The following is a 72089-nucleotide window of genomic DNA, read 5'->3' on the forward strand; positions in this document are numbered from 1 at the left end:
CACAAATACGCTAAGCACTTTGGTATAATATGTACAAATTGTGCTGTCATTATCATGCTTGCCCACTACAACTCATGAAAACTTGATTCAAAATGGAAAAGTTTACTAAATATTTTTAAAAAGTGGTTTTATAAAGCCTGCTTTAGCATTTCTTTCTGCTATTGAAAAATGATTCCGTCAAGTACACTGTTGCACCACATGTACACACACAGCATTGGTATGACATGAACTACAAATTAAATATTATCAAAGTGGTTTTTTTTTTAAATACAATGCAAACCAGTCTTTAAGTGCATAGAACATAATGCAGAATACTGTTAATTACAGTGACAAGTACAAAGATATTAAACATTTTAATAGATCTCAAGCAAGGTTCTAATATCAAAAAGTGTGTGAATCAGAATAAATGTACCCTTTTTCTTACTGTTACACAGATAAATGTGTTCTTCCCATGGATGAGGAAAATCAACAAATCATGAAAGATACCTAATGCAGGTTTTTTTAAACTGTTTCTTTTTTCAGAGCTCCCACAGGTAGGGTGACCAGACGAGAGGAAGAAAATATTGGGACACATAGTGGGGGGAGGGTCGCCAGCGGAGGAAAAAAAAAAGGAGTACCGCGAAATATCGGGACTAACTGCGTGCCGACCAAAGATGGTCGGGACGCGGGACAAACCCCTAAATATCAGGATGGTCCCGATTTTATTGGGACGTCTGGTCACCCTACCCACAGATTTGAAACTATCCCTTTAAAATTATGAATAATTTGGGGAATTTTCCCTGCAGTATTCCACTTTTTGTGAAAGTAGAGGTAAAAAATGCATTTAAAAATACAGTATTTACTTTTTTTTACCTTCGGGATATTTGCTGTGGTTCTGGAACCAACATGCTTAGCTTTCTTCTGCTGATACATGTCGTGATCTCTCAGATTTAACCAAGAGACCCTCTTGCATGGAAAGGAATATTTCCTGTTTTAAATCTAGTTCTGGTCTATTCTCAAAGGGCCAGAATCCTGCAGTCTTTATCCAAGTAAAATTCCCATTGAAATCAAGGAGTAAGGACTGCAGAATTTGTGGAGAATTTGCATCTCATCCTACATTCTCCGAAATTTATATTTTGGCTTTTGAAATTCAGTGAAAACTAAATTGAAAACACCATAATTTACTTAATACTGCAAGTAAGCCTCTGACAATGGCCTCAGGAATAAAATGACAGTCCCCAAAGCCCCAACCCAACCAAAGGACGCCCCCATCTTTATTGACATCCTAAAATACCACTCCCATTTAACATGTAAACATAACAGGATCCAATGGGATGGAGGTTTCTCCTTTGAACTTCGTACTGTAAGTGAATAATACTTTTCGAACTGTCAAAAAGACTTCAGTTAATGGTGCCACATTCACCCCAATGCCAATACTGCTTTCTTTTCCTTAAAGAAGTTTCTGTTATTTAACGTTAAACAAAATAAATGGTTTAAAAATGATGGCATCACATTTTGCTCAGTGAAGCTGTAGGAGAGCATCCGTATAAGTGAGAGCAGAATTTGACCCCATATGTTAAATGGGCTCAGCATCAAATGAGGTTGGTTTGCTATGTTTAAAGATCTTTCCAATTCTTTCTTATCTGAAATGATTTATGCTTAGCAAAAAGTCAATTGAGATTAGTATGTTGTTACTGGAGGCTATTTGGTGATCTGGTCAGACTTCTGTGCAAGTTGGGATTCTGACTATGCCTGTTTCGACTGCGGACAGATGAAAACATTGTGTTGCAACCTGGGACTTTACATTTGTGGAGCTGGCGGAGATGCACAGTTTTGTAATGGGCCCTGAAGGTTCCTTTATTACTGTAATTTTTTTGGCATATATGACAAGTTATTGGCAAATTGGAAGGTAAATTTGTAATGCTTTGATTAGCCTTCTCAATTACACTACAGTCCGGGTAGAGCTCTTCATTGGGTATTAAGCTTGGCCCTTCACAACTTTCATCGCTATCATCCAAAGGCATGATGCATTCTTCGCTTCCTCCATCAGAATCCCAAGAGGAGTGTGCACTGCTCTCAGACTTAATGCTGGAAGTAGTGCTTAAATCCAGAACAGCACCATCATTCATTGGATCATATCCATAATTCTCAGAACAGGGTTCTCTGATTTTGCTCAGTGGAAAAACCAAGCTGCCTGTTCTGTTCATTCCTTTGAAGATTACAGAAGTCTGTCCAACATGTTGTTTTAAAGACACATCTTGACAAACCTCTTTAGCCATGTCTTTCAAGAGGTATGTTGCATTGAAATAGTTGTCCTTGAAATCCAGTGTATCTTTGGTCAGAAGCTTATGATGAAGATTTAAATTTGAACTATGTCTAGAAGAACAAAGAAAAGCTTAGCAAAAATGATTTTTCATCAATACCTAACATCAGTTGTTTGAAAACAATTAACTAAGAAATAGTAAGCAATATTTGGTAGTCTGAGTGAACTGTGTATGTTTAAACAAGTGCCATTATAAGATTAAAGGAGAAAATTCAAACATCTGTACAGGTATTTGGCTTGACTCAGATCTCACTTGTACCTTTGTGAATCTAGAATAACTCCACGGAAGTCAGCAGCCCAGATACTCTCCTGTGCAGGGCCGCTGAGAGTGGGTTCGGGCCCCAGTGAAAAAATTTTTTCAGGCCCCCCAGCAAGGGCAGACTGGTTAAACAGGGCAGACGAAGCTGGGCCCCGGGCCCCTTTCCGGACCACTGGGCCCCAGTAATTTGTACCGGCTTCTCCCCCCTCTCGTCAGCCCTGCTCTTGTGGTGTGGCTACTTCATGCTTCACTCACATACTAGACCTAATGCTAGCCTAGAGGGATTACAGAACAGATTGGATAACCTCTTCTAGCAGGACTCAGGTATCGAAGAGTGGATTGGGTAGGGTTAAATGAGCCAAACAGTGGACTTTGAACCTATCCCACCCCAGGACAAAGAGGTGAAAGAGACTGGCCCCTGAACCTGCTCCATAGCCAGAAAATAGAGGGCTCATGTCAGTGAAGACTGTTGCCTGATACCATGAAACATGTGCCCTGCTGCAGCTGCACCCATCTGTCCAATGTGTCTCCCTGAAGAGCTCACTTCTGCACTCTACAGAATGTTTTGCTATATCCACAATGCAATTTTCAAACAGGCATCACTTTGCTCAATCTAAACCAATTTTCTTCACACAGGCAGTCATTGCTCATCTCTGACTTCCAGCTAACTTCCAGACCTCAGCCATTTTTGATATATAAAAGAAGAGGTGTTTTTTTTTGTTTGTTTTTTTTAACTTGTGCCCTTATTTAACTCCAAAAATGGCTGCAAGGGCATCATCCAGACTTCAACATGAAAAGAAAATTCTTTCAACAGACATAGTTTCATCCAAAAGGATGGATTATTCAGAACATGATCAGCACATGAAAACAGGGGGCTATTGCTGAAAACTGTCTGCCCTGTAACTATAGCACTCCTGGTCCAGGCTAGAACAGCACTGCAGGAGAGGTATAGTTAATTCTTGTCCTATATGGAGTTCAGGAACTTTCTTGTGGGATCATTTTTTTTCTCTTTTTAAACTAGGTGCTTGAGGGTAGCAGAATTAAAGTTAAAGCAATACAAAGGTGTGGAAAGGCATTTGCAGTACATGTGTACCAACTGCAGCACAGGGCTTCATTCACCCACCTGTTGTCACAGCTACACTGGAATGGAATTCACTGCAGGGAAAAGAGACTGCCCTCCCTTAGGCCTCTGCCACTGGGGAGTAGATTTCATTTCTTGTCAGGACATCACAGAAGCCCTGCCAGCAGCAGATTAATTCAGTACATCTCCTGACTGTAATGGCCACATCTCTCCCTGACTGTCTCTGCCCACTTCCTGGACTGCATTGACTGGCTTCAGGTCTCCCAGCAGAATATGGAGTCCTGGTACCTTGTGTCACTATGAGCGCCATCCAGGCAGACTTTCTACAACCAGAGCCTTCAGCCTGAGTTACAGTGGTGTTAAACAGTGGAACCAATGCAATGAGTCAAGTTCATAATCTTTAACAATGTTACCACCATTTCTCAATAAAAGATACAAAATTGAGGGTTTCAACAGAAAAGTTGCATGTATGGAGCATTTTCAATTCTTGTTTCTCTATTAACTTATGCATATCAGACCTGAAATTAATGAAATCAATGGATTTACAGTGGCATAAAACAGAAGTACCAGCAGTAACTTGGGCCCATGGTATTTTATTATCTATGAAGTATTATATGATCTTGTTATTAAAGACAGTATCATGACACATACACACAAGGGGTAGTTAACGTTGCATGTTCATCTTTAATGTTTGCATATGCTGACCTTGTAATGTGCAATATTAACTTTGTAGTAACTCAAGGGAAAAATCCTGCTGTCCTTACTATTTTTCCCTCTCCACTTGGTTTAAAATCCTTCAGCGGGACTTGCATAACGCAAGGAAAGAGTGAAAACTGAGTGAAGCTATTATGAGCTGACCCCATAGTTTTTGCATAAAAAAAAACATTAAGATACATACAAGTACACAGTAAACCCATGAACCCACAGGTGCATATGCTGGAAAAGTGTTGAATTCACACCTTGTGCCTTTTCATTGATATTCTAAAGTATTCTTTCAACTATTCCAATCTTTATCAGTTATGACATTTTCAAGACTTTATTTAAAACCATGTAGTCTAATGAAAAGAAAATGTTTCTTTCAGTAGATTTTCATTTTATGAACATTCTGATAAATCATCATACCAGTTATAGGTGGATACACAGAAAATCTTTGCAGCTCCATATTCCTCCAACACTTATTTAAATTTCAAATTAGCCCCCCATTGTGAACGTAAAATAAATATAATTTTGTTTATAATTTTCTTACCTGTCTCGACTTCTACGAGAAGGGAAAGCAGCATTACAACCCTCAACTGTGCAAATATGCATTTCTTTCAGATGTACATTTTTATAATGCATTTTTACACTGTAAGGGTTTTTAAATGTCTTCTTACAGATGTCACAATGAAAGCGGCTTTCTGCCTTCTGAATCCCTAGTGTATGTTGACTGATATGATCCATATCTTTAGAGTCTTCTAAACAAGGAATAGCAGCACCCCTGTTTGACAAAGCACTGAAAAGGCCCCCAGTTAGCAAGTGGTGGGGCAATTCAGTGCAATCATTATTAGGAATCCGGTGCTTTGACTGCTCTTTAATATAAAGAGAGGATGTAGTCACTGGTTTTATAACATCACTGTGGTGGTGTTCTGGATCTTCAGACACCATTTCATGAGAAGCTATTTTTAATGCTTGGTTTTCTTCTGGCGTAACCTCTCTCTTAGAGTGATCCAATTCATTCTCAGAGGTTTCCTTGATGTATTTGTTATTTGGCTCAATGACAGAATCAAAGTATTTTGGGCCCTCTACCCCAGAGAGAGATTTCCATGAATTACCTGAAATGGGGTGCTTTTCCACCCTGTCATTCATCTGCTTTTCAATCCTATGCTCACAGGTCTCCAGTTCTCCATCGCTTACCACCTGCAGAGGTGTATCATCTTCCAAGCTGGCAAGGTTGCTGTTTTCATTAGCTGTCTCAACAGCTTCTTTCTCTATTTTGATGGGCATGCTCGATTTACGGGATTTTTTCTTGGGCAGTGCATCAAATGGCAATCCTTTAGCAACCAGCTGCTCAGGTATTGATGAAGAAATGAGAGGTAGCGAAGGGAGTATGCCTGGGGTATTGGCAAGCTCAGCTGGTGTAACTGGACTGCGATAAAAAGGAAGAACTGGCTGAACTGTCTTTAAGTTTGGAAAGAGAACACCGTTCTGTCCAATACTGGGAAAACTGGATTGCACCTTTGAATCTGTGCAATGGCTAACATAGCTGGTAATAGGTCTGCTATCTGGGGTTAAAATGGTAAAGTCCATCCTTTTAGTTTCTTCAGGTCCAGCGATAGTCAAACTGTTCCTCAGGTCTTTATCTCTGTTGTTTCTGTTCATTGGCATATGGAGTCTTGGGTTGGGGTTTGCGCTATGACGATTTCGACTTCGCAAAGAACTAAACACCATATTGCAGCCTTCAATTGTGCATTTGTGTTTGATCTTCAGATGAACAGCATTATAGTGGATCTTCAGAGTTCCTTTGTCATAAAATGTCTTTTCGCAGGCAGTGCAGAAAACTCGTCCTTTTCTAGGCCCAATGCCATTTTTTTCAATAGATTTCATTTTATTTTCTGGAGATAACTCTGTCCTTTCAAGCTTTGTTATTGTATTATGTGAGCTAGAATCACTTAAAGGGGCATCATCTTCTGTTTTAGTAGTGGCATCTGGGCTGTTTATGCTCCTCTCGTTTTCAACTTGAAATGAAGTAGAACTGGAAATTAAGAAGCTGCTTTCAGAAAATGGTATCTGAACATCTTGTTTAGTTTCATTGCTGCGGTCTTGACCTTGCTCAAGCAAATGTCTTTCTGGTGGTGAACCTATCAAAGGTGGAGGCACTGGACTGAAAAACTGAAAAGGCAGCATGAAAGCCATATTATTTACAATGTTCTCAAAGTGATGAATGTTGGCAGGGCTCATTTTGTCCACAGAAGAAGAAAGACTAGGACTTCTTTGATTGCAACTTTCTATAAATGCCCTAATATCCAAATTAGTTGTTGTTGTAGGTATTATAATTGACTGCCCTTCTTTCTCTTGAATTGCCATTAGCTCTACAATGGATTTAGTTTCTCCAAAGCGAAGGAACTGCTGCAAAGTAGCCAGTTCTTCTTCATTGGTCATTATGCTCCAGTGATCCAGCACCTTTCCTGAAGCATCCTAAAACAGAACATATTTTAAAAGAGTGATACATTCATTTAAACGCAGCAAAGAATCCTGTAGCACCTTATAGACTAACAGACGTTTTGGAGCATGAGCTTTCGTGGGTGAATACCCACTTCGTCAGATGCATCTGTTAGTCTATAAGGTGCCACAGGATTCTTTGCTGCTTTTACAGATCCAGACTAACACGGCTACCCCTCTGATACTTGACATTCATTTAAACATATTTCAGACTCCCCTTTCTCAGAAATCCTCTCCAGCAAGTCTGTAAAATTACTCAACTTACAGAAAGTTTGATGGCAATTTTGGGATATTGTCTTTTGAGTTTCAACACAGTGGTGATCTTAGTTCTTTCTGAACTAATAGTAATACTATCTAATAAGCTATTTTGTAATTTTTTTTTCTGAAAAATTAAAACACATATAATTTGAACAGTTAGCAAGTGTAAGTACAAAGAGCAGAGATGGAGCAATCAGACCAATATTTAGCTCCACATTTAAGTCAAGTATTCTTTCACTGCAAGTTTAATAATCTTTCAAGCAACTAAGATCAGAGAACAAATGAACCTGTATTGATCTATCGCCAGTGTTCACAGAGCATAGCTGTAATTACACTAGAGTGTTGGAGTTCTTTCAAACTCTAGCTATGCCTAACTTTTCCCAATAACTACAATAAATATTTTATCACAGAACATGTATTTGATGGCCTACTGAGATTTTTCACAGTGCATGTAAGAGTTTCTAAGATGATGAAGAACGTAACATCATAAATTTTTCATCTGATAGAGGTTCAAGGTAATTGATTCCATATTTTTAATCCTAACACTAAAAACAAGATTATCAAGACCATTAAACATTGATTTGTGTCATAATATAAGATCATAATGCTACTTTACATAAAAGGTAATTTCCAGCCAGTAGCATCTGTGTAAGCACGTAGGGCCAAATTCATCTTTGGTGTAGCTCCACTGAAGTCGGTGGAGTTACACCAGAGAGGAATATAGGCCATGGGGTTTAAATGTTGACAGGTTAACTTGTAAATGTATTATCCTACCATATAAAAATAAAATAAATTGTTAAGCAATACTTTGGGTCAATTCCTGAGGCCTTTACTCAGACAGACCGCTATTGACTTCCTTCCCCTTACGCTGGTGAATGTCAAAAGATATTTATCTGAGTAAAAACTAAATAAAAACTGAGTCAGGGCCACATAATTTGTACAAGTGTATAGTTGACTTTAAGTCATATCATGCCATCAACTTTTTAAGCAGAATTCCTCATTGAATTCAATTAAAAATAGATAGCTCAATGGGATCCACAGATACCAAGATTCAGCTGGAAGACATTTTAAATTATTACTTTGGTCAACTATTTTTTCTGTATTGACTAGGCTTTCACTACAATACCTGTAGCACATATCCACGTATATAATCCTGCAGTGTCCAATCCAGTGCATGGAGAATCTGTATTACCTCTTCTTGCTTCAGGACACTGAAAAGACGATCTAGCAGGATTTTAAGGCGGACAGGAATGGCTTGGGTTCCATACAGCATGAGGCTACTGATATCGAAGACCACATTGGATTGTACTATCTCTACCTGGCTTGTTGGATACAGGTTGGGGATCCTTAATTTGCTTAGGGCTGAAAATAAAATTAAAACAAAGTAGAAAAGACATGAGTATCAAGAGTTATACACAAATGTGTGTGATGTATATTAAAAAATCAAAGAGCTGAGATACTGTGGTGAGGAGGGCTATACAAGAACCTAGATAGATAGATTTAGAAAAGCAATATTACCATGTGCTACCCATCCATGTCGACACTGGTCACATTGTCGTTGGTTTATTTTTCCAGGTTTGAAACACAGACAACTACAGTTCACCAGAGTGCATCGGATAGCCTGGAAATTAACAAAACAAGTTTATTGGTAACAAGCAACATCTGGAGCATGCACACTAAATTTATATATTCATACAGACTTTTTAATGAAGTATCAAAATACATTTTGATAATGCATATAGATCACATATGAATACACATATAGATTTAGCCAGGTGGACAGCCCAGTTACCACCTGAGCTGTGAAAGTCAACAGGGCTGCTGCTGTGAACTGGCATTACGGGTCACCCTCTAGAGCAGCAGAATATTATAAGCAGCAAAATATTCAGCAACACTTTCATAGGTGGTTTGGGACTGGTTGGTGAGCAGCAGTAGAACTTCTAGTGCTGTCCCTAGATGTGTGTCAAATAAATAACTTAAATGCACCATTAAAATAAATTTGCTGTAATCCATTAGAAAATTATGCTATGCTTACATGCAGCTTGCAATTCATTTTTCAGCAGAGTTTAAAAAGAGAAATGAGCACAGAGATAAAAGTTCCATTCCCTGACATTTTTTTTGAAAATACAGCTGGGCCAATCATGGATTTTTTGGTTCAAAAAAATCATTTAGGGTCAAATGAAACATTTAGCTTAAACCAGTGCTTCCCAAACTTGGGACGCCGCTTGTGTAGGGAAAGCCCCTGATGGGCCAGACCAGTTTGTTTTCCTGTCGCATCTGCAGGTTTGGCTGATCGCAGCTCCCACTGGCCTCGGTTTGCCGCTCCAGCCCAATGGGAGCTGCGGGAAGTGGCGGTCAGTACGTCCCTCAGCCCATGTCACTTCCAGCAGCTCCCATTGGCCTGGAGCGGCGAACCGCGGCCAGTGGGAGCTGCTTTCAGCCAGACCTGCAGACGCTGCAGGTAAACAAGCTGGCTCAGCCCGGCCTGGCAGAGGCTTTCCCTACACAAGTGGCATCCCAAGTTTGGGAAATACTGGTTTAGACCCTAGCTGTAAGAAGGAATTTTTGAGCCTGAGGCAAGGGCTGGTTCCAGGCTCTTTGGCGGCAATTCAGTGGTGGGTCCCTGAGACCTTGTCGGAGGGAAGGACCTGCTGCTGAATGGCCACCGCTGCTTCATTCATTCTTCAGCGGCAATTTGGTGGCAGGTGAATTGCCGTCAAAGAATGAATGAAATGGCGGCGGCAATTCGGTGGCAGGTCCTTCCCTCCGATAGGGACTCAGGGACCCGACGCCGAAGAAGTAGCGGTGGTAGAGCGCCGCTGAAGCGCCGCCGATCGCGGTACAGCTGTGCCCCTCCGCTTTGCGCACCTGAGGTAAGTGCCTCACCCTTGTTATGGCATTGGTTTGAGACCATTTAAAATATTTTTTATTGTTTTATATAATTAAAGGAAATTTTAAAATTAACATTTATTTGAAACCAAATTGAAATATTTCATTTTTAAAATGCCAAAAAAAAAAGTTTGGGGCTTTGGGCTTTTTTTATTATATTTTAACCACAACAATTAAGTGAAACTTAAAGTGAATTCAAGAACAGTTTCAGTGTCACGGTAATTGCATCTTTCGCAAAAAAAAAAAAAAGTTTCAGCTAAAACTTTTCACCCAGTTCTAGGTGAAGGTTAATGACATTTAGTGCAATCTAGTGCATCGTATAAGCAACATATTTGATCAACAGAGCATCTTTAAGATCCAGGGATAAAGGTTATCCCTGGCAGGAATTGTTTAGCAGTATTCACGTGGCGGATGTACTCTCCCAGAGGCAAAAGAAGTCCGTTACCCCATTCTCAGTAGCAACACTGCAGTTCAGGATAAATACTACAAACCCTCATTAATAGAATGGCTTCACTTTGTTTATTCCATGTATTCAATACATTGGGCAGGCATGTTTAATATTAGATAATATAAGAAAAAAACTTGAAGAGTTATAGATGAAACACAAAGTGCACATAGATTAGCAACCTGTTCTATGGCTTAACGGGTGTACCACTTTGCTTTCACTGGGATCATCTATAATACAAATCCAAATTAGTATTCAGATACTCATATGCAACAGGCCAATGCAGCTGTGTTTCCTGGAATACATACTTCCCTCCTTACAGACCCATCTTGTGCAGGAAGCGAACAGACAACTTTGAGGTCCTGATTAAATCTCCACAGGGATTGCTACAGAGTACAGCATTTGTACGACCAAGTATTTCTTAGCTCTGTAATTCTCAGTACAGCACTTAGTGTCCTGAATATACTTTTTACATAAATGAAATATTTATTAAGGAGGAGTTAACGTGAAGGAATTCATGCATCAGAAAGTGCATTGGAATATAAAACACTTTATAGTCACAGGATCTAATCTAAAACATGGCTGAATTATACCTTGTACAGTAAATACAGGGTATACATATTAAAACAAAAAATGTTAATATGAAATAATGAAGAAGGAAAACAGTCATCCCAATGATGTGCACCAAAACAGGACATTAACAGCTGCAGCAAGACACACAGGGAACAGGAAGAGATTTAAGAAATTTCTGCAGCTCTTTTAAAGTATGTTCTGATTTTGTTTTTGGGTGTGTCTTCTTTAACACCAAATCAGAAAACAAACAACCTTTTCCCTCCATCCCAGAAAAATGGAGATCTTATTTATAAAGAGTTATGGAAATGTCTTGTTCCCTTTATCTTACTCCAATTCTAGCCCTCCTGTATGTATGTAACGCTATCAGGCTGCATTTCCCATTGCAGTTCTCATAAAAGGCATCACCAAGGATTCCACAGCTGTCCAATTCATATTAATGCAGATTTTGAAACATTTTCAGAGTTTCATAGTTGAAAATGCTTCTTTTAGAATGGATTCTTCTGTACCCCTCTAAAGCAGTGGTAAAAATTCAAAGCAGTTTTCCTGCAACATATTGAACTTCAAATAAGTTTGGCATTCAGTAGCTGAACTTTTGAAACATTTCTCCTTTCTTCTTCCGCTCTTCAGGCGACCCACACCTGAGAAAATATACAAACTGAAAAGCAACCACTTTCACGGGGCCTTCTGCTTCACACACCATCTCCACCTCAAGCCCCAATCCTGTAAAGACACGAAAGTAAAGCTACTCATGTACTAAACCCTTTGCAGGACTGGGGTCTTGGATGTAACTCATGATGGAGGAGCTATTTGTGGCCACCCTCCCAACCTCCATGGTCTCAACAGCCAGAAGCTACTCCCAACCAGCTATGCTGAGTATTATCTGCCATTCAGTAGGTCTCAGGGACTGTTCCAGTTTCTTCAAACTTCAGGTAAAATTGGACCTTGCTGTATTTATTAATATATGGTCATAAATGGCCATCAGACTGAGAGGATGGAGAGACCAAATACCTCAGTATGTCAGAGATGAAACAAGGCTCTTTGCCATGAGCATTTCTTCAGCCATTGAGCCTCACTGAGGGCAGGGGTGAACCCTACCTTAGAAGTTCACGTCCAGGGCGCTCCAGTGTGCAGTGCCTTTTGTCGCTAGATTTAGAATTTTAAATTTCATCTGCTTGAGTAACTACAGTATTTATCCTGAAATCTGATGAATATTAGTGTGCATGCAAATGACTAGGTTCTAGTGACTACAAGCTGAGATTCATTCTCCTTTGAAGGAACAAGTGGCAACATGGCCATTCAGCCGACAGAATCATTTTTTGCTTAATCCCTTAAAGAAACCATCGCAAAATGCTAAATTCTTGAGAAAAGTTTTGAGAGCCCTAAAAAGTCATAAAATACAAATGAGGCACCATGAATCGCTTCACTTTAGTGCAGGATATATTTTAGCTTGAATTCTGAAATTTTTTAATAGAACAGTAAAAAGCCATAAATTTCTTTTATAAGGCTAAAAAAAGCATGTTGTGCTAGGCAGATGATTCATTTACATCACGAGATGTCAAACTATAAAGTGTGGTTCAATTCTTCTACCTCACTGTGCCATAATATACTATAATTTGCCTAGATTACACCTTCTTCCATAAGGCTATTCTATTAGTCCTATAAGCTAGATCAGAATTTCACAAATGTTAGCAGCCCCTCCAAGCAATGTTAAAAAGAGGAACTTTATTTTGCTGCAAGGAATAATAGAAAGATGTATAATAAAAATTGCTGTCATTATAGTAAGTTAATTGAGGTTATTTCACAAGCTTTCACATTCTTTTTTCCTCTGCTGCATTCTGTATGCTACTGACCTCTAAAACTGTTTTTAATTCTTTTTGTATGTAGTTAACTAAGATAGTTGAAGTGCATTTAATTTTGCACTTCAGAGATTTGTATGCACCTTTCCTGTATGACGCATGTATCTGTTTCACTTGTCCTCTTGTTTTTATTGTGTATATATATGTAATGTAAAATTTCGTCAATGAAAAAAACTGGACAAAGAAGGAGGGACATTGTTTTTACATGCATGTAAGTAGCTATTAAAAGGGCAAATATAAGTCCCCCCTCCCAAAACAAATACTGTATTTTTCTTTTAAATCAAGATATTGATGCTTATTGGAAGCATGCTTAGATATGGCTAGTTCATGAATTGGTCTCTCACCAAAGAACAACTCTTAAATCAAATTTTTCTAAACTGACTAAATTTTTAACATTCCAGTTACTGACAGTGCACTCACTGAATAGCATAGCCTGAAACTTATTTTTAAACATTTCTTTAAACAGGTTTATAAGGGCTTTGCTCCATTCTAGCTGACGTTTAAAGGTACTTTTCAGCAAGGAATCTGATTATGGCCCTATGATGGGGTTCCCCCATCACCTGCTAGAGAAGGGAGAAAACCCCCAATTAGAGATACATTCAACATCTGTGGGGTGCTTTGGCTGATTGCCTTCTAGCCAGAGAGGGCACAGCTAGATGATGATTCACTGGACACCTGGACATTATAAGTAGACTGAAGGACCTCAAGCAAGCTAGAGATAACGATGAATGGCTTGCCAATTACAGAACCAGTTTCTCCTCTCTTGGTTTTCACACCTCAACTGCTAGAACAGGGCCTCATCCTCCCTGATTAAACTGACCTCGTTATCTCTAGCTTGCTTGCTAGCACACATATATATACCTGCCCCTGGATATTTCCATTACATGCATCTGAGGAAGTGGGTATTCACCCACGAAAGCTCATGCTCCAAAACGTCTGTTAGTCTATAAGGTGCCACAGGATTCTTTGCTGCTTTTACAGATCCAGACTAACACGGCTACCCTCTGATACTTGAAGGACCTCAGTAAGGGAAAGAACTGCAGAAAAGGCAGGACTCTCCTGCAAGGATAGACTCATGAAGGGCAAGGAAGGCTCTTGTGAGGGAAGTCTGGATGGGAGGACTGAGAGGGAAGCTGGCAACCTTGTACCTGGGGAGGGCCAGAAGGACCTTTCTGTTTATGGTTGATTGGAACTTATTACATTGGACTTTGGATATCCTGGAAGGGGATGAGAGTGGAGAAGTGAGCAGCTAGGCCAAAGAACAGAAAAATTAAGGGCAAGCTGGTGTAGGGCAGAGTAAGCAGCAAAAGGAATACTAGAGGTGCAGATCAGTGCAATGCCATGCCCTGATACCAGGAGGCCTACGTCCATGAGAAGGAACAGTGACAGGCCCCAATCTTTATGTACATAAATGCTCAACATGCTGGGAAATGCACCAATATTAAAAAAAATTACAAACAAACAACCCCCACAAAAAAGAGAAAAATACCACATACTGTTTTCAGTTATAGTCATTTTTTAATTATTTGTAAATACACTAGGAACAGCATTTTCAGAGAGAGGCGATTTTTCAGGTTGTTTTCTTTAATTTGAAATGTTAAAGATATCAATAAATGTGGCAGCTTTACAATATATTTGGTCTGACTTTCTACTCAGGGTGTGTACAATAGGTTATTCCTCTTAGTTCTCACTCTGCATGTGAATGACCCACTCCAACTTCCCTTAGACACTTCTCTGTGAACCCCCAAATATCTACAGGGAAGAGCAAAATGTAATATGGTCAGTTAGATTTTAACATGATTCAACTGAGATTCAAGATCTCAAAAGTTTTCATTCATTATTCAATCTAGTAAAGAAATTTATGGAAGTAGTGTTTAGATTAGTTCAAAATTAACTAATGTTAGCAAGGTTTAATGACCAAAACAACTTACCAAGCATCTAAAATAATATGCTATTCTTTTATAAAGAAACAGATAATTACAGAGATTTAGAATATTTTTGATATATAATTGCTTGACGTGCTTTGTTATCCCACCAACTAGAAAGAAATTCTGTGTACATTCTGTAGAACAAAAGAATAATTTTCCACATTTAATACATTTAAAAATTCAGAATCTTAATTAAAAGATTGGAAGTTCAGATGGAAATAAAAATGGAAAAAAAATAAGTGTCATCCTTTCACTCAGATCTTTAATATTTTGATCCATTTTCCAAAAACATACAGCAGATGTTTAAAGTCTTCTGGTCTTATCAAGGATATTATCATTGCTTTCCAGTTACTCCCTCTTTCCTAAACGTGTCGTTTCCAAATCTATCACCACCCATACAGATATTTTTAAAACTAGTATTGAAGATTTGGGTCCAAATTTGTATCTTGGTTACATCAGCACAACTGAGACAAGAATCTGGCCCATAGCTTTTTAATAAGAATGCCTCTTTGCCATTGTCACAAGAGGTATACATTTATTATCAAACTGAATTCTCAAAAGCTAGCTAGCTAATCATTGAAAAGGCAGAGATCATTGCCAAAACATGCTGCCTAAATGTAATTACCTCTGACTTTTCTCTCTTGAGATATTGACATGGCTTTGATTATGCTTGTGAGGTTACACTGAGGATCCCTTTTCATATCCCAGTCTTCAGCCTCTGTAGCTAAACAATGAGGAGCCCTGGTGGCACCTTAGCTTTTGTAGGCTAAAACCCACTTCATCGGACGCATGCAGTGGATGAAGGGGGTATTAGCCCACAAAAGCTTATGCTCAAATAAATGTGTTAGTCTGTAAGGTGCCACAAGGACTCCTCATTGTTTTTGCTGATACAGACTAACACATCTACCACTCTGAAACCTGTAGCTAAAGAGAGGCACAAGATAACAAGTTCATCCCAATACTTGGCATACACCTAAGATTTGTTTCCTGAAGTTAATACAGTTGTTTTTGTGCTATGAGTTCACCTTACAACAGTGGCGAGTGTAAAATAAGAATGACACAAAAATAATAGGAATAAAAAATACCAATGTGTATATGAATGTAGCTAAGAGGAGATTTTTCATTTGTCTCAAGTCTGATTGCACATTCAAAATTAAAATCTAAAAGGAATCTAATTCAATAAGATTCAGATTTGGAGTAAAAGGAATTAAATATGTGCAAAAACTGTAATGGTTAAGAGACAGATTCCCAGCCCAACCAGACAGGATATCTGCACTGGTTCACAGCTGCTAGTGCAGGCATAGTGAGAAATAGCAGAATGAGGTCTCTTATTCTCTCATACAGTTTAGCCTAGTTCATCTCTATAATGCGCAAGCCAACACACTGATTTGCTGTCCTCTTAGGGAATCTGTGGACATCCATCAAAGAGATCTTCTCTTTGGTATAAAGCTACATCTTGCAAAGCTACTTTTGGGCTTTTTGCCAATACTTGAGGTGCCTAGACTCTGGCTCTGTGTCATCACTATTTTGTCACCCAGATCACTAACAAAATGGTGTTGCAGATAAAATGCCATAGCTTACATGTCATCAATGTCTCTTGCTGCCATGGATGAGTAGCTTCCTCTTGATCTAAAGGGAGGTGTCCTGGTGGTTTCTGTATGAACTACACCTAATTTGAAAGAAACTTCCAATACAGTATGTGAAATGTGAATTTCAGATCCAGTCCTCTGTGCACCCTATGTAGGGTCTTCAAGCCACTGGATACAATCCCCCAGAAAAAATCCCACTGGATCCATGTAGCCCCCTGTGGAGCTGGGCTTCATGGAGTATAAGAGATGCACATCACATGTGGGAGTGAATTGAAACTTGCCCAACTCTTGTGCAATAGAACCTCACCAGTTCCATTGTTAGAGAGACCTCTGCACCTGTGGAGAAGGGGTTGGTATTTACCACAGAGACATGGGCTGACCATTTGGTAAAATATTATCTTTTTGTTCTGCCCTTGGCTAAAATGTGAAGGATTTTATACCTTCATATTAGAAGCTGGATAATAAGGATCCATAGAGAGATTCGGTTCCCTTTTTTGTTTGTAAAAAGTAGGATGTGTGCCTGTTATTAGGAAATATTACAGGATTTACTCATTCTAGTGTGCTTTTAAAGTAAACACTGTAAAATGCAAAAACAAAGGCCAATTCTGATTCAGATCTGATGTCTCTCTCTCATGGATTTAAATGACAGCTACACATGGGGACCTGAGTCCAAAACTGGGCCTCCTATCTAATCTTCCTGTCCTGTATTGCTGATAACTCAGGTTATTACCATTGAAACGTTTAATAATTCGATTTTCTTCCCTTGTTTATAGCCGTTTACTTTTACATTTCACTCACTTTGGACAATCATTGAAATTAGAGGCAAGCACAGCCCTAGTAAGTTATTTAGCTCATCTTCTTGCCAGTGCAGGACGGTTTCCTACAGCATATTTTCTAAAGCTTTGTCTTGTCCAGTTTTAATTTTGCCAAGCAATGAGGCTTCCACCACTTCTCCTGGGAAACTATTTCACAGATTGATAGGTCGCACTGTCAGAAAGCTTTTACAAATACTCAACCTCCATTTTCCTTGTCTTACCTATACCTCCTTGTTATTACCCTAATAACACTCCTCCTCCCAGATAATTAATATCCTCATATTTGTAGAGTTTTCTCTGATCTGCTCTTATTCAAGCTATATATATATTTAACTTTTGCAATCTTTCCTCTAGCACTTAATTTTTGTTGCTCTGCTATGCTTCCTGCATTTTATCATAACTGACCACAACAGTCCAGGCGTTGTCACAAAAGAGCCGGGACTATGATTTCCCTGCTTTCTTACATGATGATTTTTCTACAGAGCCCAAAGCTGCACTGTCATTTTTGGCTGCCATATCACATTACAAACTTATGCCTAGAATTGGACAAACAATTTGTAGGGAGTAATGTGAATAGCTTAAATTCACTCGTTTTCTACTTGTTAACCATCTGAGAACAGACTTTAGTAGTTCAACTTATTGCATATTATTCAGTCAACACGTTGTGTGAAACTGACCTCTGTGAAGAAGGCTAGAATGAGGACCATGTACTGTTCTCGTGTACCTTTAAGTGGTATATAGGTCTTGTGCTGGTCCTCTGCACAGGGGTGAATTTTACCTTGTATTGCAGCCCAGGGGTTGTTTGTGAAATATTTGCTCAATGTATGTCATTGACCACTTAATATTTATAGTGTGTGACTGGTCACCTAAGTCACCTGCTATTCTTGTTGCTCCCAGACTGGATGGCTGAAACCTTTCTATACAGGAGAAAGACTCAAAAAGATTTTGAGTCCCTCTTCTAGATCATTAATTAAAGGATTTTGAGATGGCTGCAGGAATTAAAGGAGTGGGCCAGATTCTCAGCTGATGTAAACTGGCATATCTCCAGAAAGTCCATGGTGTTATGCTGATTTACACCAGCTGAGGACCTCGTCTATTAATTAAGACCAGACTTCATATATTGTTCTGTGGTACTCCTCTGGACACTCAGTGTTTATTACATTTCTTTTCTGGGTCCTTGGTTGAGATTTTCAGAACAATGCCTGGAATTTAGCCACACTTCTTCCCTTAATGATAATCTTCTAAACTGCTCTGAAAAATCTCTGCATGTAAATCAGTTTTCAGTTCATGGTGTGTTTATATCCAACACAAGTATACTTGTCCATTTCAAATTCTAACATTCATGTACTGGTATCATATTGTTGTACTTAGGTTCACCATTATTCTGAAGAATATTTAGACTAAAATAAATGAAGCTATTTTCATTGGGGGAAAAGAATCCTTAAGTTTTCTATTTATATTGGTCCAAATGCTGAGATTCTAAAGCCCTGCAGGATTTGACACATTATCTTTTTGTTTTATAAACAAAATCTTTCTCCTGGGAAGATATTATGATAAACTGAGAGTACATCTCAAGCATGGACCCTTTAAGAGCCCACAAAAAATGTATCATCAATGCAAAATGAGTACTTTGCTTCTAATAAAAATAAGACAGAGTAATATAAATTACCCAGTGAACAAGTTTTATGGAGTTAAGTCCTGAGAATATACACATGGATATTTTGAACATATGTAACTATTGAGTAACACTCTTTATGATAGGACAACATTTTTACAAGAACACTAGGATGGACTGCATGACCCAAGAGCTTTATTCCATATTGAACGTCTATGAATATCAGTTCCAGCTGACGCAGGTCATTACTGCACATTCCTCAGTAGCAAAAGGGTTCAGTGAAATTCTGGTCCCTGCACAAAGGGCTTTATGCAAGAGACCAGCATGTAGGACAGGGATGGGATAGACTCCTCTTCCCCAAACCAGAGGCAGGCCATGAGGCACAGGCAACTTCAACCCCTGACTTCAATGACAGCAGAGCGCCTTTGAAAATCCCACTTACACACAAATATGGTCATACCTGGCTGCTGACATGTGGGTTCCTAAATCCATCATTAGCCTCCTAAATCAATTACTGCGATTTCAGAGGTGCTAAGCAGCCAAGCTCCCACTAAAGTCAAAAGGAGCACCAGGTGCTCAGCACCTTTGAAAATCTGAGCAAAAAGCTAACTATGGATTTGAGAGTCTAACTTAAGGCATTCAAGTTTGAAAATTTTGGCCAGTCTTGTGACATCACTAAACTCAGCATAAATGTGCATTGTTGAGAGATTATACCTCACAGGCATACACCATTCATTCACAATGTTTACTAGTTCTGAGCATACTTTATAAAAGAAGACTGCAGAAAACACAATTAATTATCTGGATCCCTAGTGTATGCATTCAACTATAGATAATATTTTGTATTTAGAGTCAAATAATCAAAGCTGACTTCCCTTTATACACCCACAATTTGAGGATACAAGTATATGGAGGTACAATTTCTATAACTTGAATGTCTACAGACCAAGTTCTGATTTACATCTGATGCTATCCCATTGCCTTTTGTTGACATGAACAAGATATACGTCAGCGCTGAATTTGACCCCAAGTATCTCACTCGTGGGTAAAAACTGATACTTAGATACTGAAATGCTTAAATTGTCTCTGCAATATTTTGTGCCCATAAAATTAAGGATGCAAAAGAAGTCCAGTTCAAGATGGAATTAGTACAGTCTATGTATGTTTTCTATATACGAGCCCAATATTGATGACTACTCAGTCAAACTACCCACATGCATTAACTTCAAGGGCTGGAATGGACCTATAGTCCGTACACAGTCACTTTGTTAAAAACTTCTCCTGATAAAACATTGCATTGAAAGCAAATGTCTGCAATAGAGAATTATACAAAGTAAAGACTTTTTGAAAATTTTATGCAAGCATTCAGTCTTGCTTAACAGCAACGTTAGGAGCTGACGGATAGGTGTCTAGGACTGAGAGCCTCAGACAGTGCAACTGGGAGAGAAAGCGAATGGAAGAGTTTCTCAAAAAGGTAACATACTAGGAGACCAGACCTTAATGATAACATAACTTGTGGGATGAAAAACACTCCTCATGCAAGTCATTTACCCTCCAGGGCCCCTCAAGGCAACTTCTGTTAATGGCCACTGTCAAAATAATTACTAAGACAAAAGAAAGTGCAAACACACACGCACACACACACACACACACACCGGGTACTTTTAAAGCAGAACACATTGGACAGTAAATTTGTTGTTAGACAACATGTTTAAAGATACACGATCTCTGCAATTAATCTTACATATTTATAAATAACAGGTATGTTCACTGAATGATTGTTTTCTCAAACCAAGAAAAAGATCAATAAAAAAGCATATGATCCAATTAGCATAGAACAAAGAGAAGTAGGAATTAGGGCTAGAAACAGTCTCAGGTGTCATCATCTCATGGGTATTATTTAAGCTTGACCCTACAACCAAATTGAAATTATTTTCATACATATTGAATCAGTAATAATGTTACAATGCACCATTACATAACTGCCCACAATACAGGAATGTATAGACTGTAATACCCTGAAAAATTTAAGGGATTATGTAATACCCATTACATGAAGCAGAGAAGTTTCTTTTAAAGTAAATTTATAAGGCAACCTATTTCTGATAGCATAGGAAAATTTCCCACTACATATTCAACAATGAATAATAGATCACTGCGTACTCATCTGACAAACCACAGCTGTTTAACAGTAACATTTTTAGTTAAGGATTCTGAGGTAAGGACAGGTCATTGAATTTGAACAATGTGAAAGTTATTAAAATAAACCCAATTGAGTCTCATTTAATGTTATATACAGGATGTTCCATACATACAGTTTGCACATATTTATGTGTACCCTGCATACATACACACACAACATGTTACATTGAAGCTAGAGAGCCACTAAGGTTTAATTAAACAAAAACAAAACCCTAGGTTAACACAATTTAATGTTTCAAATTTACACACAATAGTTACGAAATGAAAAAAATATCAACAATATTAAGTTACCCACATTGCACATAAATACACACTTGAAAATGTACGGTAACAGTCTTACTAATATTAAAAAGTTTTATAGATGAGCAATGTAGGTGAGTTAATGTTGAAAAGATAATCTTAACTTTTTCCTCTTTTCACTTCGCTGTTTAAGTCGGCAGCCATAATGTTATATGGACTGAATTTTTTGCATTTATTTTTCCCATTCTTTTAAATATTTATATTTTTAAAAAAGGAATAACCACTAACCATACTCTGCAATAGACTCTTACACAATTTTACTTTACACAATTCCATAAATTTTAAACTCAATCACACTGTGTGTACACACACACAAGATACTGTCTATGATGCTACAAATTTATGCAATATTTTATGCAAATCCACAGCACTGCAGGCAGATAAGCAATTTAAAAATAAGTAATTTTTCCCTCAGCATGAATGAGACCAATTTTTAAATGACTTTTAACACTGTAATTTAATACCTATTTTCAAATACGCAGTGACTATTTCTCATTGTGGGCTAGCCACATGTGAAATTTGAAGCGTTAAAGTGTGACCATTTTTTCATTATCCATGTGTTTGTTAAAAAAAAATCTTAAAGTGATTTTAAGGCATAGAATGGATATTCACTGTTCGGAGTAACTCTAAAATATCTATGGAGATTTCTTCCCTCCAAAAAAAAAATTCATCTGTGGGCAGAGCCTGAGCATGGAAAGTTTTAGTCCCAAGAGAAAAATTTTTGGAGGCAGTTATGGCCAATTAAAAACAGAGGGGGCTGCAATGAAACTTGTTTTACCATCTTACCTCTGGCACTTGCCAGCACAAAAATGGTGGCTGCAGAGAGAGAACCTAAAACTGCACAAAGAAACCAATTAGAACAGGATAAGGCCCAAAGGACCAAACTGCAGTCCTTACTCACTGGGTGTTTTGCCTGTGTAAGGACTTCAAGATTCAGCCCTGAATTTCAGCTTGTTAACTGCATGGTAACATTTACCATACATCAGAATATATAAAAACTACTTTTTTAAAAATAAAGCATGTTGCAGAAACCATGTTTTAAAATAAAAGTAACTGAGATCTGCTTGCATATGATACACTCAACAGTATTTAGATAAAATACTGCTACTTTATTGCTGAAAATATCACCTTAATTTGTGGATTATCTGATTGGAAATGAAATGATACACTTGTATGAACAGATTTTTTATAATATTGTTCAATATTACTGAGGGTACAAATTTGCTTTATTCAGGACATTTGGTACCAAAAGGTAGGGTGACCAGATTGCAACTGTGAAAAAATGGGACGGGGGTGCATGGTAATAGGCGCCTATATAAGAAAAAGTCCCCCAAAATGAGACTGTCTCTTTCAAAATGGGACATCTGGTCACCCTACCAAAAGGCACAACGCTGTTCTTACTGGAGTAGGGTAAGATTTCACCTCAGTTTTCAGTGAGTGCAGAATGTGGCCCAAAACTTGGAGAAATCTTTTCTATATTATTTTAAAGATGCACATTTCCAGTGGGTATGTATGTATTTGCGTTTATCATTCTTGTTAAGATATGAAGGAAAAGTGCAAGAAGGAAAGGTGCTATAGATTAAAGAACTTGGGAAACAATTAAACATTCTTGTCACGGTTAATGTTCCTAGGAGTTTTATTTGGGGTCTTCAGGGGAAAAAAAAAAGAATTTCCTCATGCATAGGATTAGAAATGCCTTTCACATCTGTTCACGTATTACTAAAATATAACTCTGTTTATGAAATACTGTATCTGTTCACTAAAACCAAAGATTAATTCTAATCAAAATACACAATTATAGTGTTTGTTAGGGAAAACTCAGTGGCATTATAAACCTAGTGGTATACAGACAACGTAATAATATGGAGTATGCTCTTTGAAAGTCAATTAAATGTACTAATGATCCTTTTCAGTTGAAAAAAATGGGTGGGGGGAGCATTCTTCAGCATATACTGTTCTCTTTCTGTCACCATCACTAAAATAAAGAAAAACAACACACACTATTCTCAACAATTAAAAGCATCCCTGGCATCCTTCATCACACTGGAACCAGAAAGAACACCGGGGCTCCCTGAGTCATGTTCCAAGTCACGTTCCCTGAATGTTTGGAACTGAACCCCCATTTCAATATTTTAAAAATCTGACGATAGAAATATTGAGACTCTTACCTGAATCAAGTGCCTACGTATTTTTCAGTATGCTGAACTATATTTTTGAAAAGAAGTTAAAAATAGAAACCTATGATCTTTTTTCCACCTAGAATTTTATCCTTACAATTAAAGGCTATTAACTGGCATCCCCTTTAACCATCAAACTCAGACAGTGGCAGTTCCACAGCCACAAAGAGAAGCAGTAAATGAGAAGAACATGTTACTACACTGCATTTGAGAAAGTTTTGCTCCAAGCTATGCACTGATTAATATCAGATCTCCTTCTTTACTTGCCTCTTGACAATCTTGTCACATCTGGCTGACAAATCCTTACAAGCTTATCCAAACCAAGGCAACCCAGATCATGCTCCAGGACTAGCTTCAAGGAAGCGGCAACACCAGCCATGCACTGATGTGCCATCATGAAACTAATGAAGCTGACTTCACTTGCAGACTGCAGGAACACGAAGAAACACAACATGCCTGAAGGTTTTGCAACATAACACAGAGCTATCTCACCAAAAGATAAGACAATCAGCTCCTGAGGTTCAAGAAGCCAAGTAGTTACATGATTTTTTTTAAAAGGGATTTATAAAATACTTTTGAACAGCAAACTCAACCAAATGAACACAGCACAGTCTACCACTCCAGATCAGCTGTGCAATTTAAATGCTAGTTGCCTTTCAAATAATTTGTTTTAAATTAAAACGATGAAAAATAATTACTTTTATTTTCTCTTTCCTTCTTCCTCTCAAACCCCAAAATCACAATCACCCATGAGTTCCTAGACTATCCAGTCTAAAAGAAACATTTTTTAAAAGCAGCTGTCATTTATTACCCTCAGTATTTTAAAACAGGATAAGCCATAGTCTGTGTATATCAGAAACCCTCTCCATGGGTTAGCAATATGCCGACTCTTCATTTTTAAAATAAGCATTTGTTAAACTGGAGGCTAGGATACTTGACCAATTAATAGAGCAGAAAGTAAAATGCTTTTTCTTTAAACACATCTACCAAAATAGCACTGGGTTAAGCTGACAGTTAATGCCATATTTATTTTTCTTCATGGCAAAAAATCATAAGAAATAAAATGAGTGTCTTAAATTCTGATTCACTACTTATTTGAAAGTAAAAACTGAAATACAGACATGCAGACTGGAGCTCTAAGAAAAAGATTACTGCCTTATTCTTCTGGATGCTGAATAGTGAGCAGTGATTTGTATATAAAGGGCATACATTAGGCTCCACTTTGTGCTAATTCCACTAGAACTTCATCGTGAAATGATATTGTTGTCTGGTTTCCAGTGCATATACACATCACAATAATGATAATGTATTTGCTTAAAGCACTTGGCTCAGAATACATTTAAGTTGCAAATCACAGATTTTATGGCTATTAATGTATATTCAGGACTTGTACAATTAAATATTCTTATGTATTTATGATTTACGGATACCACTACTTCAATAGGAAAACAATTATCCAAGCAATGGTTCTGTTTTATTACAGCCTTCTTAAGATTTTGCATTATTTATTTTCATAGAGCTGTTACTATGTATTTCAGGTAGAATAACAGGATTTTGTAAATAAACTAGCCTAACACTTGCACAGCTTCTTTTAGTAATTAAGGCAGAAATGGAGAGCATAATTTAAGAATCACTAAAGCCATTATCCAAATCAACACCACCACAGATTTTCGTGTTTCCACAGTACCTAGCCACAAGTAGAAGTTGTACACTGAAAATATGCATTCATACACAACTGCAAAGAACTTTCCTTACCTCAGACATTCTTACTGTGCATATGTTTCCAGAGCTATAAAACAGGTTCCCATTCCCTCAGCGAGTTGTACAAAGAAGTACTGGAAACACTCCTGTCTGTACAAGTACTAAGGCAGAATCATCACACGCCTCTTTACTCTTGTCTGAATCTGTGCACCTCCAGGTCTGATGTATGCTCAGACTGTGCACAGGGGAGTGAAATAAGATCCTCCCCCTTGGTGTTCTCCAGACCTACAGTACTAAGTTGTGTCTGCCTCTCACCTCTGCAGCAAGCTCTCACCTCAATGCCCCAGAGTGGTGTGTTCCAGCATGTCCCTCCAGTCACAGGGCAGCCCCCTCACAGCTGGCTTGAAGAGGCCATGACACTCATCTTTCACAGAGATTTGATCAAAAGGAGTCACAGAGGCTTGGGGCACTCCTAATGCAGTGTGAGGAGATTCTACCTCTGCTCTGGCAGCCTAAGTAAATGCATTAAATCAATGCAGCTGACCTAAGGCCTATTACCATTTTTTTCTAAAAATGTACAACTATCTGCAAATAAGCTATGATGTATTTATTCTTTAAATTACTTATTTTTAGCACTGACATAATATAGTAGTTTTTTCCCCCCCAGACTTGGAAGTGCAGATTTATTTATTTATTTAGCATTTGCAGGTATTAAATGTTAATTCATTTTAACTGGAGTCTGTTTTCTTTTAAAAAAAGCTATATTGATTATAAATTTCTCCATCAGCTTACAATTCAGGAAGATTATTTTAATTCTTTTAATGAACACAACATAAAGGTTTGAAAGACTTCGATAAAAATATACCAACTGGAGATTTCCTGTGGGTAAAAATATGAGTAATAAAGAGGAGCAGGGAATTAATTACCATAATTGGGCCAAAATCTGCTTTCAGTTACCCACATGTGGGTTATACGCAGGTGATGTAGAACAGAATTTGGTCCAAGTTCTTTCTCATAGTCATCCCTCATCTGATAAATTTCATTCCTTGAGCTCAAGTATCAGAGGGATAGCTGTGTTAGTCTGGATTTGTAAAAGCAGCAAAGAATCCTGTGGCACCTTATAGACTAACAGACGTTTTGGAGCATGAGCTTTCGTGGGTGAATACCCACTTCGTCAGATGCATGTAGTGGAAATTTCCAGGGGCAGGTATATATATGCAAGCAAGCTAGAGATAATGAGGTTAGTTCAATCAGGGAGGATGAGGCCCTGTTCTAGCAGCTGAGGTGTGAAAACCAAGGGAGGAGAAACTGGTTTTGTAGTTGGCAAGCCATTACATTGGTGGACGTGCAGGTGAATGAACCAGTGATGGTGTGGCTGATCTGGTTAGGTCCTATGATGGTGTCGCTGGTGTAGATATGTGGGCAGAGTTGGCATCGAGGTTTGTTGCATGGATTGGTTCCTGAGCTACAGTTACTATAGTGCGATGTGCAGTTACTGGTGAGAATATGTTTCAGGTTGGCAGAGCCAGACGTGTACCCAGAAGCCTCCTACTGCAAGACAAACCCAAGAAAGAAACCAACAGGACTTGACTGGCCATCACATACAGTCCCCAGCTAAAACCCCTCCAACGCATCATCAGGGATCTACAACCCATCCTGGACAATGATCCCACACTTTCACAGGCTTTGGGTGGCAGGCCAGTCCTCGCCCACAGACAACTCTGCCCAAATATCTACACCAGCGACACCATCACAGGACCTAACCAGATCAGCCACACCATCACTGGTTCATTCACCTGCACGTCCACCAATGTAATATACGCCATCATATGCCAGCAATGCCCCTCTGCTATGTGCATCGGCCAAACTGGACAGTCTCTACGGAAAAGGATAAAGGGACACAAATCAGATATTAGGAATGGCAATATACAAAAACCTGTAGGAGAGCACTTCAACTTCCCTGGCCACACTATAGCAGACCTGAAGGTGGCCATCCTGCAGCAAAAAAACTTCAGGACCAGACTTCAAAGAGAAACTGCTGAGCTTCAGTTCATCTGCAAACTTGACACCATCCGCTCAGGATTAAACAAAGACTGTGAATGGCTTGCCAACTACAAAACCAGTTTCTCCTCCCTTGGTTTTCACACCTCAACTGCTAGAACAGGGCCTCATCCTCCCTGATTGAACTAACCTCATTATCTCTAGCTTGCTTGCTAGCACACATATATATACCTGCCCCTGGAAATTTCCACTACATGCATCTGACGAAGGGGGTATTCGCCCACGAAAGCTCACGCTCCAAAACGTCTGTTAGTCTATAAGGTGCCACAGGATTCTTTGCTGATTCCTTGAGCTGTTAGGATTCCAATTGCCAAGAAACAGGAAGCAAAAATAAATTAAAATTAAATAAATAAAATAAATTGTCAATCCCATTCTCTGGATCCCTGTTCTGCCTCCTTTATATTAGTTAGTATTTCCTGTACAGACAAATTGTGATATACAGGGACAGCTCACACTGAACTCAACGGGAATTTTTTATGAACATCTGAGGATCATATTTGCCCAGGAGGAGATTTGTACCTCCATACTAGAGGCTGGGGAGAGAAGTCAGCTAAGGTAACTAGTTACTGACAGGAATTTTCTTCCTTTAATTGTATTTGTTATTTGCTACAGGTGTGTATGGTGCTTTACAGACAAAACCGGATTCGGATCTCACTTACTACTGGCGTAAATCCAGCATAACCCCATTGCAGTCCATGGAGTATACCAGCATAAAACCAGTGTGAGATCAGAATCATCCCCAGGATCTCACAGTGTGCACGTTTCTCTAAGTTTCTGCTTTCCCCACTCCATGATGTTTCTCACACTGAACTTTAACAAGAACAGAAAACAGTGAGGGAGATTTAGCTTCATACCACTGCCTGCCGGTCATTTCTGACAAAGAGTATCTGTGTCTGAACAGTCAACTGCTTAGGGCTACATAGGTACATAAGCTGCTTGTCTTCAATTTCAGGGCACTTAATGATCTACTCCCCTCTACCTATTTTCTTTCATTCACCAGTGAGATTTAGACTTCTGCCTCTGCTCATCCCATGATGCCATTCTCCATCACCCACTTGTTACATTTTCAAACAAGAACCTTCATGTTTCCTCCCAAGCTGCCCCTCACCATCGGGAGGTGCTCCTCCTAAACATCTGCAAAACGTACACATTATCTTCCTTCACAACCCTTCTCAAAACTCTTCTTTGCCTTGATGCTTATAAAAAAAACTTGATAATAGCTAGGCTGCTGGTGCGCTCATACCATTGCCCGTCATGCTGGCCAGTATTGTCTCATTGGCTATGTTCAGGGCTGGCTTTATGTTGATTCCTCCGATTCCCCAGAATCGGGCCCAGCGCCCCGCTCCGGGGGTCTTCAGTGGCATTTTGGTGGCGAGGGGTCCTTCAGTGCTGCGGAAGACCCAGAGTGGACCCTCCCACCGCTGAAGTGCTGCTGAAGCCCCGGACCGCTGCCAAGTATTCCAATTGGGCCCCATGGGTCATACAGCTGGCCCTGGCTATGTCTACACTGCAGTGAAAGACCTGTGGCTGATCTATGTAAGTTGATTCGGGCTTGCAGGGCTTTGGGCTATAAATCTACAGTGTAGACATCTGACACTGCAGTGGAGCGGGGGCATCCCAGAGACCAGGCTCTGCAGCCCGGGCCCAGCTGTCTATGTTGCGATTTTATAGCCTGGCAGCCTGAGCCCCATAAGCCTGAGTCAGCTGATGCAGGCCAGCCATGGGTGTTTAACTGAAGTGTAGACATACCCATGGTTTTTTTTAACTCCCCCATCTGTCTGTTGTCTCTTGTCTTATTGTAATTGCTTTGGGGCAGGGACTGTTTTCTTCCTCTGTGTTTGTACAGCGTCTAGCACATGACTAGGGCTCCTAGGTACTATGGTTATACAAATAATAATAATAAGTCTTGAATTGCCATGGGTCTACATAGATTCCACTGGATCTTCAGCCCCTCAGAGAATGCCCTTTGATAGTTACTGTAAAGGTCTTTCAGCTTGTAAGCTGTGTGGGAAAATAGTTTCTTAACCAACACAAAAACAGCAATCAAAAAATTGTTATCAGCATCCTGTTAGCTAATCTGACTCTTCAACAGCTGTCTTCTAACATGATACAATTCTGTAACGAACACAAAGCCTAACCACACGTTCACTATTGTGTGAGTTCTTGTGAAGCCAATGGCCTCCCTTATTAGCTAGGCCACATTTCATTCTTAATTTAACAAGCAGCAATGCAGAATGTCATAGCAGGGATGTGTCTACCGCATTGACAATTCTTCAACAAAAGCTAGAAGAGTGATTTAAGATTATATAAACTGCCAGGTGGCCTGAATTTACTTCAAAATGATAAGTGATTAAAATTTAGATCTGTGGCAAGCTGTTCTCCCCTCTAGTCAGCTCAGAGGAAGAAACTCTTTATTAGCTATCTGCCACTCACTTGGTAGAGATTTAATTCTCATTAGAGAATGGGCAAACTAGCTATAGTGAACAATTTATTTGACTAATTTAGCTTTCTCTGCTCATGCATTATCCACAATCAGATTTTGATTTTTTACACGTTTTCATCATTCATAATTGTTCAATGAACACTCTTTGTGAACATATTCCAGCGCAGTTCTTTGCAAACTATCCACCATGACCAGGTTAGTGGTTCTCCAACTTGTTACTGTCTGGGCCCATTGCAATCTAAGCAAATGAGCTCTGGCCCCACCTCCACATGCGCTAGTTACAATACTCATCTTGATATCAACTTCTATTGGAATGATATAATATTAACATATTTACATTACACATAACACATTTATAATAATTTTTTCATCATATGTTTCAGTGAGATGAACAAGCTTGTTTTTGTGCAGCAATTATCCAGCTATGTAACAACTAAGACGAATGGAAACTGGGGAATGCTTTGTAAAACTCCACTGAAGAACAGAGATTAAAGGGGATACAGCTGTGGAGGGAAAAAGTGGGGTATAAGACAGTGTGGTCTAGGACCTTCATTCTAATCTTGGCTCTACTACTGACCCACTGTTTAGCCTTGGACAAGTTATTTCACCTCTTTCCCCTTCTCTAATTTTGACTTGTCTATTTGAATTGTGAGCTCTTTGAGGCAGGGGCTGTCTGTTTGTATGCACAAAGCCCAGCCCAGTGGATTGAGGTCTTCAGGTGCTCACATAATACAAGGCAGTGATAATAGGTATGTGGAATCAAGGCATAATGGAGGTTCAAGGGGAGCTCCTTTCTTTCCAGCCTAGTCTCCTTGAGCCTCTGCCCCAGCCTATTTCCCCTCGTACCCGACTCTCTTCCCCACCCCATGTCTCAGCCTGTACATCCAGTGCAGCATAGGAGTGTTTTATGAGTAGGTAGGTCACAAGGTGAAGTGCCTCAACTACTTATTTCTAACAAAGAGAAGAGCTCCTATTGGGGAGCTGGCTGGAAGGCTGTTGCTTTTGCTCTAGTTTGGTTGTTTTTTTAAGGACATCATCATTGCTTTTGGGACTGTGTAGGTGCAACACAAAGGAAGATCCATCACAGAACCCCAGATACCAACACCTTGGAACTTGTGGGTATTTGAGATCAAGATCCAGATCTGAATTTTGTGGCTTCATCCTACTGATAGAAAAAAAAATCACTAATACTTTGATTACACTGAGGGGACTGAAATGGTCTAACGCCTCCAGCTGCTTTTGTATTCCATTGAGCACCTCTTTGCTCATCCGGGCACTGCCTGTCTCTCATTCCTACTGCTGGGGTTTGCTGCAGTGATGTTGACCTTTGTGTCATGCCTGCTTGACCTAAATTCCATCACAGACCTGGTGTCTCTCTTATTTAACTAAATGGTGGCAAAGATCCTGGCACTTATTTTATGGTCTGCTGACTTGTTGCCTTGGGGACAGGGCCAGCTCTACAGTTTTCGCTGCCCTAAGCAGCGGCCGAATTGCCACCGGACAGCGGGGGCAGTCCCTGTGCCCTTAGGGTGGCAGGCGCATTTCCGCAGTGGCGGCAATTCGGCGGCAGCTTCTATGTTTAGCTGAAACCACCGCGGACAGCTGAACATAGAAGCTGCCGGCGAATTGCCGCCACTGCGGAAACACGCCTGCTGCCCTAAAGGCGCACGGACTCCCCTCACTGTCCACGGCGGCAATTCGGTGCGCCACTTTGGGGTGAAAACACAGGGACTGCTGCCCCTTGCAGAATGCCACCCCAAGCACCAGCTTGGAATGCTGGTGCCTGGAGCCGGCCCTGCTTGGGGAGTTGTGTGGGTTAGGCATTTCACTTCACAACAACCATGAGGATCAGTGGTCAGTCTGCAGAGTAATGGGCCACCTTTAGGTGAGGAAACTATGACAGGGATAAGAGAGTGTCACACACAGTATGGTTCAATACTGAGGGAACACGAGAAGTTGGTGAAGAGGAGTTTTAGTATTGTACAGTGAAGGATACAGGAGTTTCTTCTATGACAGGGATCAGTAGCAACAATCTGCTGCATAATACATATGTCTGCCTCTCTAACCCTCCCCCCTCACCAACAGTACACAAAAGGAACATTTCAAAGATGGCCATTGTATCACTTTTGCTTGAGATTTTCTAAAATTACAAGTGAAGAGCAAAACTGAACTGCTTCTCTGAAATGTGGCTGACAGGTGAAATGTTAGGGGTACAAACCTCACCCAAAACAAAATCGTGATAATTTTCAAGCTACATTTTATGTAAAGTGTCTCAGCACTTTTGCACAGCATTGCTCTAACTGTGAACTGCGTGCCCTGGGGTCAGTCTGAATGAGGCTGGGATGGGTTTGTTTTTCAGGTGGGGGAAGTCAGTGAAGTAATCTGAAAGAGGCAGAATATGACAGAAGGCGTGATGGGGCTTTGAACCTTGAAACACAGAAAACACATTCACAGTACTGGAATACAGAAGAAGAGAGGGCGAAAGATGAGCGAAGGCCCAATAATGGAAGAACTCCTTTTTCTGCACTGGTGAGAATTTAGGCTCTTGGCTATAAACAAAAGCTGGGTAAAAAATTTTAGCCAAAACTTTTTTTGGTAATTTTTTTTTTTTTTGCAGATTTGTTGACTCCAAAACAGTTCATTAGTTCATGTTGTTTCTATGGAATTGTTCAATTTTTGGGGGTGGTGGGTGCGTAGCACAGAAAAACAAACAAAGAAATTCCAAAAAAGTCAAAATATTTCAATTTTTTGATTTGAAGAAAATTTTTGTTTCAAAATATCCTTCATCTTTATTTTTTTGTTGTTTAAGTTAAAAAATACTCAAAATTGAAATGAAATGTTTAGTTTCAGGTCAAACAAAATATTTTTTCTACCAATAAGGATTTCTTTTTTGGTGTGAACTGCTAGCAAATGAAAAAGTCATTTATTCAAACAGCTTGATTTTAGACCCAGCTAGGGACCCACATTTAAACAGGGTTCCAAACACAATGGTTTCTAGCAATCAGACTAGTCTGCGTGCACTGGGACAAGGACTAACATGCCAGCCTCAGAGAATAAACTTTTAAAACCACCATTTTAACTAGAGATGGGTTCATTTGTGTCACAACGTATGCAGACAGCTCCTAACTTTCTCAAAAGTAAGTAGGGTCCTACTCAGCTCCATCTCTAATTTTATGATACAATTTTCTAAAGCACCAAACTGATTTAAGAGCCCAAGACCTATTCTAAAAAGTGTCTTAGGCACTTAAAAAGACTTTCAATGAGATATAGGCTCCTAAGTCCCGACATCACTTTTGACAATGGGACTTGGTTTCCTAAGTCATTTTACATGCGTTTGAAAATTTTGCCTCTAATGTTCGGCTCTATATACACAGCGACTGTGTTCACAGCTGTTGTAGCGAGAACCACATATAAACTGATCCCTATCTTGCTTTAAAGCCTTGTGCATATGGGGCTCAAGAACATGATGAAAGTAGGGAGCTTGTTTAACATTCAGTTACTCTTGCACCCCGTCCAGGCTATGATTTTCAGGCGATTGTTTGGTACATTAGTTATCTTCACTACTCATTTGTATTTAATGCAATACTGTAAGTGTGAGTTAGCCATTATGGTATTTAAAGAAGATTCAGATCTGGTGCCCAATGAAAGGCTAGTATAGGATTTGAACCCACAGTCCTTTGGGTAATATGAAAAAGTCCTATCAATTACAGCTGGGTAATCAGTGATTTTTCAGTTAACTGGTAGCTTTGGAAAAGACCAAAAAAAAAAAAAAAAGCAGGCTAGTGTGTGATTCTCACGCTCTCTGGCTCAGTGACTAATCAAATACTTTATACAAAGTGGAATAATTGCATCAGGAGAGCCTTGCCACAGGATATCCCATAGCTCAATGGATAGGGTACTCTCCTGCAGTGCAGGAGGCTCAAGATCAAATCCCTGCTCCACAGCTGGCAGAATAGCGAACTGAATACAGGTTTCCTACATCCCAGGTGAATACCATAACCAAGGTACTCAGGGGTATACGGAATATACCACCTACCCCTCCAGCTAGTTTGTGATGGCACCTAACTCCTGAAAAACATCAGGTTTTTTTTGGCAAAAACAGTTTACCCAATTTGTGTCAAATCTGTGAATCGTTTCAGCTCAACGAAACTGCATTTTTCAGCAAGTCAACTATTCATTTGAAAAATCTACTCAGTTCCACTGTCAATTGAAACTCACTATTTTCCATTCTTCTCCACTAGCCTATCAAAAATTAAAAGTATTTTCAAAAAAGGCAGGAGAGCAGAAGTTACACAATGGCTTTTTTTGGGAGGATAGGAAGAGGAAACTAAACTTGTTTTATGCATTTTCCTTTAATGTGCAGTTCTTTTAAGAACTGCCTTCTCACAAATCCTGTAACTTAACAATTTACAAAATTTAATTGCTAACAGCATTACAGAAGAATCTACTTTGTTGAGTTGCAGCTTCCAACAACATATGTCTCCTACAACAAATCAATTTTGATACTGACATTTCCCAAAGGCGCGGCATTTAATCCTCAAATTACAACACAAGTTTTAACAAGCAGGATTTGTCTGTCAGTAAGAGTTTAGTAATTAACAAAAAAACTCCTAACTCTAATGGCTTATCAAAAATACCAGTAAGTTAAGTTACACTAAACCAGGCAGGAATACAATTGGGGACAGACACTAGCTTGGTGATCCTTTTTGCGGTATCTAATTAAAAGCAGCCTAGACAGAAAGCCAGAGACACTGCATTGTCATAAAAGGAAGAGTCACCAACCACGTTTATATCCCTGGGCCAAAAGATGTGACACTGGGCTAATGGGTGTGCCAAAGTCTGGGCAGAGGCTTTGTCACAAAACTGGGAGCAATCAAGGTACAGATAATTAAAAAGAGAAGGATAGGTAGCATGGTACCCTGAAACCTTAACACTGATATTGCACCAGTAAAGGTGATGCAAGCCCAAATCAATATATTTCATAACAGCAGACACCTTGGCTACAGAAACAAGCCTCATTCATTTTCACAGCCTCCAGTGTTTCACTGGGATTTTCACTCTGTTTAGTACCAGGTACAGTAGTGGTTTTATTACGTGTTTAAAGCATGGAGTATAATAGCCAGTGAGTAACATGCCAGCAATGCCAATGGTGGCAATTTTGCTTTGTTTCATGGGAGTGTTAGAATATTACACAGATGACTATGATGCATCTCAGTGGCAGACTGATAAAATGAACGAGACAAGTATTTTGCCTGCCTAAAGTGTTGCCAACATTTAGTCATAAAGTCATGTAGGTTTTCTTTTAGCTACAGGTTAAGCGTTTGTAATGTAGGTAGCAAACCGTTAAACAATCCTTTTTAAGATTAAAAATGTTGGTGGAAAAGTGTTACTATGAGAAGAACTAACAATAATTTCCTGACTGGGCAAGCTTATCAGCCATTTTAATTTTTTTAAATCAACATTTATTATGGATGGGCATTACCAACTCCCACATACAATGAACACCAATCTGCTTTCAGATCAAGCTTTGTGCTTGCGCCAGGGCTATAGGTCTTGCTTTCCCTCTCCACAGCAAGTCTCTATCCAGTGACATACTCTTCTCACTGGTTAGGCTGAAGATGTTTTTGATGGAGTGTTACACGTACCCATAGAACAATGACACTCAGACTGATTTTCAAAGGAGCCTAAGGGAGTTAGGTACCTGACTGCCATTGAACAGACTCCTTTGAAACCCCAGAGTCACTAATTTCACATTAAACACCTGCTGCAAGTTGTCTATTTCTGTTTAACTCTAAAATACATGTGGATCTTTTAAGTTTACTCAGTGGTGAAGGAAGAAGGCACAGCGCTCTCTTGGTATACGGTCATACTTTACCCTTCAACTGGGAGTCAAATGTCAATATTATGATGCTTTTCAGGGACCTACTTTTTTTAAATGAACAGCTCCCAGGTGCCACTTGACATTGCTGCAGTAGCCGCAATATCATACATCCTTGACTGAACTTTGATTAATTTTCCAGATTGTCCAGAGCCTGTGGCAATAGGATCCACAGCTGCAGCTACAGCCATAGCTCCACCTTTTGTGATTTCCCCTTTTTCATTATGTTTGAGATTTGATTGAGCTTTGTTCCAAGTTAGTAGCTTTTGGCAATGGGCAAGGGAGATAAGAGCACAGAAAGATACTATATGGGAAAATGTGCAGTGATAAAGTTTTGTGGTAAGCTGTAAAAGCAGCAAAGAATCCTGTGGTAAGCTGGTGACATCCCTGAACATACCTAGACAATGCAAGTAGTGTCAGCATGCTGTATTGGGCTGGAATCCTGGCTAACCCCAGTCAAAATGACGTAAGCCCATCCACTCACTTTATATGTCAAAATTCAGAATGTTTTTCTAAAATTCTAATGCACATAACTGAGTTTATTTTTTTACTATGTTGTACAAATTTGGAATCCCAGCAGCAAGTTATGAACAATGCAGTGACTAAAAATGGTGATAGTCATCTCAGACTCCATGTGATCAAAACTGAATTCCAGATCTTGCCTCCTAAACTCTCTCTACTCCTCATACTCTCTGTCACTGGCTATACCACCATCAGGTCTGTAACCTTGGTGGCATCTTTGACCCCTCCCTCTTTCTAACACCATGCTTCCAGGCTGACATTTCTTCTTCCCTAATAATTCTAGAATGTGCCTTTTACTTTCTGTATGAAAGCTCAAACTCTTGTCCTGGCCCTCCGCAGCTCCGATCTTGACTGTTGCAATCTCCTCCCACTGGCCTGCCTGACATCACATCACTCCCCTCCAATCCATACCTGCTAGATCATCTTCCTTTTTCATTGCTAAACATATCATCTCCCTTTCTGAATCATTCCACTCGCTCCCCTCTTCACCACATTAAGTTCAAGCATCATCTCCTTCAAGTCTCTTCACAACTCTGCCCCTCCCAATCTGTTTACTTGTCTCCTACATGTTGCCCCCTGTGTCTCCTCCACCACTGGCGGCAGCCTCAATTACCTGCTTGTCTGCTCCTTCTGTATGTCTTCATGCTTTCTTCCACATGCACGAAGCACCCTCCCTGAATGGATCTGTAGAGCAGCAGTATCTTTTCTCCTCCAAACTCGTTTCTCAAGACTCACTGCTGTCACCAGCCTGCAAGAAACCAACTAGTGCCCATCCCTTTTTTGAGCCTTCTCCTTTTGTCTCTTTTTTGAGCCATCATAAAATGGCATCTTAATCTTGTCTCCCAGCAACCTCTCTTCATCTTTCCCCAGCAGTTCTCACCTGCCCACTCCTGCTTTCCTCTTATGACCCAGGTCCTGCTACTTCACCAGGCACAAATCTGCAATATCATTCTCCATGATTACTTAATACTTCATTGACATTCTAACTTTTTCTAGGTTCTTATCATCTGCTTCTCCTCCCCATAACCAATAATTGCCACACCATGGAATACAAACAAGAATACACCTTGACAGACACAGCAGCTCCAAAGAAGTTAATGGGAACTCAAGACTACTTTTACAGTGCCTTCTTCATTGACTCAGACAAAGCTGCCCTGTAGCAAAGAGTCTCCACAAACTAAAGAACCAGTCCTGCTTCCATATAGGCCAATGGGAGTTTTGCCACTGACATTAAGAAGAGTAGGATCAAACCCTAGATCAGTGTTTCCCAAACTTGAGATGCTGCTTGTTTAAGGAAAGCCCCTGGCAGCTGGGCCGGTTTGTTTACCTGCCGCGTCCACAGGTCCGGCTGATCACGGCTCCCACTGGCCGTGGTTCGCTGCTCCAGGCCAATGGGAGCTGCTGGAAGTGGCATGGGCTGAGGGACATACTGGCCACTGTTTTCTGTAGCTCCCATTGGCCTGGAGAAGCAAACCGCGGCCAGTGGGAGCCGCAATTGGCAGGACCTGCGGATGCAGTAGATAAACAAACCGGCCTGGCCTGCCAGGGGCTTTCCCTAAACAAGCAGCATCCCAAGTTTGGTAAACACTGCCCTAGAGCATAACCATGAGATATTTTTATTCGCCTGATTCTATGTTTTATTCCAAAGCCCTTGACTTGCCATAAATTTTCCTACATTAACTACACACAAGGATATGCCTCTATCCTCACTTATCCAAAAGATCACAAAAATCTGTATAGGGTTAAAACATTATACTGTACATAATCATCATTTTGTGCTATCTTTCTTTGTGAATATCCATAATGAAGTTAAGCAACTTCAGATTTAGTCAGAACCCATCTTTATTTAAGTGCATTTGAGGTTTTTTAAAATAGGTATTCAACTAATATTTAGGATAGGATTTTACTTTTTTCTACAGTTAAAAAGTTACAACTAAAAAAAAAGTACCTGTTAGAAAATACATGAGGCAAGATCCTCAGCTGGCATAAATCACAGTATTTCCATTTTACAGATTGATAAATGGAGTCCCAGAGAAGTCTGGTGATTTACACAGCAGGTCGGTGACAGAGCTAAGAATAAAACCCAAACAGTTAATCTATCAATATTGTACTCCAGCCACCTTGGTATGTGTAGCACTTTCACACTGATCACTGATTTGTCAGAAGTTACAATCATTATTTCTGTAAATAACAGATTCTGAGTACAATCTTTGCCTATATAGACTCTCTCTGTGTGCAGACTTACAACAGTATCTTCTTTAAATGTAAAATCACGTTAGTGCAGAACCACCCTATGATATTAGCCAGTAAACAGAAATACTATTTCCTTTGAAATGTATTCACCTATCTTTTTTAAAAAATGGCTTCTTTAGAAAAAGCTCTAAAAATCCCACACAGGTATATACAATTTCTAAGGTGAGAACGCAATGTTTCCTCTGTATTCCAAACTACCTTATCTGGGCACCATTCACTTGGGAGCATCATCACCACCAAGCACTTAAGATATGTTTGCAAGGGAGGAGGGATGCAAGATGCATTTATACAGAGTTTTTGTGATGTAAATAAGCTGTTGCAAAGCCTTGTCTACATCAGAAAGTTGCAGCGCTGGTGAGGGAGTTACAGCGCTGCAACTTAGGAGGTGTACACATCTGCAGGGCACCACCAGCGCTGCAACTCCCTGTTTGCAGCGCTGGCCGTACTCCCGTTTTGTCTCGGGTGTAGAGGATCCAGCGCTGGTGATCCAGCGCTGGTAATCAAGTATAGACACTTACCAGCGCTTTTCTTGACCTCCGTGGAATAAGCAGGTATCCCAGCATACCTGAGGAAGCCTCTGGTAATCAAGCTGGTCTCCTTTCCCGGTTTGCTCTCTCGTTCCCCGAACCCCCGAGCAAGCAGGTCTCCTTCCCTGCGGTTTGCAGGGTGGTTCGGGGAACGCGAGAGCAAACCGCGGCGAAGCTGGTCTCCTTTCCCGGTTTGCTCTCGCGTTCCCCGAACCCCCGAGCAAGCAGGTCTCCTTCCCTGCGGTTTGCAGGGTGGTTCGGGGAACGCGAGAGCAAACCGCAGCGAAGCTGGTCTCCTTTCCCGGTTTGCTCTCGCGTTCCCCGAACCCCCGAGCAAGCAAGTCTCCTTCCCTGCGGTTTGCAGGGTGGTTCGGGGAACGCGAGAGCAAACCGCGGCGAAGCTGGTCTCCTTTCCCGGTTTGCTCTCGCGTTCCCCGAACCCCCCTTGAAGCCGCCCAACAGCGCTGCAGTGTGGCCACATCTAACACCACTTGCAGCGCTGGTTGCTGTAAGTGTGGCCACTCTGCAGCGCTCGCCCTATACAGCTGTACTAATACAGCTGTAACAACCAGCGCTGCAAAATTTTAGATGTAGACATGGGAGCATCATCACCACCAAGTGCTTAAGATATGTTTGCAAGGGAGGAGGGATGCAAGATGCATTTATACAGAGTTTTTGTGATGTAAATAAGCTGTTGCAAAGCCAGACTGTGAAAATGCCAATATTTGGCACTACTTTAGTCTCATTAGCAACTACTCTTCACAGCCCCAGCTAGTAGCAGTCGAACATGCTGCTAGTTTTACTTACCAATTAAAATGTTACATCATGACTAGCCAGTCACAGTTGGAAAAACTGCCACAGTGAGCAGTTGTGAGCAAGGGTGTATCAGAAGCCTGCCTGATTACATCACTAATAAATAAGCACAGTGTGAATTCTATGTTGTAATCCCCTAAGTGACTAACAATTGTATATAGGGTTTTAAATGATCAATTGGCCTTATACCATCTATTACAAGCTCTGAATGCTCAGCTAACTTTGAAATGTAGTTGAAAAAAAATAAATGATCTGATAAAATCGAAGTAATCTTTGGAAAAGACTGACATGCATATTAAAAAATATTGCTCACGCTCTAAAAATCACAAGGTTTCTTTAGTAAGGACTTGGAGAATGACTAAAATGCATACATGTCCTAGGGATCTAGGACAGTGGGAAAACTGAGTTGTTAGCCTGCCTCTGATGCAGAAGATAAACCCTGCTCCCACCTATAATGTACACAGCCAGTTGTGCAATGCCATATGGTGTATGTGAGCATGTAAGAGTGACTCTTGCACTGGTCCATTTATGCCATGAAATATAAGAATGTGTTACCCTTTTTTAAAATTTGTATCAGTGCATTTTAAAAAATAACTTAATTTTCAAAGGTTTCGAAAAAATTATCAAATTCTTTTGAAAAATCTGATTCTCTGAGTTCCTACAGCAGTGAAATCCACAGGCTGACTGCAGAAAGGGTAAAGAAGTATTTCTTTACGAAGATTTTATTTTAGTCTGAATTTAGTGTATGTGAAATGCACCAAATGGACAGCCCTGGAAATGGAGTTCCCCTGTTTATCACAGAACATGTACAGCACGAGCAGTGACAGTCTACACCAGGGGTTCTCAAACTGGAGGTCAGGACCCTTTGGGGTCACAAAGTTATTACATGGGGGGTCGCGAGCTGTCAACCTCCACCTCAAACCCCACTTTGCCTCCAGCATTTATAATGGTGTTAAATATATTAAAAAAATGTTCTTAATTTATGGTGGGGGGTCGCACTCAGAGGCTTGCTATGTGAAAGGGGTCACCAGTAAAAAAGTAGCCACTGGTCTACACTTTCCCATGTTGCCTTATCTATGCACTTAAATCCAGATCTGGAGGGACAATTAAAGAACACATGAAAGGGAAGTTCCTCCTCCAATAATTCATCCAAATCCTGCCCTTTCTAATGACATGGTGTCATTTATTAAAAATTGTGGCAGTTATTTCTGTGAACTCCTGTCCAGTGGTAATTAGCCTAAGACCCACCACTATCACTTCTGTACATCAGAACAATTTCCCATCACCAGTGACGTGGACTGGATTTAGGAGAATACTATGAAGAGAGAGAGAGAGAGAGAACACACTGTATTCAAATTAAATGTATTAAGACTAGTGAAATTTAATTTCGTCATGTAAGGATCTCATGCTGAATAATAATAACCCACAGGTTAAGCACTAACAGCCATATTCTCTCTCCATGGTGATTTGTGTTTGCAAAAGATGCATTATATCTCATCATCTACAGCAGGGATTGGCAACCTTTGGCATGCAGCCTGTCAGGGAAATCCACTGGTGGGCCGGGACAGTTTGCTTACCTGCAGCGTCTGCAGGTTTGGCCGATTGCAGCTCCCATTGGCTGTGGGTCACCGTTCCAGGCCAATGAGGGCTGCAAGAAGTGGGGGCCAGCACATCCCTCGGCCCAAGATTTGGCATATAACAATACATCAGATGTTTACAGTACTGTACACCACTATCAGCAAGGGAAACCATAGACATCTAACCATCTTAATCACTGTATCACACGTTACCACTGCAAGGGTGAACATCAGATCGAGGTCAACACCGGTCTCCAAAGGGCTCTGTCTGTAGCTTGTAACCTCTGTGAGCATATAACACAACTGCTCAGGTCTATTACTGGCTTTCCGTTTACTTCCTGGAGCCATCCAATGGGTTGTAAAATTCTTTCAAGCCTTGAATGGCCCTGGACCAAATGATCAGAGACAACCTCTGACCATAAACCCTCAGTTACAACAATTAAGATCAACTAGGAAGCTCTTGCTGTCAGGTTTTAAGGTAAAATCCCTTGGGGCTGGCAGTAAGATTCTCTCAACTGATGGCCCCAGCCTTTGGAATTTGCTCCCCATGGCAGTTTGCCAGAGCCCGAGTCTAGTGACCTGAGTGAATGGTGCACAACTTATTTATTTGGTTTTGTTTCTGTTTGATTGTCTTTTCTGGTGGTGTTGGTGTTGGGTGTTTCACAGCTTTTGAAATGTAGCAACTTTAATGTTGTAAATAAACATCTACCTGTTCAGGAAATAATTTCTCCACCAAATGCTGTATATCAAATACACACCATATTGTCCAACAATGGCTAACTTTTCTGAACAATTCTTTATACAAGTTATAGCAACTACGAGGACACCAGTTTGGCCCAAATACTTTTGGTTTGTACTGCTGTATCTTCTTGATCGTAGTTTTCCAAGCAGTGTGGCCTAGTGGATAGAACACTAGGCTGGGAGAGCTGGAAGCTATTTCAGCTCTGCCACCAGCCTGCTGGGTGACCTTGGGAAAGCCACTTCACTTCCCCGTGCCTCAGTTTCTTCATCTGTAAAATGTGGATAATGATACCAACCTTCTACGCAAAGCACTTTGGGATCTACTGATGAAGAAGCACTATATCAGAGCTAGGTATTCTTCTTCTTCTCCCAGTTAATTTTTATATTAACCAGTAAATCATTCTTTAAATGAAATAGCAGATGAGTTTAAAAAAATCTTCTAAGCTGTTTCCTAACTTCTTGTCTCGATAGTTCAGTGAATTTCCATGTATTCTATAATTCTTTGGCAATACCTTGACAAGTACTGAGTCAGCAGTGTTTTCTCAGTATGATTCTTCCAAATATAATTAAGACCAGGCCCCAGTAAGCTATCTGTGAGAGAAACAATTACAAATAAAGGAACTTAATGCTGCTGCACAAAAACACACCATGTTTTCCACAAGGCAAAAATGTAAACAAGGATGCATTCATTTGCTATTATTTTGTACTTCAATTTCAATTCCAGATGAAGAGGGATTTTAAAAAATTGTCCATTTCTAGGAATGGGCACTTTACAACAAACTCACTGTTTCTTCCTGAAAACTTTTCAAGTGAAGATAGAGCCTCATCAGATAATTATTTTGTGAACATTTATAAAAGACTACTGCCAGTGAATAAGTTCATGTTGCTCTGATTGAGGCTTACATGACTACAACTGGATCTGCAACTGTCATGAGAGATGGGACTTGAACACAATGAAACCAAATGTACCTCACTTAGGCATAGGAAAACACGAGTGAGAATAAACAGGTTTGCAATGTGGTTGCAGCCATTCTGGTCCCAGGATCTGAGAGAGAAAAGGTGGGTGCGGTAATATCTTTTATTGGATCAACTTCTGCTGGTGAAAGGGACAAGTTTGTGAGCTGCACAGAGCTCTTCTTCAGGTAATGTTACATCAGAGTTAACTTTTAAATGTCACAGTCACCAGGAAGTAGTAGTCTGGTGTGACGATGCGGTTCTGGCGGGACCCAACTGAGAGTGCCAATTCAGGACCAATTGCTCAAACAGGGCAGTTACAGCCCTAGGCTGGGGTTTTTCCACCTCTAAGGCAAACCAAACCAGCCAGACAAAAATGACTTGGGTTTCACCCCACTGGCTAACCACAAGTCACACAAGCAATTTCCTTAGACACTCCAGTCTCCCAGTATCACCATCAGTGCCACTCATCCTGGGGATGAATGGTTATGAAAACCAACAGCCCAATGAAAGAAAAAGATTCTCTCGATCCCAAAGGACCAAGCCCCAGACCCAGGTCAATATACACATCAGATCTTACTCACAAATCACACTGTTGCCAGTCCTTTAGAATCTAAAATCTAAAGGTTTATTCAGAAAGGGAAAAAGATAGAGATGAGAGCTAGAATTGGTTAAATGGAATAAATTACATACAGTAATGGCAAAGTTCTTAGTTCAGGCTTGTAGCAGTGATGGAGTAAACTGCAGGTTCAAATCAAGTCTCTGGAGTACATCCCCCGCTGGGATGGGTCATCAGTCCTTTGTGTAGAGCCTCCGTTTGTAGCAAAGTCCCTCCAGAGGTAGAGAGCAGGATTGAAGACAAGATGGAGATGAGGCATCAGCCTTATATAGGCACTTCCAGGTGTAAGAACACTTCTTTGTTCTTACTGTGGAAAATTACAGCAAAATGGAGTTTGGAGTCACATGGGCAAGTCCCTGCATACTTTGCTGAGTTACAAGGCGTATCTGCCTCCTCTCAATGGGTCAGTTGTGTAGCTGATGGTCCCTAACGGGCCATCAAGCAGGCTAAGCAGAGCTAACACCAACTTGTCTGGGGTGTTTCCCAGAACTGCAGCACCAATTTGAAATACAGACAGTATACAGCCAATACTTATAACTTCAACTTCATAATGATACAGACATACAGACAGCATCATCCTAACCAGTAACCCATAACCCGGTCTTAGACACCTTATATGACCCCCTTTACATAGGATTTGGTGTCACTACAGGACCTTGGTTGCAAACCATGTTCTATATGGTCCCAGTTTATATCAATAACGTCACATCCGGGATCACCTAAAGTACAGACCCTCCTATCTTCAGCTTCCAAAGTACCTAAAGAGCTCCTCCCTCTAACTCTGTCCAAAATGAAAGGCACTAGCATTTATACAGGTTGCTGTTATAATACTGGCTGTTCTGTGGCTTATTTCTGAACTGCAGACATGCTGACACCTTCAGGGTTTATTTTTTCTTTCTAGCCTCAGCTCACCATGCAGGAATCTTTAATGCCAGGTTCAGAAAGGTGCCCTAGCACTGACCAGAAGGAAGCAGGAGGAATTCCTGCCACCCATAAAAACAGGAAGAGAAGTCAGTTTTGGTGTCATATGTAACAAAACACACTAGGGATTCTCACTTGTTGACAATAGCCATTTTGTTTGAAAAATCAGATGGTCCATTCAGTTAAGTATCCCTAATGGTATAGGACCACACTGGCTAGTCCTGACAGGTCATGCAGGTGAGGGCAAAGGAGCTGAGTAGGGACCAGCCTCAGCCCAGCGTTTGCATAACTGTTATTTGAGCTGTCACCAGGAAATGCACACATCCTCCATAGCTAAGGATGTGAGCCTCCACCACTTGAACTGGAGGTCTAAATCCCTTGCTTGGCAGCTATAACAGACTCAGGCCATGTCTACATCTAAAATTTTGCAGCGCTGGTTGTTACAGCTGTATTAGTACAGCTGTATAGGGCGAGCGCTGCAGAGTGGCCACACTTACAGCAACCAGCGCTGCAAGTGGTGTTAGATGTGGCCACACTGCAGCGCTGTTGGGCGGCTTCAAGGGGGGTTCGGGGAATGCGAGAGCAAACCGGGAAAGGAGACCAGCTTCGCCGCGGTTTGCTCTCGCGTTCCCCGAACCACCCTGCAAACCGCAGGGAAGGAGACCTGCTTGCTCGGGGGTTCGGGGAACGCGAGAGCAAACCGGGAAAGGAGACCAGCTTCGCCGCGGTTTGCTCTCGCGTTCCCCGAACCACCCTGCAAACCGCAGGGAAGGAGACCTGCTTGCTCGGGGGTTCGGGGAACGCGAGAGCAAACCGGGAAAGGAGACCAGCTTGATTACCAGAGGCTTCCTCAGGTATGCTGGGATACCTGCTTATTCCACGGAGGTCAAGAAAAGCGCTGGTAAGTGTCTATACTTGATTACCAGCGCTGGATCACCAGCGCTGGATCCTCTACATCCGAGACAAAACGGGAGTACGGCCAGCGCTGCAAACAGGGAGTTGCAGCGCTGGTGGTGCCCTGCAGATGTGTACACCTCCTAAGTTGCAGCGCTGTAACTCCCTCACCAGCGCTGCAACTTTCTGATGTAGACAAGCCCTTATAGTCTCTATGGATCAGATACAGAACGGGGAATGTGTACTACAGACTGAACAGTGGGATTCCTGGGTCTAACCCTGCCAAGTGCTAAGCAGTTTACCATGCTATAAATGTCACCCAACTCTTTGCAGGAGTGGTTCCCAAAAACATGACTGAGGGCTGGTCCCTCTCCCCTTTCATGATGGCCAGGGGAGTTGATCTAGCAGTGGTGGGTATATACCCACTGCAGCCTGTTAAATGCTCCTTCTCTGGCACGTGTTTCTACAATTCAAATCCATGATATTTTCAGAGTGACTCTAATGATCTGTTATTAATTGATAGGAAATACATTCTAAAATTTAGAAGGGAGTAGAACTGCACAGTCCTCAGTTATCAAGGCCTGTAGCTCAGTAGTTAGATCAGAGGTTGGCAACCTATGGCACGCATGCCAAAGACAGCACGCGAGCCGATTTTTAATGGCACGCTGCGGCCACTGCTGGCCCCAGCAGCGGGCTGAGCGGGGCAGACGGCTGGGACCCCGGCACTCAGCAGCGTGCCATTAAAAATCCTGCCCGGCCTAGCCCACTCTTTTCCACCCCCTGCCTACCATTCTCTCTAGTGGGGGCAGAGGGCAGAAGCAAGCTTGGTTCTGCCAGCTGCTGCTGTAAGGCAGGCTCCACCGGCAGCCAAGCTTTGCCCTCTCCCACCTCTTCCCCCAGCATGCTCCATTGTGCCCCACCTCCTCTCCCTCTGTGCCGCCGATGGCCCTTGCGAGGGAGGGGAGAAGAGGAGCCCCAGCACCCTCACTGCTCAGACTGGGAAGGAGGCAGAGAAGAGGCAGAAGCGGGGCCTTGGGGAAGGGGGTAGGAGTGAGGCGTATCTCTCCAGCCCCCTCCCGTGAGCAGCTCAGGGCAGGGGGCTAGGAGCAGCCCCCAATCCCAGTCCTCTGCCCTGACCCCTGCACCCCCCTCACACCTCAGCCCCCTGCACCCCCCACAACCCCCGCCCTGACTCTAGCACCCCCCACCCTGAACCAAACAGGAGCTCCTGCACCCCCTCCCCTGCATTCCCACCTGCACCCCTCGCACCAAATGGGAGCTGCCCAGGTAAGCGCTCCACACCCAAACTTCCTGCCCCAACCCTGAGCCCCATCTCTCATTCTAGCTCCTGGCCAGACCCTGCACCCCGACCCCCAGCCTGTTCCTTCACCCCCAGCCCTGTGCTCAGTGCACTCCATCCTCAGCTCAGTGCAGAGAGAGGGGAAGAGAATGGGCCAGAACCAGGGAGAAGGTAGGTATCCACTCTATGTGGGCCGGGCTGGGACCCCAAACTGGCAGCGGGCTGAGTGGGGCCGGCAGCCGGGACCCTGGCTGGCGGGAGCCAGTGGACGGAACCCCAGACCGGCAGCAGGCTGAGCTGCTCAGCCCACTGCTGGTCTGGGGTCCTGGCCACCGGCCCCGCTCAGCCTGCCACCGGTCTGGCGTCCCGGCCCCGCTCAGCCCACTGCCGGTCTGGTGTTCTGGTTGCTGTCCCCTTGCCAGCTGGGATCCTCGCCGCCAGCCCCACTCAGCCTGCTGCGGGTCTGGGCAGGGCCGGCTCCAGGGGTTTTCCCACCCCAAGCAGCCAAAAAAAAGCTGCAATCGCGATTTGCAGCAATTCAGTGGGAGGTCCTTCGCTCCGAGCGGGAGTGAGGGACCCTCCGCCGAATTGCCGCCGAATACCTAAAAGTGCCACCCCGCTCCAGAGTTGCCGCCCCAAGCACCTGCTTGATAAGCTGGTGCCTGGAGCTGGCCCTGAGTCTGGGGTTCTGGCTGCCGGCTCCTTGCCAGCTGGGGTCCTGGCTGCATGTCCTGCTCAGCCTGCTGCCAGCCTACATGAATGGAATGGAACGCTGGGCTGAGCAGGCTGGTGGAGTAAGATCAGAATTTTAATTTAATTTTAAATGAAGCTTCTTAAACATTTTAAAAACCTTGTTTACTTTACATACAACAGTAGTTTAGTTATATAATATATAGACTTATATAGAGAGACCTTCTAAAAAATGTTAAAATGTATTACCGGCATGTGAAACCTTAAATTAAAATGAATAAATGAAGACTCGGCATGCCACTTCTGAAAGGTTGCTGACCCCTGAGGCAGATCATAAAAGTCAGAAGTCGTAAGTGGACTGATTTATGCTAATTTTCACAGCTTTGTTCACCAAGGAGAAAAGCTGTGAAAAATGAGAGAAAAGACATATGAGCAATCCTTTATCATTAAATCAGCATACAGATTATTAAATCAACCCTAAAGTTGCATAATACCCTAAAGACCTGTGGCACTGTCACTGGCTCCATCTGGTTACTGAAGCATTGTAAGCACATTGTAAATTGCAATGAAAACCATGCTGGTAAAATAAGCGGAAAATTCAGAAATCACGAGCCAGATCCTCAGTGGGTGGAAAATGGTGTAACTCCATTGATATCAATAGAACTATGCCAGTTTACACCAACTGAGGACTTGGCACTACGCTGTTGTGAAGGGAAGTCATCACAGAGCATTAGCTTGGAAAGTAAAGACCTGGTTGATCTGCTAAGGAGTTTGCTGCTTAACTTTTAGGTTAGCATATGCATTCCATGGCTTTATTTAAAAAAAAAAAAAAGGGACTGGAAACCCCACCTGGATGCTATCAGTCTTGTCCAAGTAAACAGCACTGACATTAGTGCGAGCCTGCTGACTGGTACAGGTTAGGAAGGGTCACACAGGCAAAATGGTGACCAAACTTGCCTCAAGGTAGAGATGTTCTGGAATCTGTCACAAAAGGACAGAGCTGAAAGTTCATTTTCCTCTAGCGGTCATTTGTTTTTGGAGTTCAAAACAATTAAAGACATTGAAGAAATGTGGATTAGAGCAAGTCTAAATATACAGACACAAACTTATTTAAAGATGCATAAATATGCACTGAGCTAACACACATCTTCATGTGTGAAGAGCGAGGAGTCTGAATCCTTGCAAAGCACTTCATTGCCACAGCACCAAATAAAAAAGGGGAGGGGGACTCAGCTGCATGCAAAATGACTCAGAATCATCTCCCTAAAAGAAATAAGCCAACATTTTCATAGAGGCAAATACAATAAAAAACACCAAACAATTTAAACTTAAACACCTACTCTTCAGGTTCCCAGCAGATTCAACAAGCAGAAAAGCACATGACATTGTAATTAAACTCTTCATTTAAATCTGCAGAGAAATTAAAACAGCACTGGGTATTGGCCATCACTCTCAAGTATCCCTGTTGAGGGTAAATATTCAAGCACAATGCCTTCATGGCAAGTACTTCTACTTCTAGTGGCTAAATGTAGTGAAGTTATTTCATGAACCCTTACTTTCAACCAGTTAAAGTTTCACTAAAATCTGTAAAACAAAGAAATAGCCATTTTACAAATTAATCACTGGGCTTCAGCAACTTTTAGCAAGGATTTTCTTCCCATATCTTTAAACCAATAAAATTTTTACTTAAAAGAAATAGCCTAGAGTAATCAGTCACTCGGATTTACCTATCTTTCTTTCCCCCCATGTGCAAAAACATCTATAAAAGTTCAGCTGGAAAGTGCAATTCCTGAAAACATTCAAACAGCAATATTTTCTGTAAAAATAGTAATCTAGGTTTTTCCAAAATACCACATCTCTCATTTCCCCCCATTTACTCACATGCTTTGCTATGTACCAGGAAATTGGCTAAATGGTGGATGATATTTTCTGATGGTATCAGAGAGCTAAAGACTCATCTGTTTATATATTTTTGGAATTGTTCAAACCTGCAACCATGGTGTTAGGGTATAACTAACTCAAAAGCAAAATGGTTAATAAAATCCTAAGTACCAGTCCTTTACTAGGCCTGTTCAAAGAATATAGTAAACAAAATAACTCTAAAGTTCTGAACTAATTTTACTTCTCTTACTGTGTGCCAGGAAGTGTATTACATGCCATTGGCAAGATACCAAACTTGTGACTCTAGGGGGATGACTTAAGGAATCCTCACAATTCTACGTCTTGGAAATAAATTCTATGCTAGAAGGAAAACTACCAGATGCCAGCTGTCCCCTGGCCTTCTTACATGGAAATGAAAGACTACTTCTACATATTTAGATCTAGACACAATGGGCCAAATACTATCAATAGCAATGGTGTAAACACAGATTCCTTCTACTCATAGTTACAGCAGTGTAAAAAACAAATACTGTAACTCAATTGATGCTAATAGAGTTATTTGAGATTTATACAAGTGCAATACTTACAGTGGCATTTGGTCTGTTGACTGCAATAGAATAACGTCTAATTGCATTCCAAACAAAAAGCATCGTATCAATGCCATTATACTGCATTTTTGTACTGTGTTCTCAACTATTTACTGATTTACTTTTTCCTCTTAAGACATGAGTGTTTATCTTTCTCTAAAAAAGGAAAAAATCTTAACTTGCTTTTAAAAATTGAAAAACAGCACCTTATACAATTATTTCCTACCTTTCCAGAATAAGCAAAAGCAAAAGTATAATTGAAGTGCTTTATGTAAGCATACACTGAAGAGGAAATTCAGATTATGAAATATTTCAGAAAGGGTATTTTAACACTCTTTTCAAGAAGAAAGATTTATTCCTCTACAGTAGGTTAAAAGTAGTAAAATATTCAGCAAAATAAGTGACGAGTTGCCACACTAAATTCCCATTAGTCCCAATTCATGTTTGTCATATGGATTCTTTATGGTGTCAGAGCCAGCATAGAGAGGACTATAAAGCAGACAATTCCTGCAGACAGCAACATTTTTGGGGCACAGCTTGAGCATTTCTACACCTAGCTCTTTCCAGCAGCTGTAATGGCCCAGAGGGGCCATCAGAAGCCAAACTTTGGTTTGGGCAACCCTCAGGCTACTCTAACCTGCAGCAGGGACCAAATTGTCCCCCGTCTGGCCCACGATACAGGAAGCACAAGGGTTACAGAAAGTCAGCTTCATCTGCCGTGGAGCCCTGCATAGAGCTCAGTTCTCGGCCAGGAATTAATTTGGGCTGCTGATTTCAGTCATATGGGATAGGGCCTGTATTAGCTAAGGGGAATTTTGGATGCTCAAGGCCTGTTAGATCAAGAACAGGTCTTGTATTTATAACAATAGGAAATCGCCAGCATGACAAAGTCAATAATTTCTATTGAATTAGGTGGTCCTTGGAGTATTATGAGATCTATTTACTTCATATTAGGGCAGGATAGGGTATTAAGTGAGCAGTGTTCTTACATTACACATTTGTATAATTGCTGTATTAAAAAACCCGGTCACAATTCACTCAGTGCAAATATTTAACTCCTATTAACATTAACAAGGGGTTACCCAGCATGTGCTTTAGCAAAAAGCAGAACCCAAAGTCTACTGTTAATCTTGAGCAAGCTTTTCAACTTGAAGGAAACTTTAAAAAGATCCTTGTATTAAAAAAGCTTAATTTATTCTAAATCTGGATTTTGCATGCAGCATCTACATAGATAAAAACAATACAGTCAAAACTCTGGGTTATGCATTTTCTGATGATGGGAAAGAATTGTGTTATCTTTCTGCAACAATGCCTTCACAGAGCAAGTTATGCAGTCCACTGTAGACAACGATAAAATCTTTGAAGAATTCACTACCTATTTCAAACAAGTCAACAATTATTTCCTGTAACCTGCTTCACTGAAGTAAATTAAAACAAAACATTTCTCCCAATGAAAGTGGCACAAAAGGACATTAAAAAACCAACAACTTTTTTTGGCACTCTATTGCCCAAAATTGTAAACATTGTACCAGCCTTGCTCACATGAGCAGTCTCACTAAGGACAGTGGGAATGCTTGTATAAGTAAGGCAAGCAGAATTGGGCCCTTTGTCATTTTGTGAAAATGCTTTGATCAGGACTCCCTCAAGACATTACTTTAAACTAAAATGTAATTGACCGGTATTGCACCATATGTTCCTTATGTGAGAGCTCTGTCTTGTTCATTAATTTTTATGCCACTACCGTTGGAATTCAGCCAGTGTAATGTGGAGGCAATTAGCAATGTCAGTGTGCTCATGCCAGCATATAATAATGAGACAGAGATTATGCTTCCTGCTACAGGCAAGGGTACTCTTCAGATTTTTTTTATGCTACTTGCAAAGTGAAAGATGTAATAAAAACAGGCAGGTGACATGAAATAAAAGTCTTGTTACAGAAGTCAGGTTTACTCACTTAAAAAAACCCTCTCTCTCCTAATGCCCTCTAAAATATTAATTTATTTCCACAGGATGAAATTACAGGAACTCTGTGGCCCAATGACCAGCTCCACTCATCTAACACCCAAATCTGCTTCTTCTCCTTATCCATATGCAAAGTTTCGGGACGCCAAGCAGGATTTTAGAACATAAATGTATACTCAATAAAGAATGTTTATATGAAGTAACTTAAGTTAAATCAATGATTTTTTAAAAAACTCCCTTCATAGTTCCTGCACTCATAGCTGTGAAACGTGCCATTTTTTGTTGCCATTTGTGCTCTTCAGTTCTCCAAGATAAAAGGAACAGAGAATGCCTGAAGTTGCAAGTTATACATGAGAGCTCACTAAAGTTTCCCTCTCCACCTTCTCCCCCTGCTCAATCTCCTCCTAATGTCAGAATGTAACCTCTGTCTTCTTATCTCAGGAAGTCTCATTTAGCATAAAGGCAGCAAAAATCCTGCAGTATAAAAAACATCTGCCTGTAGTTGAATTCTGCTTTTCAGTTTAGATTTAGAATTATGCCAGTCACTGAATTTTCCTATTGAGCTCCTCATTCCCATATACTTCAAGGTATATCCAGGAAACCAAAAATAAAAAACCACAAACAAAAAACAACCTATATGTACACACAATAATATCATCACAGTCCAAAACTCTTGATAGAATTTTAAAGTTTCCTTGTTAACAACCCACCTGAAGAAGCTACATGCAGGTTTACAAACTGGATTTCTCAAAGGGACTTTGCTTTCTGACAAAGAAATATAACTTTATAGTCCAAAGCAAAGAAGGGACTAGAGTGCAAAATTCAAAGTCATGTTCCACCACTTTCCTTCCTATTCCCAAAGTCCTGAGTGAATCAGATCTTGAGTTTTGGGTCAGTCTATTAAAAAGAGAGGACCTGGCTTTAAATTCAGACTAGGCTCCAATTCTGAATTGTGCAATTGTTTGACCATCTAACTCCCCTCTAATTTTCATGGGAATTCATTATGGGACTTTGTACTAGTTCTGCAAAAATACCGCACAGCAACATCATATTTTAGATATTTAATACAGTAGCATACATGTGCTTGTACTGAGGGGCTGGTGGCCTAATGAATTAATACACCAGCCTTTCCCTCTTTGAAAGCTTGGGTCAAATGTGAAGTGAGTTTGATTAACTCCCTTTATTCCTAGTGGGCATTTGTCTATATCACAAAATCACCAGTGTCTGAGGAAATTTCAAATTGAGCAGTCTTGTTTAAATAAGCCCAGTCGTAGGACAGAAAGACTGCTGCTAGGCTGGACTGAGACATTGAGAGCCTGATCCAAAGCCCACTTTAGTCATGAGAGTGTCTTTTTACTGAACTGAATGGTCTCTGGATCAGGACCTAACAGAGCTGTGTGGAAATCTTTGCACAGTCTGGCAGCGTTTTGTCTTGAACCCAGCCACTATCATTTCTTCTCATTTTCATGAGCAATAAAATTCAGTCAAAGCATTTATATATTTTAAAGTATCTGGCCCGAGCTGGCCAAAACCAATTTTCGACAGAATAGTTTTCCTTCGAAAAATGCAATTTAGTCAAAAGTCAAATAATTTTGCCGGAACACGTCTATTTCAACTAAATTTTCAATGTGAAAGAGTCAGACAGGTACAGAGTTTAAGGCCAAGATGGACCACTGTCGAACTTTTGCAAGAATCGTCTAGTCTGATTTCCTGTATATCACGGGCCACCAGCATCACCCAGCTCCCCCACACTAAACCCAACAACCAAAATTAGACACAAGTATTAAAGCCCACAGAACACTAGACTATTATGTGCCATAGGTAAAGAATAGGAGGGACTAAGGTTCACCCATTCCTGAGGTACCCACAATGAGAAGGAAATGATTAACTGAGATATATCCAGATAATCGTGGCAAGGTGACCTGCACCCACAAGCTGCAGAAGAAGACAAAACTCCCCTAACATCACTGCCAATCTGATCTGCGACAAAATTGCTTCCTGACCCCACATATGGCGATCAGTAAGACCTTGAGCATGTGAGAAAGAACCAGTCAGCCAAGCACCTGAGAGAGAGAATACTCAGTAGCACATTAGAGCCCTAGCCCATCCCATGCTATGCCCTATCTCCAGCTGTGGCCATTCCTAATGCTTCAAAGGAAGGAAAATTAAAAAAAATAAAAATCCCAGAATACATTGGGACGAAAAGATCCCTTCATGACTCCTGCAGATGTCTGGCTGAAACCTTAAAGCAAGAGCTTTTAGGAACAAACACAGACACAAACCAAAGGCGAGCCCTAGGGTTGTTGAGCTCTGCCCCCTACAATTACAAGCAACTCCATCCTACAATCACATTAATAATTTATCCATCTCTCTCTTGAAACTAATTAAGTTGTTTGTTCCCACACTCTTGTGGAAGGCTGTTCCAGACCTCACCCCTCTGATGGTTAGGAACCTTCTTCTAACTTCCCACCTGAATTTGTTCTCTGTCAGTTTATACCCATTTGTTCTTGTGCCAGCGTTGTCCTTTAGCTTAAACAGTTCTTCACTTTCCCTGGTATTAACCCCCCAATATATATAGAGAGAGCAAGCACATCCCCTCTCAGCCTTCTTTTTGCTAGACAAAAAAAAAGACAAGCTCTTCCAGTTTCCTCTCATAAGACAGGATCGCCATACTCCAATCATCCTAACAGTTCTTCTCCACACCTGTTCCAAACGCAGTTCATCCTTCTTGAACACAGGCAGCCAAAATTGTACACAGTATTCCAAAGGAGATCTTACCAGTGGTTTATACAACGTCATTAATACTTCTCCCTCTCTACTGGAAATATTTTGCCTGATACATCCTAGAATTGCATTATCTAAACGAATAATTTCAATGTCAAAATGTTTCATTTTGATAAGGTCAAAACATTTAGTTTTGACTTCATTACTTCATATAGTATTAGACTTATTTTAAACTAAATTTTAATGTGTGTGTGTGTGTGTATATATATATATATATATATACATAAAATTTTAAAATAAATGTTATATTGTAATGTAGAAATCAAAATGAAACATATTGACTATTGAAACAATTCAACACTATCAAAATGAAATGATTTGATGGTCTTGCATGAACATTTTTAATTTTGCAGGAAGTTTCAAAATTTTGTTTTTTCATTCCCATTCAGAACAAGTTCTGAAGTTCTGAAATTTCCCACAGAACAGAAATTCCAGTTCCACCCTGCTCTGTATCTGAATTTGTTGTCTATCCACTTAGAAGAACTCAGTAGTGGACCTCAACCTGCTGCCACTGAAGTCAATACCAAACTCCCACTGATTTCAAACAGGAGGAGGATTAGGCCCAGGAAATCGTTACTGGCGTAACTCCATCCTAACCTGAGCAGAGGCTGCCTCATTCACTTTTATGTTGCCTGTAATAATAAAGGACAGTTCCACTGTGACTCCATGGTGGGGAGGGAGCAGGTTAAACGAAAAAAATTGCAATCTACAGTACCTGGGTAGCACATATTATTAATGGCATTAATATAACCCCACTGCAAACTGCGACAGCCATTTCAGTTCCCTATAGTCCTTTAAATAGGTTAGCCTATTATAACAAAATGTGCGTTAATAGCACCATCAGTATAATAATCTGTATTCTAGTTCTGCAGGAATCATACATCAGCAGTTACATTTTGCTAAGGTTCCCACTGATCAAATCATTTCTCTGCTAGGCAGCATTTACATTGCAGTTTCTACACGACGTAGCAAGTCTACCCCTCCCCCCTAATCAGCCTAGAACAGATTATGACTCTGTTTTCATTCAGCTTGTGCAGTTGTCTGCCCTATGGCTCTCCACCCTAGTGCTGACTTCTGAGGCTTTCCTCCTGCAAAGTATATAATGTGTTCAGACACTGGGGATGCAGGGAGAGACTGCAGTCAAAGTGAGGCATGGCAGAAATGCCAGCTACAATCACAAACTTGCCCCAACCAATTCTGCTTCCGACATAAATTATGTCAGGCACAGAGTTGGCAGGAAGCGGTTTCCCAGGCATTTAGCAAGGATGCAGTAAGTGAGCATGAGCCAGCCAGCCCTATTTAGGAAGGAGAGTGCAATTGTTTTATAAAAGCAAAATATTTATCTTGTTTCCTCTCTATCCTTCTCAAAAGCTCTCTGCTAAGCCAATGCATTTCAGTGGTGAGAAAAGGTGTCTGTCTATTTTTCTATCCAAATGTTCCTATTTCTAACTTCCAAACACTGGTGGCTACACAGGGCCAGCGAGCACACAACCTGCTGCAGATGGGCAAGTGGATGGGAGCCTTCCCCTTCTTGTACCCCAGTGGAGGGGCGGGACTCCATCATGGCCAGGTGTGCAGGTGATTCCAGGTGGCAACATGCACCCTTAACACCCCCAGGGCCTGATTAAGGAATCCCAGGCTCAAGGCACACCAGGACATGTGGCCTTGCCTCCTACTTGGAGTGGCAGTGACAGAGGATCCCTCTGCCCCTCCCAAAGAGGCAGGGTAGAGGTATAGTGCTACCCTTCTGCTCCCAGAGTGGCAGCAGTGGTCCCTCTCTCCCTTCCCTCTGCTGAGAGGCAGAGGCAGCTGCAGTAGCTCCCAGTACATGCCCCAGTAGCCCAGATGTATCTGCCTGGGTGGGCTGGCTAAGCCTGTTACACAGTTCTACTCCTGCCACACACACACAGTTCTCTGCTGGGATTGACAGAGCCCCCTAGAGCAATGAGTCTTGGAGTTAACACCCCATTGAATTGCATAGGTACTATCACTCCTCTCAGAGCTATTGTCTCAGGACTTGTCTCCACTTACCGGGGATCGACACACAGTGATCCATCCACCAGGAGTCGATTTCACAGATCAAAACTCGCTAAATCGACCACCGATTGCTCTCCTGTCAACTCCGGTACTCCACCAGAATGAGAAGCATAAGGGAAGTCAATGGGAGAGCATCTCCTGTTGACCCAGCATGGACACCACAGTAAGTTGACCTAAGGTACGTCGACTCCAGCTACGTAACTGATGTTGACTTAGCCCTGTAGTGTAGACGTGCCCTCAGACTCAGGCAGATATACCTGCATCAGTTTCACTCCAGTCATGTTTTCAAGCTTTTCTTCATAACCACCAAAGTTACAAATTTACTTAAAAAATAATTAAAAGGGAGGAGGGCTGCCATTCTGAGGTAATTGCATGATGCCACAAGCTGGGCCCTAAGCACAGTCCCATTGGGTCTAGGCCTTAACCCAATCTGGACTGCCCCAATGTTGTTCAGTGACTGAAAAACAATAATTTTGGGACACAGTGGCAGCGCGGGCTCAGTATTCTCTCATTGTCACAGCAGGGAACTAGACTCCAGGTTTTGTCATGGACTTACCATGTGACCTTGGGCAGGTCACTTAAGCCTCTCTGTGCTTTAGTGTCCCCATAGGCGAGATGAATACAAACAATCTTACCCATCTCATAGGGCTGTTGTAAGGCTTACTTTATTTTTTCTAAATTACCTTGAGATCCTCAGGTGAACAGTGTTGACAGTGTAAATTATTATTATTCCTCTCTAATTACAGCTCTAGTCCATGCTAGGGGACTGAGTACTTACCTTGAATGCTGTTTCACAGAAAAATGAAATTTTAAACATTTGGGAGAGTTTAAAATAATAAGAGAACCAGGTTGTAGTTTTCATGCAACTTGGAGTCAGTTCCCCACAGAAAGCCAGTGGGCTAAATTCACCCCTGATCTACTATGTTGGCTTCTGTCAATCCACACCAGGGCACAGGGGTTCTGCCAGGGAGAAGAGAGGTCACACCAGTAGAAAGGACCTACTGCCTTCCCTTTGTACCAAAATGAGGCCAGTATAGCACTTGGCCAGAGAAGGTTCATTCCCATGGCAGCCTTATGTCTTATGTTCTATTGTAGTGCTTAATGTATAATCAGATTAAGCAGGGTACCTGTTTTTTACTGGAAAATAGCTGAATCACTCAAATACTTTGGAGGTGGAGTAGAGCAGTGTTTTACAGCTGTCCTCATTTCTCAGTGGTCACAGAGCGACAAAAACATCAATGCATATCCACTATGTCAACTGTATTATTGCTGTGCAGAAGCTCCCATTTGGTAAGATATGAAAAGGAGCTTAGAAATATGCTAATAGTAATTAGGCTTTACTGTGTTCTTAGCACAGTTGTAGATTACTACTGGAGACAGCCCAAAATCAGAATTCTGAATCTAACCCCCTTCAAATTTAAGGGGAGTTTGGATTCAATTCTTCCTCCAAATCCAAACCTCTGGCTTCAGTATTTGACTGGATCCAAGATTAGAAGGCACCTATTTTTTGCTTCAGAAGCAGGGCCATCTTGGAAGACCTTATAAAATTTCTGCCATTTGCAGCTCAAATATAACGAGATGACTTTGTGAAGTTTTAGTGATGTCAAATCTGAACCCAAAATCTGATTTGGTTTCATAACTCAGGCCCAAGACCTAAACTAAACACAATACAGATCTCAGTGTTGCCTTGTAGGTAACTCTGTAGGTAGGACTGTGCCAGTGGGAAAAGTAGTCTATAAAACACAAAGCCAAAAGCATTCCTGGTGCAACTCCACTAATTTGATGAATATGGCCCCAAGTTTATTCTGTAAGAATACACAAGGATCTAGTTTTATGGATAGTTAAGATTGTGAGTATGGGTGTGATCATCTCATCTTGGTCCCCATTGGAACAGATCCCAAAACCACCACACACTTTGACATCGTTCATTATATTTGGCAATGTTGAAGCTAGGTGGGTGCATTGGCAGAACTTGTAAGGAACCTCTCCTCTTTAATTGGTGGGAATATACCTGTAAGCCTAAGCAGTGTTTGGTAAGGCTAAGCATTCCCGCAAGGGAAAACGAAGTGAGACAATTCAGTTGGTGTTCAGACTCTCAAGAGACAGAAGGACTGAGGCACTCTTTCACGTTGCCCAAAGGGCCCTGTTAATACCTTCTGATGGTTTACTCTGAAACTGTGTCCCTTGTCTCAGTTAATGCAGAAGTTGATGAAACACAAATCCAGCCCAGAGGAGTTCTTCCCAAGCTCTGTAGGGAAAGTTTGGACAAGGCCCAAGTGAGGCTACTGTTATTATACTCTGACTTGCATGAACTTCAAATTCATGCTCGAGCTTCTTTAAAAAAAAAAAAAAAGGTTTTTACAAACTCTTTAAAGCAACTGGTACTACCTTGGTATGTAAATTCCTTACATCATTCTATATCGGCAAGATAATTGTGCTTTGGGAGGTGGCATGTGAACAGTCGTCAAAGAGGAGGAGGCACATCTGGGAATTAGTTATAAAAATTAGTGTGATGGTTACAGTTATCAAAGTTACAGAAAAAACACCCGTTGGTACACTCCAGAATGAGTTTTTAATCAATCTAACAAAGTCCTGCCCACTGTCTAAGATCACACTATGCATTCTCCATTCCTGGCTCAACCAGGGGGGTTCAGGCAGGTATTAAAACTGACTGCTGATGCCAGGATGCTGAAGTGATATTTTGCAAGATATTGTGTGTCTCAGCTGAACACACAGCAAAGTTCTCCATAAAACCACTGCCTTAACATCAAGGACAGGAGAAAACATGGCAGATCAAGAAGGTTAGGGTATCTCTACAATATTTGCTTTATTCTGCAAAATCCCACTAATTACAGGCTCTCTAGTATTTAAAAAGCACACACCTTTTTAATGCTCAGATACAGCCAAAACAGTGGGCTCAGTCCTGCCCTCATTGATATCAATGGGATTTTTGCCATTGACTTCAATGGCAGAAGGACTAAACTCAATTTGAAGAGGTACGGCAGCTGCCCTGTTAACCCAATCTTGTAGAAAAAAATTCCAGAAACACTGCAATTGTAGCAAAGGTTGTAATTTACCCCTGACCCACACTACTCAACCCATGAGGTGTGAATTGCCTCCATTTCCTCTACAGCCAAGTGGCTCCCCCATTAAGGCTGGGACTAGCCAACCCAGATGACAGGATGAGCCACATTGGGGCAAGAGCAGGATAATTCCCAGCACATAGGTGTAGTGAAGGGGGAAGAAAGAAAGGTTTCTGTAGGGAAGACCCTGACAGCAGAGGGTTTGGTGGCAAAAGCTAGAAAGTGAATGCTCCAGCCAGGGGCTGGGAGTGACCTGCCAAAGCAGGAAGGCCTGGGAGTAGAGTGAATTGGATACTGCTTGGAATGAGCAAGCTTCAGCAAAAAGACCTGGAACATGTAGAGTGAGACTACAGCGAGTGGGAGTGACCTGACAAGAAGGTAAAACTGATGGACTGCGTTTTTGGACCTTGAGTTTCATTTTGGAGCTTTATTTAGGTGAATAAGCTCAGAGCCCTGAAAAAAGGGGCCAAATGGGCAAGAAAAGCCTCTGTGGCACTTAAGAAGCCCTTTGAAAGAGCAGTTGTTATCAGGGCAGTACAGAGGCTCCCCTGGCCTTGAGTGGGCACACAGGCTCCAGCAGACTCCAGTACACCCTCTCACATCTCATAAATTAGATGTGTACTAAGCTTCCTGCTGACATTGCTTTGCACAAGCAATATTTTTCACTTCTTCCTTAAAAAAAATAAATTCAAAGAAATTAAGTACAACTCCTCCCTACATTATGCAGGCTTAAGATTACAGTTAAAATTACTTCTCGGGAAATGCAAACTTTAACTTTCCTACAGCAGCATTAACTTGTCCTGATTGCACAGTTCGTATTTTTTATGATATTCATTTTTACTTCAAAATCAGTAACCTATCAAGCTATGACTTCAGCTAGGAACCACTACGTATGTGCAACATGTGTGGGATGATAGTGTTGTACAGACTTAAACCTTAGCATTTCTTGACCTTAATATTTTTAACTGTGCAATCTTAAGGTTGCGTTTGTATAGAGTTTCTCATCTTTTGTTCCCCTTCCCCCCCGGGCCAAATGAACATTATAATGCTGCCGAACTAATATGTAAGCCAAGTTTAAGCCTAGCGTAAATTTTACGGCTCGGTTAGAAATACAGAAAGTGGAAATGCTGACATAATCTTAGCTATGGCTGTGTTAGCAGAAGAATATTTAATGGAAAAAATGAAGAAGACAGATTCTTTTAGCTACACTTGCTTCATTGCTTTTAGGTGAAAATTCTGATAAGTATATCCTCTGTTTATGTCCTTGATTACTTAGAGGATTCCTTCATATATAGGAAATATTGTGTATATATAAGAAATACTATGATACACACTGAATGAGAAGAAGTATTGTCAGTACACAGAAACCTCTTATCAATAGGCACTATTAAAAAATTAGATGTTAATCAACTTATGCATGATTTCCAATATATGTTAGTTACTATAACATTACTAAAGATCAGAAACAGTTGTATCAATCGGGGCGTGGAGTGGACATTTTCTGCCAGCTCATCCTGATGTATCATTAGTTTGCTTACTGCACTGTAAAGCCTTGACAAAATACTCTTCAGAGCCGTATCTACAGTTTTTTCCTTCCACACACTCGCCTTCCCTCCAGAACTCAGTGGACTTGAGATTGAGCCTAGGCTGTAGTCTTTCCAGATGGCCTATCTATGAGCTCTGGGCTTTATAGCTGTTGAATGACAGTTCCTATCAGCAACTCCCTAATGGAAGAGGGTTACCAAGAGGGTTCAAATGGCACCAGTTTATGTTACCTCCCTCCTCCCTCAAGGTCTGTGGAAATATGGATACTTGTAAACAACATTCAATTAAGAGCAGACTCCAAATTTGTACTTTGTTAGAACACTCCAGGTAATTTTAAATCTTAACAGCAAAGTAAAACCTGAATTCAGCTTTCATGCAAGGTGCTCGAATACTTTGGGCCACATTTGGCCCAACAGAACTTTCTTTGGAATGACACAGTAGCATCTTAACTAGCATAAAGGTTTGGGGTTTTTTTGGTTGTTGTTTTTGAATGCACATACAAGTAGAGTAGGAAGGAGTATTTCTTATAAACATTTTAAATTACAAACTAATAATACACAAAATGAACAAATTGTAGAACTGTCGAACTTGGCCGAGTATATCTGAGATACCAACAATGGGTAAATCAAGTTGTTTGATAACTGAAAAAATGAAAATAAACACAATGGAAGAGATAAATAGAGGGAATGACAAATGTAGTTCTACAGTTAAATTTAACAGGTCTTTTATCAGCATGCCAAAGAAGCTGCTTGCTAGCAGACTGGGGCAACATTAACTAGATCATTCTTCCTAAGAGGATACCTGGAGTTCAATTTTTACCTTAAATGATAATGTCTAAGCCCCCATTAGTATGCTAAGTAATATCAATTATTTTGTAAAATATCTTGAAGAAGGACCTGTAAGATATCAAACACTGATAGGGCTACTCAGTGACCAGGTGCTTTGTTGTGGTGGCAGTTAGCTGCAAGGCCCTGCTCTAGAGAATACTAACCACCAAGCCTTTAGGAACAATGTGCCAAGCAAATATTTATTTGTTGCCTTGACTCTCCTGGAACAGCAATGCAAGTGTCTCCCAGTCTGTGTAATATGAGCCCCAGCATGGATTTCCAGCTAGGTAGAAGGGAATCTACCACTTTCTAAAAAAACAGCTATAAATTTGTAATCTCTCCTTGTGACACGTCCAGCCATCAGGGTGAGTTTTGGCACCAGTCAGGATACAGAATGCTCCCACACACAGCTAGCCTTTGAGGGAAAGTTCACAGAGAGTCCATCCCCAAGTACACCCAACAGGCAAACTGCAGCTGTCTGGGCCAGTCTGGAGTAATGTGAATGGCTCAGGCTTGGTCATCTTGATCTTTCTAATAATCTTGTGCATCAGAAGAATATGTAGATCATTTCAACCAAGATGTCAAAAAAGCTTAGCAGTTACTGACAGCGGAAGGATCCCAAGTGCACTTTAAAATGTAGTGGATCAGATTCTGCCCTCACTACAGTAGTTTAAGTCTAGAGTAATTCAAAGGAAGTCAATAAAGTTACTCTACATTTATACTGGTGTAACCAAGAACAGAATTTAGTCTACTCATTTTTCACTATAGCCTGTTACCCCTACAGTTGTGGCACTTGTACTTTTTTAGTCTTCTAAATGTTTTGTGGTCTATTTTTTTTTCCCTTTGAGAAAAGGATGTCTCTGTTCTGAGCTGGATGAAAATTGAGGTGGATGCAAAAGAAAGGGAGAGATTTCAAATATATTTTCATCAAAACTCTCATTTCTATCACTGGCATTGCTGGTGTTAGCCCAGAACCCCGCAAAAGGCAAGCTGCAATCCATCATATATCTGAAGATATGAAGGGGTTAATTTCCTTTCTTGCAGTTTTCTATACCAGACCAGATGCTTGGTTGGGAGGAAATGTAACCCAGCACCTGGACAAGTACAGCATATTGAATAATGAAAATATTTTTATGCACTATGCTTATAAAATACCCCACTCACTGTGTAATAACTGGTATGTTTACAGCCTTCTTTCAAGGATTTTCATTTCAGACTGAGAAATAGATCCACATGCTCCTTGTTAAAATGCAACTACCCTGTAAAATACCTAAACTTCTTTGTGAACACTCATCTTTAGCTGTTGGTCTGTGGATTTACTATACCTTACACTTGCATATTAAAAATAATAAACCAAGGTGATGGAAATCAGAGTATTTAAAGTGCCACTTTAAACTTCAGTTTAAAAGTTTATACATCAAGTGCAGTGCATTCTTCTGTTTCTCTGATGACAAGTTAATGTGGGTGATAAGATGGAAACAAAAAGCAAGGGAATAATCTTGATTCAAAGAGGTTAAACACAAACAGCAGTAGAGAATATTATTCAAGGAATGCACAGGTTCTCTTTACATAACACTTATTTCAGCCAGTTATTACGACTGCTGTCTTAAACCATGACAGATTGTGAAGGGTCAAAGATAATTTTTATCAATCAGCCTCTTTTTGTCTTTGGCAGGTTTAATCATGTCACTTGGAATGTAGCATGAGGGGTCTGATGAAATTGGAAAAGCATGTGGAGATAAAAATCACTCTCAGATGAATTCAGACACTTCCTGCCACTCTGCAGATGCCACAATGCTGCAAGCCACCCTCCCAGGAGAGATGATTCACCTGGAAGGAGGGCCAGGCTCTGCCAGATGTGTAGGAAGCTGCCTGAGACCCACATGCTAACACAGTCTCAATTGTATGAAGCATATGCTTTCAGTCAAGGGTGGAAAATACAGGCACCAGCACATGCCAAAAGTCTTTCAAGCATGGCCCACCAGTCAGCCTGAAGCTTAATGCGCTGATCCATCGAGTCAGCAGATGTGTGTCACCACAGTACAAGTTGAGGCTGGTTACAGCTATATAAGAGCTAAGTGACCTAATCCAGATATTTAAATCCTACAAAGAAAACCATCTTGTTGTCACTTGGAAGGCTTAATGTGGGACTTCAAGGTTTTCACTATTTGTGCTTAAAAAAAACAACAACATAGCTTTGAAAGTACAACCCTAACCCAGAGTTACACTTGTATGTATTCAGAGTCAATCTGATCAAGGCATAACATGACTTTGCTTTTAAGCATGGCACACACAAAATGAACATCTGCAGAATTTTATTGCTAGAGCCGTAAATGCTCCTTATCCACTTGGTTTGAGGCAGAACTCCAAAAATACCTGAACAGAAAGTTTATTTGCAGTGTACCACCATGTACTTGGTAGAACCAGTGAGTTATACAAGCTATTCTTTTACTCCCAGCCAGTACTGTTCATGTCAGCAAGGAGTCCAGCAGCAGCAGCTGGCTCCGTGCTGCCTGGGAGCTCCTCCCTCTTTTCCATTTAACAATCTTTTAGTGGGGTGCTGTGTTTCCTGGCACACACAGAACAATTTACCACTGAACTATCTGCCTTGTCCGCACACAGGGACTGGTTTAAAGAAATCAAAACTTCTTAGCATCCAAGGATCAATGTAAGACAGTGCAGGAGTGCAGAGTGCCACTTCACAGTAAGCAGCAGTCATTTCAAACAGGTTGTCCAGACATAAGTGATACGATGTAGCTCTTACTGGGGAAACACAATTAGGCTGATGGAAAGCCTTTTCTATAGATCACCTGGAGTCCAGTTCAGAGAAAGCTTTCTTAAAATGTTTCTGTCTGTAAATACCCAGACCTTTGGAAAAACACTGATCTTTCACAATGATTTAATTGTGCTTTGACATGGCTCCCCTGTGTCTGTGGCAGTCACACACCTGTTCCATTTATGCTCAAAAGACCACAAAAGGCAGATTTACCTCAGTGTTTAAACTCAAAATAATAAGCAGGACTTTTCTGCCTTGGGAAGCGTCAGTCTTGCAATCAGTTCTTTGGAAGGAATACCTGGACATTTAAAAAGTTAACTCCTGAGCAGATAAGACCATATCAGATTTAAGAAAATAAAGATTTGTTGGTTTACATAGGAAACTCACTGGACAAACAGATTTTTTCTATCACTAGTCCCACATCTACTCTGCATCCTCAGGCACATGCCCATTCTACAGCCCCATAGACCCCTAATCTCACATTTGCCTCTTGCCCTAACAAACCTCTGCTTTTCCTGGAGCAGTGGTGTTGTTTCACCTCTCCCAGGTTTAAGGGAAGCAGCTCCTCTCCTGCTTCCCAGACCTGGTTTTGCAGCACAGGGAGTGGGGAGGTAGCAGGGAACAAACTGACTCATTTTTCACAGGAGGGGACTGGAGAAGGAGCAAGCAGAGTCACCCTGAGATCTCTCTCCCACTATTTTGAGAATAGTGTTGGCTGCTTCCTGAGGCTCCACCCTAAACCTTGTCTCTACTTCTGAAAGTAGGGAGAGGAGCATGCTGTCTACTACCTGAAACAGCTGTAACTGACTGTTCTTCTCCAGGAGGTGGGGAGTAGGGAAGGCATCCAATTGAGAGGGCATTTCCTCAGCCCAGCCCAAAATTGCTCCAAGGCTGGAGCTTCTTGCATCATGGCAAGATTGGTACCAGCAGAGGTCAAAATAGCGATAAATTCACAAGAGGGTTGCCAACACTGCAGACAGGGGTGGGGACAAAACAACAGTGACACAACCACAATCCAAAAGGAGAAAATTAAATGGCTTTTTGTTTTAGTTTAGGTTCTAATGCAGCATCAAACATCATCCTGTCTAGCTGTCATAGTAACCTGACACTGTAACATTGATGTTTAAAGCTTTATATACGTGTTCATTTGTTTTTAAAAGGCAGCATACGTTCCAATTATTGCTTGCTGAGATCACCACCAACTTCCTGACGAATTACACACCCTAGTAAAACCAAAACCTATTCCTTTATAAAGTGAAGAAACTGAGCTCTTCTGGGCAAGAGATGTGTCTTGGTGCATGTTTGGACAGTACTTAGCATGTTGTTGGTGCTATCATGATACAACCGCATCAGGACACTCCCAATGATTTTAAACAAACACAGAAATTTTGTGAGAACAACAAGATATTGTTAATTTAATATGTAATGTATTTAAGCAATTGGGAAACATTTGTTTTTATTCAAACAAGCTGTTCTGAAAAAGTTAAGCTACTGTATTATGTGTGGGCGAACTGCTTTCCGTAATTGTTATCTACAACAGAGCTGAAGGGAGATGTTTATCTTCTGAAATGAAGTGTGTAGATGCAGGTTTCTGTAAACCTTCTTTATAAAAATACCAACCTATTTTTTGTTTTCCATGGATCTTTTGTGTGCAAATTGCTCAAATCCAGATGGAAAATTAAAGACCTTTCCTTAGACAAGTAGAGTCATTTGAATTTATGAAAATACATGGCTGCATGCAGAAATCATATCTAACCAAACATGACAAAATGTCCTTTTTGCCCACAGAGGAACTGATCATATGATTCATAGTTGGAGTTTACACATATGCATATTTAAAAATAATTATTCATAGCTGCTCTTTTTCTGCTCCTTTGGAGCAGTAACATGTAGCAGTACAGAATGGCCTCATACACTCACAAACACACTCTTGCTCAACTTTGTACCTTGAAGAACCTCCTCCCTCCAAAATCTTTATTAGTTCCACTAACCCAAGTGTTTTATTTTCATGTCTAGAGATAATTTGAAAAAAAAAAAAAAAAAGAAGAAAAAAAGGTCAAACACCCACCCAAAACATGCAATTCTATGAGTCAGCGTGTATACAATTTGTTGTCTGGTATTGGTTGTGGGATACTTTCATTCCAGCAAGTTAGAATTCTAATGGTGAACATAAGGACATGTATGGGAAGATGTATATATCACTGTATAATCTTTCATGATTGTATTATTACTGATGCAACAGTTCCCAGAGCCTTGGATAGGAGTTCTTTAATTATTTTAAAGCTAAAACAAATAAAAATAATTAAATACAATCTTTGACCACAAAGCATTACTGAATTGCTCCTTTCAAGCAAAGATGAACTCTGAAGCCTAATTATGACTACTAAATTGCCAAAATAGTTAACACTTGTAAAAAAAAATAATTGGAAATATACCAATCTCCTGGAACTGGAAGGGACCTTGAAAGGTCATTAAGTCCAGCCCCTTGCCTTCACTAGCAGGACCAAGTACTGATTTTTGCCCCAGACCCTTAAGTGGCCCCCTCAAGAATTGAAGTCACAACCCTGGGTTTAGCAGGCCAATGTTAAACCACTGAGCTATCCCCCTCCCCATGGATAGATTGCCCTTTAAGGCTGTAACAGGATGGCTTGCCCTTGCCTCATTACTCAAGAGGCTCACCTGAGTTGGATCAGGTAAAGGGCAACAGGTGGCTACAGTAAAGGGGGAAACTGCAGAAACTAGGAAAGGCTGCTGGAGGGAAGACCCTGATACCAGGGGATCTGGAAACCACAAAGTCCAGCCAGGTTGGGTCATGTGGGAGTAGCCTGCAAAAGCAGGAAAGGCCCCAAGCAGGAACTCCTTGGAGTAGGTTGAATCGGAGACTGCTGAGAGAGCACAGGGACCAGCAGAAAGACCTGGAATGCAAGGTTTCCCTGCTGAGACTACAGGCAAGAAAACCCTGGGAGTGACCTGAGAAGTGGGTAAAACTGATGAACTGTTTTGGTACTTAGTTTTATTTTGGGGCTTTATTTATGTGAATAAACTTGGACCCCTGAGAAGGGGTGGCCAATAGACAAGGAGAGGCTGTGTGGTGTTTAAGAAGGCCTTTTGCTAGAAGGGCACTGCTGAGGCACAGCTGGCCACAAAGGGATGCTCAAGAGGTGGCAGACCCTCTTATAACACTGGTATGCTGCTGAATGACCTATCAGATCCAGTCAGCAAATGTTGGTGGCCAATGTGGCTGACCATCCTGGGCATATCTTGATGTTACATTTGTTTGAAATGAGATTGCATAGGTGACAGATGCCAGACCATGTGCAGGTTCCAGCCACAGCAAAGACAGAAACAACGAGCTGTGACAGTTTGGTTTAGAATAAAAAGTTACTATATTTTTATACATAAATAAAATAAAACCACCAAAAAAGTGAACTCTTGTTAGCTCAGGGCCCAGGGATACACTGCAATAGTAACTCTCCCAATGCCATTTCTAATCATCAGCTATATTTATCAGGTATATTATATTAATTAGTACGTAGTTCAGCTAGTCTGCATCCAATCATTCCCTTTTACAAAATGGAAGGAGTTATTTTTATGCAGGAAAAAAAAAAGATCATAAGCCTGTTTCTCCATTGCTTTACAGTGGGTCTAGTCATTACTACCCATGCAAAGTGAGCATAAAACTTTATGAAAACAGAAAGGCATTGCTTCTTACTTAGTTTGTATATGTCATGTAAATGACTACAGAAGGTGCCAGGCAGTAGAGATTCAGGCTCATAAGACTTGCAATATTCTCTACTTTCCTCATAAATATCTGTTTTGTGAAACTAGAAAGAAGATATGGGCCAGACTAGTTTTAAAGTCACACTGTGACTGCATGAAGTGATTGCATGAAGAGACACTGTAATTCCTGGAGATGTGCTGCCTGCAGAGAACAAAGAGTAGGCAGAATGCGTGGAAGAGAGCATACAGGAATGGTGATGGCTACACTCAGGCCTGGTCTACACTATGCCTTTAAACCGATTTTAGCAGCGTTAAACCGATTTAACGCTGTACCCGTCCACACTACGAGGCCCTTTATATCGATATAAAGGACTCTTTAAATTGGTTTCTGTACTCCTCCCCGACGAGAGGAGTAGCGCTAAAATCGGTATTACCATATCGGACTAGGGTTAGTGTGGCCGCAAATTGACGGTATCGGCCTCCGGGCGGTATCCCACAGTGCACCACTGTGACCGCTCTGGACAGCAATCTCAACTCAGATGCAGTGGCCAGGTAAACAGGAAAAGCCTCTGATCAGCACGGGTGGCAATGCAGTCTCAAATCCAAAAAGAGCTCCAGCATGGACCGTACAGGAGATACTGGATCTGATCGCTGTATGGGGAAACAAATCTGTTCTATCAGAGCTCCGTTACAGAAGACAAAATGCCAAAGCTTTTGAAAAAAAAAATCTACAGGCTACACAGTGCTGCGTGACAAGCGTAACGGGAAGCCAGAGACTCAAATGGACGCTCATGGAGGGAGAGAGGGTACTGAGGGCTCCAGCTATCCCACAGTCCCCAGCAGTCTCCGAAAAGTATTTGCATTCTTGGCTGAGCTCTCAATGCCTGTAGGTTCAAACACATTGTCCGGCATGGTTCAGGGAATAGATCGTCAATTTACTCCCCCCGCTACATGAAAGAAAAGGGAAAGAAATCGTTTCTTGACTTCTTTCAATGTCACCCTATGTCTACTGAATGCTGCTGGTAGACGTGATGCTGCAGTAGTGAAGAGCAGTATCCGCTCCTCTCCCCTTCCTGGTGGCAGACGGTACATGTTTGATAACTGCTGAATACCCCTGGCTGGCCTCAGGGGCGCCTGGGTAAAAATAGAAATGATTCCTGGTCATTCCCAGTAGATGGTACAGAATGGCTGGTAACCGTCTTCATCATAGCCACTGGGGTCTGAGCTCCATCAGCCCCCTCCCTTTTCCGTGTAAAGAAAAGATTCTGTCCTGCCTGGACTATCATAGCAGCGGCATGCTGGACTCCTCTCCCCTGCACCGCTTAATGTCCTGCCTGGACTGTCATAGGACGGCGAGGCTGCCTCCCCCTCATTTTATCTCACTAACAAGTCACTGTTTCTTATTCCTGCATTCTTTATAACTTCATGACACAAATGTGGGGGACACTGCCACGGTAGCCCAGAAAGGTTGGGGGAGGAGGGAAGCAACAGGTGGGGTTGTTGCAGGGACACCCCCCGTGAATGGCATGTAGCTCATCATTTCTGCGGGATCTGACACAGAGCAGCTGTGCTCTCTGATACACTGCTTCTCTAGGACACTTGCCCCAAATTCTAGGCAGGACTGACTCTATTTTTAGAAACCATAAAGGAGAGTGACTCGGGGAGTCATTCCCAGTTTTGCTTTTGCGCCCCCAGCCGATCTCAGCCAGGGGCACCCATGATAGCAGCAGACAGCACAGAAGGACAGATAACTGTCATCTCATTGCCAAATTACACTGGCAGCAGACAGTACAGAATGACTGGTAACCGTTTCTGCTATCATGCAAAAGCAAATGAATGCTGCTGTGTAGCGCTGGAGTATTGCCTCTGTCCGCGGCATCCAGTACACATACGGTGTCTGTAAAAAAAAAAAAAAAAAAAAAAAAAAAAAAAAAAAAGCTGAACGAGCTCCATGGTTGCCGTGCTATGGCATCTGCCAGGACAATCCAGGGAAAAAGCGCATAAAACGATTGTCTGTCTGCCGTTGCTTTCCCGGAGGAAGGAATGACTGACGACATTTACCCAGAACCACCCGCGACAATGATTTTTGCCCCATCAGCCACTGGGCTCTCAACCCAGAATTCTAAGGGGCGGGGGAGACTGCGGGAACTATGGGATAGCTATGGAATAGCTACCCACAGTGCAACGCTCCGGAAATCGACGCTAGCCTCAGACCATGGACGCACACCGCCGAATTAATGTGCTTAGTGTGGCCATGTGCACTCGACTTTATACAATCTTTTATAAAACCGGTTTATGTAAAATCGGAATTATCCCGTAGTATAGACGTACCCTCAGTAACATATCGGTGCTTGCTCCAATATGTACCACCCCAAATCCCCAGTAGGTCCATACGACCACAAAACCGTGTCCGAGAGCGGTGGATCTCAGCTCTCTTACATCAATCAGGGAAGGGCAGGGTTGCTATAAACCCTGCCACCTGGTTGTGACCGCAGGACTGAGAGAACAGTCCCAGGACTACATCCCTATTCAGGGAAAGCAAGCAAATGATACCTCTGTTAGGAACTCAGTTAGGCCCACAGATTTGCAATGGCCTCAATTTACAACACGAGCGCTTACTTCAGCTGTTTTCAGGAGAGCCTATACAAATTACTTCTGTTTACAGTCTTTAATTACTGCACAGTTTTAGTTCAATACTAATTTTGAAATGGTGCTTTTTAAAAAAAAAGAAGAAAAAGTCATGCCAGATTTGCTCTTAAGTCAAGACTAGTCTTTTTCTCTCTTTGATTGGGTCTTTCTATCCAGCTTATGCTATCAACAAACCTAAAATAGATAAGATATCCAATTTAAAAAAATCCCTTCAACTTTATTCCCCCAACCCACCCCCAATAATTATCACAACGATGGAGTGGAAGTACGTCTGTTAGTCTATAAGGTGCCACAGGACTCTTTGAACCTCCTTTATGGCTCCCAAAGAATCCTGCTTTGAAAGGACAAAAACATACAAATCTATTACTTAAAGAGCCTTTGGATGATTATTTTTGTCTAAAGGTGGAGTTATTCTAGGGAAGAGGATAGAATCAGGGAAACACAGGGCTGTAAGGGACCTTGAGAGGTCATTGAGTCCAGCCCCTTGCACTGAGGCAGGACCAAGTAAACCTAGACCCCCCGAGATGTGTTTGTCCAACCTGGATGATCATTCAGTGTGGACTCAAGAACAAAACAGCACCATGTAATTCCTTTTCTTGTCTTACAACACACCTTCTTACACATTTTTCAGTCATGCAGTATCTATTTTTCATGGGCATGTGAGGGTACTCTTTCTGCCTTTTAGCACCAGACAAAATGAACATCCAGCACTATTCTAGACGCTCAGCACTTTAAACAAGAAATGTATGCATTGTCGACACTATTCCAGTGCACACAGCATTCATTACATGGCACACTTGCTAAAGCTGACCTCGTAGACTGAGTAAATGTCTTCACTCAGATGATCTTTGAACATATTC

General features: G+C 41.2%; 1 protein-coding gene across 1 annotated transcript; it reads right to left on the bottom strand.

The window, feature by feature from the left end:
- Positions 1–1670: 1670 nt before the first annotated feature.
- Positions 1671–8713, bottom strand: BNC1 (basonuclin 1). The gene is made up of 4 exons (XM_050966631.1): positions 8617–8713; positions 8225–8460; positions 4889–6816; positions 1671–2355 (listed from the first exon to the last, which is right to left on the bottom strand). The coding sequence occupies exons 2-4, from the start codon at positions 8369–8371 to the stop codon at positions 1671–1673; spliced, it is 2760 nt and encodes a 919-aa protein (XP_050822588.1). The 5' UTR covers positions 8372–8460; positions 8617–8713.
- Positions 8714–72089: the final 63376 nt, after the last annotated feature.

Source organism: Gopherus flavomarginatus, chromosome 9 (genome assembly GCF_025201925.1).
Source record: "Gopherus flavomarginatus isolate rGopFla2 chromosome 9, rGopFla2.mat.asm, whole genome shotgun sequence".
Taxonomy (NCBI): domain Eukaryota; kingdom Metazoa; phylum Chordata; order Testudines; family Testudinidae; genus Gopherus; species Gopherus flavomarginatus.

Bases quoted from the DNA above. Each gene is read 5' to 3' on its own strand.
- BNC1 (XM_050966631.1), bottom strand. From the start codon at position 8,371: ATGCTGTATGGAACCCAAGCCATTCCTGTCCGCCTTAAAATCCTGCTA. The intron at 6,817-8,224 runs GTATTGTAGTGA...GTTCTGTTTTAG, and splicing joins TACGTGGATATGTGCTACAG to GATGCTTCAGGAAAGGTGCT. The intron at 2,356-4,888 runs GTAAGAAAATTA...TTGTTCTTCTAG, and splicing joins TCTCGTAGAAGTCGAGACAG to ACATAGTTCAAATTTAAATC.